We start from the raw sequence: 72,089 nt of genomic DNA on the forward strand, positions 1-72,089 counted from the left end.
GAGGAGAGAACCAGATGTTCCTTTGTTCTCCTGCTATGCTTTTCCTTCTTGTTCTCTAATACAAATCGGATCTGCGGCTGCTCAGAGCAATCCTCCTGTCTTAGTCATCGGCCCAGTGTCAAAATAGATTATCAAGTGTTGCCACTATACAGGATGAATCTGTGTTGTTTTGTGTGTGTGTATGTGTGTGTGTGTGAGTATGAGTGTATGCAAAGGTTGGGAGGGGGTTACCCATAGTCAAAGAGACATAATGAAGATCGACCTTTAAATCTTTGTCTGACTTTACATGTTAGGTGAAGTGAGTTTGAGGCACAGTCCCACAGGTTGGGCATGCCGTATTCACAGTGGTCACAGCGGCTAGGAATCCTACTGTGTTGAGCTGAGGGCGGCGTATCTAATGAGCACAGATCCAAATGACGCTGGGAGTAACTGGATCGGCTTGTGGACCACATCACAGACACTGACATCATGGTGGTGTGCAGACACTGAACCCTATGGGGAGATGCTGTGACATCCTTCTACAACAAATGCCTTCATAACTTTAGTTCAGTTTCCCATTACTTCATCTGTGTACATAGTTCCTGATAAAAATTGATTGTAATGCAGCATGAATTCTAACTCCCTTAAAAGCATCCTGCAATTGGAGGGCAAATGAAAGCTTCTCCACTATGTCATCTCCTGAGCCTTATTCCCACAGTTCATTGACTGACAAGTACATATTATGGCTAGTGCACTGTGTAGCCTGGCAGCCAGTGATTAATAGATCAAAAAGGGAGAAAGAGTTTTGTGGTACAAATATATTATTTTATAATCAAAAACACTTCTGATAGATAAAGTACAAATGTATACAGTATACTGAAATTAATTGTGAAGGGCTCAGGTTGAAATTTGAAATGATATTTGGGGGCAGCCGTGGCCTAGCGCTTCGGACTTGTAACCGGAGGGTTGCCGGTTCGAACCCTGACCAGTAGGCACGGCTGAAGTGCCCTTGAGCAAGGCACCTAACCCCTCACTGCTCCCCGAGCGCCGCTGTTGTTGCAGGCAGCTCACTGCACCGGGATTAGTGTGTGCTTCACCTCACTGTGTGTTCACTAATTCACGGATTGGGATAAATGCAGAGACCAAGTATATACTTATACTTATACGGAGTTTAAAAATGTACTGTTTGAAGTAAAACCAAGATGAACTCGCACACCAAACACAGCCAATGCAATTATGCATCCTTAATGTAATAAAGAAAACCGTAAAAATGTACTTCCAAGTGCAAAGTACAAAGTGCAAACATTTACAAAAAAAAAATACACACCCTTATATTGTGTTTCTTGATTCGATTACAGTGACTCTACAAGTTGGGGTATAAAGGGCCATGTTTTCCTGATACATTCATGTATAACAAACGTTGCTTTATGTAGCTAACACAGAGAAGGCAGACACTTTAACCAGTGGATGGATGTAGATGAGTGTTCAATGCTTCTAGCATTCCAGCTAGCTACAAATGTAGCACATACCAAAGATTATGGCAAAAAACCTATATGTACTGGCATCACAGAATGTCCTAATTCAGCTATCCAGCAAGCTAAACAACTCCACACAATAAGTCCCGGAAACCGAGGGTGAAGATGACTCTTTATTTGGAAATTTGTGAAACTGAGATACAGATACATACACCAGTAAATATATGGCAATATGGATCTTACAAATAAAAGCTTTTTGCTCAGGTGCAATCAATATAAAAGTTATCGGAAACTAGCAGGACAGAAAACTGGCTAGCTATAACTCTAGCTGGAAATCATAATGCTATTCTTAATCTAATTTGTCTTGGGCACAAACATCATAACTTAATCTCATCTTCACTAACATTTACTTACAGAGAATGCTTTCAAACAGCTACACAAGAGGAGCACAACATCAAACTTCCATGCTGCTTTTGCTGTCTATCTTTCTTCTTCTTCTTTCTCAGACGTCCTGCAGCTACAGTGCAGAGTGTAAACAATAGACAAAATAAAAGTTCCTACATACTTTAACATGTGAACTGCTGGCAGAGGCCAGAACACTAGTTATCTGAAAATGTATTGTTAAATCTAAGGCTATGTATCATCATGCAGTTATCTCAAGGTTAGAGACACGTTTTATGTTCTTAACTTTCTTAGAATTCTATTCCCCTTTTATTCAGTAACCAAGTCAAAAGGATTTAATCCTTCTCTTTTCTTTCATGCATGCACATCACAGATTTTAAACTGTATATCCATACATTTGTTTTAGCTCTATTGAAAGGCAAACACAGTGACAAGTTAACAGCCGTACTGATGCAATGCAAAGAGCAATGGCATTCCGTATTCCATGATGGAGCTCTTAATGTGTTGTTCGAAGGGCTGCCTCCAATATAAGGCCTCAAATAATGCACCATGGAAATCTCAGTGAAATTATTCCGTCTCTACCTATTGTCATAAGATCTCGACTCAAAGGCTCCACAAGCCCTAATAGTGACAGGTCTTCAAATACCTGGTTTCATATGCATGGCAATTTCACCAAAATGACACCCTTATTTTAAGCCTGACAGAGATGTGGTAAAGAAATGGAAACAGGGCCCTGTAGAGAAATTTGGCATGACACATACGGGAGCACAATAGACACAATTACATTTTCCAGTCTTTCAGTCCACACAGAGAGAAAGAAGGGTGAACAGACATATGTCAAAAGTGTGGAGCCGGAGGGTTGGTGGGGTGTGTGTGTGTGGGGCGGAGGCATGGACGTCCCTGGCCCCCATTCTCTAAGAGGGCCCTCTGCTCACTGTAAAGATGATTTTAGAGGTCCTGAAAAAAACTGTATGAGAAGTGAAAGATTAATTCTGTGAGTGATTATGGATAGATTAATATATTTTATACAGCTATATGAAACTGCCTCAGTAGAAAGCAAAAACACTCAACGCATTTTATTTCTATGAGATGTCTGCCTGTATTCATCAGCATGCTGTAAACAACTTGTTGTTTAATTCATATGAGTGTCTCTCCAATGACTCATCCTCTGCACAGGTGTAACCTGACACCTCTGACTTAGTCCATGTAACATACTCATTGCTTAAATGCCCACTGTGCATGTTATTTTGAAGATATGGAAAATTTCTCACTTTCAATGTATAATATGTTGTTAATATCCTATTTTCAATCAAATGTTCTTACATTATCTAGAAATCATTGCATTCTTATTTTTTTGGTTGGAAGTTTTTACCGAAAGATGATTCTACTCATCGATGTCTTTGCGATAGTTCTGTCCAGTAGGCTATGTCACTTCTGATGACTTTCCACTGAATGTTCCAGAAGCCCTCAATTATTACCTCTAAAGTGCCACAAATCATAGCAGTTGGGCAGAAGTTACAGATTAGGAAGTAAACCATATTAGGGAGTAGTGTAAATGATATGCAGTGCTTATGCCCAAGGTCATGAGCTAGAATGCTCAGAGAACATTGATAGTTCTCTTCATCAAATCAGGTAACACTAGTTGACTAGTTTTAGAGGAAAGGGCCTACAGATGCTTTAGTCAAGGTGGATCTTGCTTTCTTGCTTCTTGCTTTCTGATGTCTAGATATTGAATATACTTAGTCCATTTGCATTCTCTTGGAACTAAGTGGGGTTTTCACTCACTGAGACTGAAAGGAGAATGTTTTGCCTGACAGCTGGGATGGTCTTGCTTCTTTAAAATCACATTAGGGTACTCTGACAAGATGTTTGCCTGAAAGAGGCTGATGCCAATTTCAAACATCAACACACATCTATGCAAAATACGATAGCCTATAGAAGCTTACTCTTTGCTTTGGGGTTGTTGGCTATTTGACAGGCTTATTTTTCATGCCACTTAAAGACATGTTAATCTCTCAAAGTACGAAAGTCATTCAAAGCAGGAAATCAGTAGAAAATATGTGCTTGCTTTTATTGAAAGGCTGTTTAGATCCTCAGCACGGATCCTATCCTTATCTCATAATAATTATGAAATAGTTATCTCGTAATTATGAGATAATTATGAGATAACCTGATTTTTTTTTTTTTTTTGTGATGTGAATGCAATGCGCCACTGTAGAATATTGCCTTCTTGTAATTTAATATTATATCACATATATATATATATATATATACACACACACACACACAAAGAGAGAGAGAGATCTGTAACAGCATTCAGTATTTTCAGCAGCAAACAGCAATTTCACCGCTCTTGAATTCATTACTCATCAAGGTGGCAGGCACTCTTTTGTTGCACTTGACGCCTGCTGATGCCACGTGCTCCTCTCCCCATCAGTGCCACCCACGTGCCACCGCCGCCCTAAGACATGACCCACTTGTCATTAGCGGAGGCAGCCGAGAAGTGTGAGTGCCCCTGAAGCCAAGCACCTAGCCCACCACCGAAGGTTTCTTTTTTTATATAAAGAAAAAAAAACATGTGCAGCCTGTGTTCTCTCCTCAACAGTGATTAATGTTTGAACGGACTTGGACGGCTGCAGCTGTGATGCCATTTTTGTTTTGTGGCCATGTTCTCACCTTGAGATTCTTGAGATTACTGCTGAACGGAAGTTTTAGTGGGGTTTAGCAAACAAGGCATAACCGTTAGTGTGCAGCATGTAGCAGGCAAGACTGACAGGCGTCTAACTGATTGGGAAAGGGACATTCATCTTGGGCACTTACTAAGCTGTATACATAAAGAGGCAGCTATCATAGAGAGTGGATTCTGCAGACACACACACCCCATTAGATGCACTCTGTGGTTCACAGATGATGGAGGTAACTCTTTTATTTTTTCTCTCTTTCTCTCTTTCCCCAGTAGGATGGAACAATCAACAATGATTATAAGATACATAGTGCAAGACACGATTTCATTGAGACAGTGAGGTCATTTCTGTGAGGAATTATTAATGTACAGGAATCAATAATGTACAACAAACAGACACTTCAGCTGAGGTCATGGTGTATGTTTAGCAAGAGTAAATAGTTGTTTTTGCCAAGTCAAAGATCCAGTCGATGGCCTCTGCTGGTTGAAAGTGAAACTACCATTCAGTCAATGCAATGGCTGCCAAAATGTGACATCATCCAGTGATTCTTTGATGTGACAGGCCACCACAGGTAAAAAGATTCCTGGATAACACTCTGAATGGCAATTATTATCCCAGGTAATCTTTCCGTTATCTCATTTCTGTGCAAAAAGTCAACAATGTAGACAGGGTCTGAATGGGATATCACATTATATTTCCTTCAGATACTTCAGACCTTCCAGAAAAAAAAAAAAAACATCCCTTAGGACAACCCTTTACAGAGCTCCGCTCTAGAATCTGTGCATGACCACTACAGATTAGGTTACCATGGTGCCTGCAGTGACCTCAACAAACATGTCATTTTCACTGTTTTCACTGGAATCAAAGCTTTATCATCTCCATGGGCAACCATGCACAGTCTAATTATGACCTTTTGTGTCCCTACTACACACGTAGGTGATGAATAAGAGTGCTGAAGGAAGGATGTGGGGGTCCCTTTTACTGTTGAGTGAGTACGAGTCATATTAGAGCAATGCTATCATTCAAGAAACCAGGCTTTCTTTTTTAATGCAGTATAGTAGGGCTCAACACCAATGGCTGCAAACAGTAGCCATTATGAGAGATCTGCGCTCCTAACTATATCCTTTCATAAAGCCATAATGAAATAAAATTTCCTCTGCCATTCACCTAAACTCACTCCCTCACTGGCTGAGAGAGATGACACTGACTCTCAGGTGAAGTGAGCTCTGGAGGTGCAAGGCCATCCTGATGGAAGAGTTATTTGTGTAAGGGAGACCAGGAGGAGGAGGAGGAGGAGGAGAGAGTCATGTCTACCTAATAGTGTTTTAGGGGGCGCATCGGTTGCCATGCCACAGGAGCAGCGGTAGCAGCCATTAGCGCTTTGCATGGCCTTGACTAATTGTGATACCACAGCTTATGTACTGTTCAGCTGGTGTGCTGTACAGGAGATCAGAGAAAATGTGCATGAGGGAGAAAGCAGGAGAGAGAGAGAGAGAGAGAGAGAGAGAGAGGGAGGAGATGGCACAAACCGAAGAAGAGAGAGGTAGCAGAGAGTGCTGTCTGAATGTACAGAGAGCCTCGGTTGAATAATATTCTTTATTCTTTTTCCATGCTGAATCTCTCCCAACCATAAATCTTTTTGTGGATATGTGAGGCTTTGTGTGTTTGTGAGTGTGATTGTAAATGTGTGTGTGTTTGTTTGTTTGTTTGTTTGAGAGAGTGTGTGTAAGGGCTCATGATTGTGAATGTTTGTGTGTGTGTGTGTGCATGACGGTGTGTGTGTACAGTATGTATGTATGTCTGTGCGTGAGTGTGCATGATTGTGAATGTCTGTGTGTGTGTGGATGTGGGTTTGTGTGTGTGTGTGTATGTGTGTGTGGAGTGTGAAATACATCACACTGAATTCTTGTCAAGCCTTTTTCGCTCTGATTACATGATTCCTGAGAGACACAATACACAGCAAACAAAAGCATGAGGCTTTTCATACAGAAAATGGGCATCTGCCCATACAACACATACACACATCAAACACGTGCACACATCACAGGAAATGTTATGCTCTCACTAGCATTTATTTTCACTCCCTCTCTCCTTCTTTCTCCCTCTCTCCATCTATCCTTTGCTGATCTTTTGTTTGTTTGTCCCCCCGTTTCACTCTGATTACATGCCTGTCAACACCTGCCACATTTGTATGACAGGGATTCATTAAGTATAGAGACAAATTTGCCTTTAATTTATTAACAGGCCACTCCAGAGTCTGTTTGGGTAGCATGGAGGTTTTCATTCAAATGAGCAAAAAGACCTTAACATGCACAGAGATGACAGCACAGCAGGAACGAAATGTATTTACACCAGAAATAAAACAATATTTTGATTCAACAGTAAATTGATGTTATGTTGTTCTCAAGCAATAAGACATTTACAGATTAAAAAAAAAAGATTGGATTACAGGTTTTCTGCTTACATACTGTATAATGTCATTGCAAGCTCTAGGAATGCAATGTGCTAATAATTAGAAGGGAAAAAAATAGCAGAGGCTTTGCAGGTGGGAAAAATACCTAAAACTGCCCTTCCTCTTTTATACCAATGTGAAATGAGTTAGTAATGTGCAAAATTCAAAAAAAGACTCAGACTTGATTGTGATCTCCTACCCTTCAGGTCTAACCGGAGTCGACAAGAGGCAGCGGGATCAAGATCAATTACGATCCCCGGCTCAACCATGAGAAGTACAGTAGATTACGGATGACCGGCCTCCTTCTGCTCCAGCAGGGCAGAGCTGATGTAAGACAAGCGGCCTCCCCTTCGCGCCTGGCACACCGGTGCCTCTCACACATCCACGAGCCCTCTCACCTGGGTCATGAACTATTCATGGTAATAGGGGCAGCGGTACATGACAACCTACTCAGGAGTCAGGCAAGAGGAGTCCAAGTCTGTCAGCGGAAATGTATGAAGCAAGACTTTATTACACACTTTCACTGGCGCGCACAGCATGTCTTTGAGCCTCACACACTCCATATGGAAGTGTAGGGTAAATGTTCTTTCGGAGATAATGGATAATTTAAGTGTTATACATTTTATTTTTGCTCTAAAAAAGTAATGTTTTGTCAATGGCTGCTCACTTGAGCGGACACATTACGTGCCTATACTTTTGATTTCTGCCTCCACACTGCCCATCCCACCCTCTCCTTCTCCGGCGAGACAGCGCAGAAGACTTTAGCGAGCTGTGATAGGCCTTTAATCCTGAACTTGGACTGCCATTAGAGAAGCATGAATGAGTCCATGGTGGAAGGCTTAGTCCTTGTGAGATATGGTGATACCCTATGCTTAATTTGCTCCATTAATAATTTGAAGGGTTTGGTCTATGCCTGTAAGAGTTTATGTAAATTGTGACTTGTAGGAGTCAGACGGCATGAATCTTGTATATCGCACCATTTGCCTTATTAAGAGGTGCAGGTGCTTAATGAGCTTGTTGTAGCTGAACCTGTCAATATTTTATGCTGTTCATTGCTCACAGCAGATCCTCATTACTCTGGTGTAACCTGAACACTTAAATGTACCGGTATGGGTTTTTTATCTTCCAATGCACAGAACAGAGTTAATAAGGAAACCAGGCACTCTCACTTCTTTCAAGTGAATTCTATAAAGTATAGAATTTCTACATAATAAATTCACAGATAAGCACAATGTGTGCATTTGATTATGTACAATATGAATGTATGTATGTATGTATGTATGTATGTATGTATGTATCTGTGGCATGGTATACAGTAGTGTCTCTCTGTAGCCATTTCCAGTCAGTCAGCACCAGCAGTGCAGGTGCAACGGTGTGTGTATACGGTGGCTGTTCAGCTTAGCGTTGGCAGCCCCTGTTTACCAGGCGAGACTCACACCTACACAACGCTAATGGAGCATGGAAGAGGAAGCTATGAATATTCATGTGCCTGGGCTGGCGGACAGCTTCAAAAAGCTGCACTGCAGAACAATAAAGACACAACAAATACTATCACACTGCAGTAAGTGGGTGCGGAGCCAGGCGCCGGATGCAAATGGCTGTGGGAGGGGAGAGGAGAGAGAGAGAGAGAGAGAGAGAGAGAGAGAGAGAGAGAGCTTTGTAGTGTTTGCCCATGGAGTTCTCAAAGCAGGTTTGGAATAGGGGCTGAGGGGCTGTTCACAGGCTTGGAGATGTGCAGTATGGGCAGGCATGAGAGGAGGGTTTCTTTTTCATTTCAAGTGCAAAAAAATAAAAAGACAGATATACTGTGTCAGCAAATACAGATGCATAAGTGTATATACAGGTACCTATATAGCATACATACATGTATGCATCCGTGCTTGCACATACAAAGTCATATGTGCACACATTTGCTTGTCATCTCTAAGTCACCCTCAGGACTTGTTATTACGATGTCTCTGTGACACCAAACTAAAAGTCATGTCCAAAGAAGCCCTCAGGGGGGCAGCCAAAGTGGGTGGACTTTTGCTTTCCCCACCACACCACAGCTCACTTTATTTTCCCACCCGCAGGTCATGTTATCCAGTAGCAGCTAACTCTGTGTGGCCATATTGGGACCAGATCTGCGGCTAACCCACTTTAAATCTGGTAAATGTCTCCACCCCACCATCACCAATCTCTCTGCACACAGGTGCCACAAATGTTCACAGTCACCTTTCAAAGATCATAAATGACATCATATGCCTCTTCTATTGCTGTAGAACAGACCAAATGAATGACTTCAATACTATAGTTGCAGTTGAATGTGCAAATAAAGGCACTTAAAGAGCATGCACATAAACACATATGCATACTGCATAAACACATTATACAATTATTTAATGGGTTAAGTTAATCAATTAATATATTAATAACCTAATGAACCAAGGCATTGTGATAGTTGGAACTTGTACTCGCTGCCATGTTGACATTATCCTGAATATATGGCGTTTCGCTGTGACACACACAAACATGTGTGAGCAGTACATACATTTACACTACATGCATGTTTCCTGAAGCGGAACACACTTAATGAAGCCGTCTCCCCTGCTTAGATAACTGCTTGTTGATGATGTGGGCTCGAGTTTGTTGAGTGTCTTCAGTCTCTATCTCGACAGGTGGCAATGGCTCCTGAAGCTGTAGCCTGCCAGTTCCGAGAGCCACCACCCTGGGTGCTGCCTGGGACTGTTTGTATGGGCAGCGTGCCTCAGCTCTACACAGTGTGGCTGCCTCTCTCTGCCCTCCATTACAGAAGAGGGTTTCAAGAGCCTTAGTACAGATTGCTATCATTTTTATATCTAATGCATTTAAAGAAGGCCTGCATCAGAACCTCTTGAGTCATAACAGCCCACCACCCTGATCAAATCCATCTGTTGCACACAAATGTTCAGACAAACACACAAACACACATACACACACACGCACGCGCACGCGCGCACACACACTAATGTAGCTAATGTTGGTACTTGGAAATGGTTGATTCTGAATGAAATATGCATATAAGCATAACAGACATAAATATGCATAAAAGCATAACAGACATAAAAAGCTGATTTTATACCACAATCACTCCTGTGTGTAAATGGTGCATGATATTGGCCAGTCCTAAATGATCATGTTTAGACATATAATTCATCATTAGAAAACCTTTCTGCAATTACATGTAAGCATGCTAAGCAGTGTTGGGCTATGTAATCAAATCTGTTTTTTGGGGGGGTCATTTGATATGTAGCTGTTGCACTTGTCAATATCATCATGGTCTAGAAGGGTAAAAAAAAAAAAAGAGTTTTCTTCAGAGAAACTTCAGTCTGTTTTTATAGGATAATAAGGGCTATTCCATTCAAGAAATTGGCAAGAAACTGAAAATATCTCCAAATGCACTACATTCAGCTTTAACCAGGAGACAGAGAGAAGCAGGAGGCACAAGGCATAACTATTTAGGCGGATAAGAATATATGAATCTATAGTTTGGGAACCAGATGCAGTTCTATTCAATGGGTCCAACCATAATCACACACTGTACATGCAAAAGAAGGACATTTGTGCAGCATATAGCCACTGTGAAATAGAAATTAAAAAGACTTTAACAAAGACAGACCTCTTACAACAACTTGCATATTGGCACATTCTTTGAAAATGTGTATGCCAAAAGCTCAGAGCACAGAGCAGATGTGTCTGTCAGCTGATTATGAAAGCAAATAATAAAAAAGTGTCCCAAGTGTCCCAAAAGTGTTCAAAAGCATAACGTGACAACTGTCAAAGACAGCTTACACCTTCTGTGCAAGCCTATGGCTGTTTCTGGATCTTTTTTAATCTGCCGATCGAGACATTAAATAAAGCCTGCTTTGATGGGTCCGGGGCCTGCGGGACAAAATCAATACTGCTCTAAAAACACAATATCCTGTCTCTGACAATTCCCATTAAAGCTGATGTTGTTTTGTGTATGCCTTGTGGACCTGTATTTACTCTGACTCAAACTCAGCACACGTTTTGATCATAGCAGATACAGGCAAAAAACCCACAAAGATATTCTAACTCATACAATTTAAGCCTATTATTGTAGTGGAGTGATTAGTGAGCATGCCAACTGTCATACTCTTTTATGGCAGAAGTCTTATCAGCTTAGATAGAGTTTGTGATGTATTTGAAAGTGGATGGTTAGCATGCTGGTGTATTCTGTGTATTCCTTATGACAGATCTCAAACACACACCACACGCTACGATGTGGAGAGACAAGGAGGGAAGATCGGAGAGACAGTTCATAGTGTAGTAATTGTTTCAAGTGTTAATTATTTCACATTGGCTTCACATTCTTCTGACTTTGAAAGCTGGCAATGTTTCCTTTAAGCCAGGCTACGGACAATAAGCATTTGAATGGTACCTAGTGGCAGCCATTTGGCAGGGTTACAGAAAACTGGGAAAATAAGAGATAAGAATGTTATGAATTAGGATCATTAAAATCGTTCAACACACACACACACACACACACACATAGAAAAAACACAAAGACACACAACCACACACACACACACACACACACACACACAAAACACAGAGACACACAAATACACCCGCACCCATACACACACACACACACACACACACACACACACCTACCAGCAACCCAACTAGGTGCAGCGTTTATAATCTCTCTCTGTATGTGGTTGAGTGCATGTGACTCATAACAGACAGGCACTGAGGGTGAACTGAGTTATTGTTGTGACTTAGATCCTAAAAGCTGTCAAAGGCCCCATTTATTCATGCCATCAAAAAACAAATCTGCAAGCAGAGATTTACTGAGTCAGATGCTCGCTGTGCTCAATACATTTGCATCAGCCTGCTGAAATACATGTAGTTATGCTTTACAACTCTGGCCATGTTTGGATGTTGCAGTAGCTTGATCAGCCCAGCAATGTAAATATTTCATGTGTATTGATCATGGGACCATACAGTACATGCAAGGAAATGAGTAGTGTGTGTGTGTGTGTGTGTGTGCATGCATGTGGTCTGTTTGTGTGTGTGAGAGAGAGTCAGAGAGAGAGAGACAGAGAGAGATGGGTGTGTAAAGTCCCATCTGAGTGTGCGTCTCCAGGCAGGGTAGAGGAGGGGAATCAGGGTTGTTTGGGAGAGCAGGGTGAATCCTCACAGCGCATTCAAGCACGTTACACGGTAGCCATGGCAACTCCATCCACCAGACATGGGTATATGTTTACCTCCCAAAAATTCCACAGAAGCCTCAGTGAATGAGGGGAGTTTTGTAATGCTGAAGTACAGTGTTTGCATATTAATGGCTAGCATTCAAAAAGTAGAAAAACTGTAAAACTTATAAACAAACAAAGACACACACACACACACACACACACACACACACACACACACACACACACATTTGAGCATTTTGATGAGTGCAGAAGAGCACACTGTCAGATACTGTGAAGACCTAGCATGATGATGGACACTGTCTGTCCTGCAGCTTCCTAAAAGAGTGTGACAGTATGCCAATATCTACTCTTCCATTTCTTAGTCAGCAGGCTCAGAAAAAAATAAGAATGAATAACATCTGGGTGAAACACACACTTAAAGCCTGGAGCAGTGTCCAGAAGCAATTAAAGGGGTCTATGGCTCTATCAAGGGCAATGTTCATTCTTGGAAACATTGATTTTCTCCCATCTTTGACGGGCTTATTCAGAAGATGGGCGGAAAAGAGGTTGGTTATTATAAATCAGTTGTTTGAAAACAACACATTGCGATCATTTTCACAACTTCAAGATAAGTTTGACTTGCCCTCATGTGACTTGTATAGATACCTACAAATACGACACTATATCACAAAGCACACAGACTGGGATAGTCTAAAAAGTAGGGATGGGCGAATGAAGCCCCACGAGGCTTTGGAAGGTTCTTCCTGATTGTATCGTGTTTTGAAGTGTCAAAGCATCGAATACAAAACAGTGACATCTGGTGGTAAGCAAACATAACGGCGGCTCTCATTAGCGATTAAACAATCACAGACGAAGCCAAATGCCGACCAAATGGCCCTTCTCTGACACTGGTAAAACAGAGCGGAGAGACAACGTGTTCTGTTCCCTTGTGAGTAAAATCTATTAGGCCTACAGTCATTGGAATTAACATTATAGTTTTGATATGCTTCTAATGATTCAAATTAAAAATGTAATGTGCTTTGTTTTAAATAATGCTATGTTTGAGATATGTGAAAATCTCAAAATGGCCTTGGGAGGGTGGTAGCATGTTTGTATACCGCGCGCACGACCGGGGTTCAAATCCCGGCATGTTCATAATTGCCATGTGTTAGCATTATTTGATATTGCATGCTTCTCTGTAGTGGTTGTGTTTAAGACTTCATTTGATGTTTTGCAAAATAACGTAGGCTAATTGCTGCAGATGACCACAGCAGTGTCAGATAACAGAAAACATATAAAGGGCATTGTGAACAGTGGGGGTTGTGAAAACATGGGGCATTGTGTACAGTGGGGATTGTGAAGTGCTTGTGTAGAGCTACAATTTTAGAAGGGTGCTTGTGCAACAAAACAAATGTGTTGGGGACTGTAAAGGTTTATCGAACCTGTAACGCTTTAGGGGTTTGATACAAGCACCGGTGCCCCTGTGTCAAATGTCCCATTTAAACTTTTCAGTGACGTCCGAAGCTTCATACGTCATCAGTCACGTGACCTTACAACTTTGATATGCGCTCCGACACATTGTGCCGAAGCAGATTGCTTCGCGGAAGTTATACGAGCTTCGGTGCCTCGGTGTCAGACTTCCCATCCCTACTAAAAAGAGATCCAACTGATGTTGAATGGTACTTTATACATATTTCTCAACAAATGGTATCAACAAAGCATCAAGTATCATATATCTATAAGAGTCTTATGAAAGACAATTCAGACAATACTTTCCATATTAAAAGTGAATGGGAAATGGAGTTCAATACAATTATAGATGATGATACATGGGAAGATATATGTCTGGCAAGTCATAAAGGGATTGGAAGTCAAATGTGGAAAGAATTTGACTGGAAGGTGAAAATTAGATTCTGCAGTACCCCTCTTAAGGTATCAGTGTTCAACAACAATGCCCCCAACACTTGCTGGAGAAACTGTGGCATGGTGGGGGACCATACCCACATATTCTGGGACTGCTCCGTCATACAGACATACTGGAAAGACATTAAAGAGGAGTTGGACAAAATATTTAGGATGGATTTTCCTCTGGACCCTTTACTTTTCATACTGGAGAAAACACCTAAAAACCTGCTTTCTAAGGACCAAAGCTACATGTTACACATCTTGTTAATGATTGCAAGAAAAATGATCACTATTAATTGGATGAAGCCTAGCCCCCCCTACAATAGCTCAGTGGATACAAAAAATCAAACAGGTCCATACAATGGAAAATATGACTGATGTTTTACAGTTGAAAATACCTTTGTTTGTAAGAAGATGGACCCCTGTTATTCTGGCCTTGATTTAGGATAATAATCTAAACATACTGTGTGAATGCAATGGTTTATCTATCCTGCTTCTATGTAATCAGTATATGTGTTGAATGAAGTTCAACCACAAGGTGACCCCTTTTTCCCCCCCTCCTTTTCTTCTTGTTGCTTTAACCTCTCTTTGAGTGTGTTTAATGTGTGTGTGTGTGTGTGTGTGTGGGGGGTCTTTAACCTCTCTTTGAGTGTGTTTAATGTGTGTGTGTGTGGGTCTTTAACCTCTCTTTGAGTGTGTTTAATGTGTGTGTGTGGGTCTATGTATGTCTCTTTGAGTGTGTTTAATGTGTGTGTGTGGGTCTTTAACCTCTCTTTGAGTGTGTTTAATGTGTGTGTGTGGGTCTTTAACCTCTCTTTGAGTGTGTTTAATGTGTGTGTGTGGGTATTTAACCTCCCTTTGAGTGTGTTTAATGTGTGTGTGTGTGGGTCTATGTATGTCTCTTTGAGTGTGTTTAATGTGTGTGTGTGTGGGTCTTTAACCTCTCTTTGAGTGTGTTTAATGTGTGTGTGTGTGTGTGGGTCTTTAACCTCTCTTTGAGTGTGTTTAATGTGTGTGTTTGTGGGTCTTTAACCTCTCTTTGAGTGTGTTTAATGTGTGTGTGTGGGTCTATGTATGTCTCTTTGAGTGTGTTTAATGTGTGTGTGTGTGTGTGTGGGTCTTTAACCTCTCTTTGAGTGTGTTTAATGTGTGTGTGTGTGTGTGGGTCTTTAACCTCTCTTTGAGTGTGTTTAATGTGTGTGTGTGGGTCTTTAACCTCTCTGAGTGTGTTTAATGTGTGTGTGTGTGTGTGTCTATGTATGTCTCTTTGAGTGTGTTTAATGTGTGTGTGTGTGGGTCTTTAACCTCTCTTTGAGTGTGTATAATGTGTGTGGGTCTATGTATGTCTCTTTGAGTGTGTTTAATGTGTGTGTGTTTAATGTGTGTGTGTGTGTGTGTGTGGGTCTTTAACCTCTCTTTGAGTGTGTATAATGTGTGTGGGTCTATGTATGTCTCTTTGAGTGTGTTTAATGTGTGTGTGTGTGGGTCTTTAACCTCTCTTTGAGTGTGTTTAATGTGTGTGTGTGTGGGTCTTTAACCTCTATTTGAGTGTGTTTAATGTGTGTGTGTGGGTCTTTAACCTCTATTTGAGTATGTTTAATGTGTGTGTGTGGGTCTTTAACCTCTCTTTGTGTGTGTTTAATGTGTGTGTGTGGGTCTTTAACCTCTCTTTGAGTGTGTTTAATGTGTGTGTGTGTGGGTCTATGTTTGTATTGTATTGCTAAAATTGCCTGCAATGTTCAATATGGGCAATAAAAAAAAAAAAAAAAAAAAAAAAAAAGTGCACATTGCAAACATCCTGACCTCAAAAGAAAATTCAGCAAATTAGTCCTGGACTCCAAGTATCCTGTGAATTTGACACATAATGATTTGACACTACAGAGTGACATTTAGAGAATGGCTGCCCTACAGCATGTTTCCTATTTGTTACGGCTCTTTAAAGCTGTCCACGTCGTATTTTGTGAGCTTGTAGACTGAGAGCTATTAACCTGACGTTCCAGTGTCTCACAAGCCATTTATCTTGACCTTTTATATCCAAAACAAAATCAATGTGCTCATTTTAAAGAATTGGGTTTTATTTGCCTCAGGGCCTAAACTCTTCATGTAGTGAAAGTAGAGTGCATTAATTATTCCAAATTGGGTATAAAGCCAAATGAAATTCACATTGACAAAGAATATTATCAAATTCTCTGCCCATGCTCAAGCTGTTACCTCTATATTACTGCCATTTTGTCAGTGTTTTCCATTGCAAGTTATATAAAAAATGCTTAATAATAACCACAATTAGTATTATTATTGTTACTGGAAGAACATGACAGAAAAAAAAAATCACCAAGTATGCTTTTAAATCATAGCTGTTGAGTTGCTTTTGTCCGCGCACACACACACACACACACACACACACACAAACATGCACGCACACACACACACACACACACACACCACACACACACACACACATACAAACCACCATCATCATGCTTCTCTGTTTCCCAATTTATATGCAAATGCTGGTGTTCTTGACAATGGTGTGCCCAAAATGCCTAATTCATACACAACAGCAATCCGTAAAGCAAACCAAACAGAAGAGTCCCCTTCACTCTCAGTGTCACAGAATTAGTTATATCGATACAGTAACTGCTTATAGCTACCTTTTGAAAAACAAAAATACAAAGTACATTTTGACTGTGTTTTTATGCTTATGAACTACTTAGCTGAAAGGTTTTTGGTTTCAGATATCCAAAACGTGTTATTCCACTGAAATACCTCCACATTATCACAAGATGCCCATGATCAATGGACAGAAAGATGTGTGCGTGCGTGCCTGCGTGTGTGTGTATTACTAGATACTTCTCACTCACACAAGCATGACCCTCTAAACTTAAAGTGTGTGCATTTGAATACATACTGTACGACTTCACAAGGATCCAGACATCATCGCTCTTCCCTCCTTGATTTCCTAAGTCTCGCTGTGACACCCCTGATATTTGTTTCAGTTGTGAAACTGCCAAATGAATTTGTCTGGAGGAGCTTGGGGGAAAGAAAGTCTTTGATCAGATCTATCATGTGCAAGAACACCCCCTGCCGTGTGAGCGAAAAGGCTATGTACACACTCTGATAAATATCAACCTTGTGTGCTTTTGTGGTCAGATGGAACAGATGATCTGTTTTCAGGACTGACAGTCTTGCATAAGAAAAAGTGGGTCTTCCATCACTCGGCAGAATTGACAATAAAGTTGTGTAAATGTTACGCATGTTTAAGCGTGACACTATATGCATTGCAATATTTCAAATTCTAGTGTGTGCCCTGATTTTATGTTCAACATGTGCAAATGTTAAGCATATTCAAACGCCATGTTTAAATGTATCCCCAAAAAAAACCTGTCTTATAAGCATTTGAATATAATTTTACCATATTGTATATTAGTCTGCAATAATATTAGCATTTTAATTCTAAATGTCCAATAAGCTCCCTCTGCTCCCTATTAGGAGTCCAAATGGCTCTTGCTTCTCAGCACTTCTGCTCACTGCCAGTGGATCTCCTGAGGAATCGGTCTGGCTAAATAATAGAGAGGCAACTTGGTGAGATAATAAAGCAATGTTGTGAAAGATCTGAGATATGAAAGTGAAATCTGGCATGTGCATTACACCTTCTCTTGAAGAGACACTGAATCTCATATTCTGGAATTCTGGACAAAGCTGTTTATGAGGCAGGGATAGGTCCAATCAAGGCCAAGCTGATCCCCATCTGGAGTCTTTGTGTTGGTATGTAACACTTATGTCAATTTTGAGGGGTTATTATGGCAATATTTAGTAGTGGACAGAACGTCAGGAGTTCAGACACTGAGACAACGGTGCCACACAAAAACTCTCATGGGAAAGTAGGAGAAATTTAAAGGTGCCATGTGTAAGAATTGAGGTAAAAATATCCAAAAAATGAGCTACACGCATCAAAAGAATGAGAAGAAATAAGGGCGATGATGTCATTAAAAAAATTACATCATCGTTGACGATGACGACATCAAAATGACAAGGTATAGTGCTGCAGAGATATCAACCTGAATTAGCATGCTAAATTACTAGCCACAGCCCGACAGGTGTCATAATTCCAGTTTCGGCCATGGGAGGCGGTATGCGGGCAACATAACCGCCAGCCAAAATGCAATACACGTGTCTTGGTTATTACTCTAGGGTAGACCAACTAGCTTTCTGGAGGTTTACTGCCCTAATCTTTTATGGAATGTGGAGTATGAATTGATTTTTTGGCGGACATTACACATGGCACCTTTAATCAATACCAACAATGGTACCAGAAATAGACATATTTTCAGTTCTTATACTGATGTAAACACTCAAATGAGCAAATTCATTGCCCATTGATTAAGAATAGGATATTGTTCAATAAAGACCTACAAAATGTGCAATGATGTTTAACACAGACCTTTGTAAGCACTAATACATCCACACAGTAGTTATGTATCAATTTAAATTAAATTTAATATCACTTATAGAGCGCCAAAACATTGCACATGTCTCATGGCACTTTAGAGAGTGTTAAACAATCCCTAAACTATTAGCCTGACAAGCCAGACCCACATTAAAATGTAGGGTCTGGGCACTCACCGTTCGCAGTGCTCAGTCCGAGGGGCGGGATAATCGGTTGTCTTTCAAATTCCCTCTGCAAGCAATGGGACAGCGCTATGAGTCCCATGCGTTTTCCCACCAGCGGAGCTAGTTGGCTAGTTCAAACTTTTGCCAACTTAAAACAAGCTTAACTCGTGTCACACTGTTAGCCAAAAGCAACATCCATCTTCTTTGTTTTCAAGTAGCAGGAATTCAATCCAAACCGTTGCAACTCTGCCATCAATTATTAAGTTAAGCCCGCCTAACGACTCTATACACGATTTGATTGGCCTGATAGAAGTTTAATTTTTCGAGCTCACAAACCAACGGAGAGTTGCTAGACTAGCCCTGGAAGAAAATGTAATTTGCTGCCGCTAGGGTGCGTCTAGATTTCTAGGCTACTAAACTATAATATTAACTACCACATCGTACCATAGATCCCAACTCATCAGTCAGCTTTTGTGTTTGTGTTGCTCTATTTGCATCAGTTATGTATGCATGTATGTACAGTGGAGATTAGTCATGAGGCTTCCCAGAGAAGATAGTAAGGACAGGTTGAATGGGCAGAGAGAGAGAGGACAGAAATAAGAGACAGATATGGAGAGAAAGTTAGATTCATATCTATAGATGTGGACAGAGAGATCTCAAAGGGATTTTAGATGGGAATTAAACGTATTATGGTCATGCAAAGAAATTAAGCACTTTTTGAATTTTGAATTTGAATGGAACACAAGAAAAAGAGAAGAAGAATGGCATTTTTAAAAAGGATAGCGAGAGAAGAGAGAGAGATATATGCTGTTGCTCCAAAAGAGTGAATAAGAGAGATGTCAAGGAGGAAACAGCAAAAAGAGTGAGTAACTTGACAGTAAGATGACAGCATGTCTGAGAAGAATAGGTGGGTAAAGGGAGATGGAGAGCAATACTGAAGAGATGTTGCACAAGCGCAAGAGAGGGAGGAGGTAAGTGAAGAGCATGTTTTTGGCTAGAAAAGGAGAGGAAAGGGTGATAGAGAGTGAGATGTAAGAGGAATGTTAGAATAAGAGAAGGTGAATATAATAGCTGGAAAGATGGGAAATGAAAGAAAGAGACAGATTTAGAAGAGCAGTTAGCATCTGTAAGACAGAGGGCGAGAGAAGGAGTGGTGTAAGGAGAGAGCATGCTTTAGATGAAAAGATTGGAAAACAGGTAGCATAAGAAAAAAGGCAAGAGAGAAAGAGGGATAGAGGGAGAGGTGCATGAGGTAGCTGGCAAACATGTTTTAGCTGAAGAGATTGGGGCCCGCGTGGTCGCGGCCCACAGAGGCGTTGGTGGGGGGACCCAGCGGTGAGGGTCAAACTCATTTCCCCTTTCCCCCTGCAGGGGGCCGTGTCAGGGCTACTCACCACCGCTGTCTCGTCACCCCCACGGCTCATGCCAAATCACACAGCCCCACACGGGCCATGAGGAAGGCAGCTCTCTCTTAGTGTGGGAAGAGATGTAGAGAGATAAATCAGAGAGAGAGAGAGAGAGAGAAGTGTCTGTGTGTATGTGTATGTGTGTTTGAGAGAGAGAGAAAGAAAGAGAGATAAAGAGAGAGTGTTTGTGTTTATGCCTGTGTGCGTGTGTGTGTGAGAGATTACGATATTTGGCATTCTGAAATAGACAATCTGTGAACAATGATAGCCATAGTTTTCATTCTGCGGGGAGTAGGCAGGAACACACAATGGGAGAAGCTGAGCGCATGGAGTCATCTCCCTGGGGACAGCTCAGTGGCACAAACTGGCCCACATTCACTGCAACCGAGCCAAACCATGCGTTTCAAATATGCCTGTAGTTTCACTGAGGAATGCATGACATTGTACTTCAGCTAATAGATTTCTAATCTTGTGTGCCATTTCACAGCCACTTCTATGTACGTAGATGACATTCAATATAGTGTACAAGAAGAAATCACATCAGGTTTAGTGGGGTGAGTGGCCTTTAATCAATTGAACTTGATTGGCGGGGGTGAAAGAATAATCAGACCAAGTTTAAATAAATTGCAACAAAAAAAGGGGGGGGGGGGGTTCATCTAGAGAGCCACTCTTGAGCGTGTCACTTAACTGAGTGATCCTCAGACGCATATTCTCCATGCTACATCCAGTGTGTTCTGCAAGTGATGGTGGTGTAAAGAATATTAATAAGAAGACTCTTTGCTTATGCATCAATGTGTGTTCATGTAATTCAGCAAGCACTAATTAAATCAAAGTAAATTCAGAGAAAACCCTTGATCAAAACAATTACTTTTCTGAAAGCCACAAATGAGTCATGTTCATGAGCAGGGTCGGACTGGGAGCAAAATTTGGCCCTGGCAATTTTCTCCTGGACCGGCCCACCTCTGGACCGACGAGTTCCTTTTGAGTAGGATCAGCTCCAAAAATGAATGGGTTTTCTTTAACCTGTGCTACACTTTTCCACCAAGTTGTGCGAAAATTGTAGGCTACCCGTAGTTTTTTTTTATGTTGACAGAACCGCACTACAGTAGCCTACAGTACATGGTGCAGTAAATGAGCTCTTGGTAGCGCGTGCAACTAACGTCTATAAAAACAATATATTTATGGAATAAAACTAGGACCTCTGATTGCTGTTTACGGTTAAACTGCAATAATGTGAACACCAGCCAGCGGAGGGCACTTATACAGCCTAGGCTACCATGCACTCGAACTAGCGGCTGCTTGGACAAATTCACTTGAGGGGTGGGGCAGGGGGGCGCGATCGTAACACACACTGAACCCATAGACATAATATACATAGACGATTGGCTGCTGGAAACAAGAAATGCGGCCGCTATCTTGGACCGGTCATACTCCTCGTTGCGTTGCAGCAGAAAACACAAGATGACAACACTGTGCAGCATGTTCCTGCTCAAATCGGCGGACCATACTCGGGGGATTTACTTTTCACAAGTAAGATTTAACATTACCGTACTATTGGTTGTATTTTGTATTTTCGAACAATGTGGCCTGTATCATAGCTATGTATGACCTTAGCAGCAAAAAAAAAAGCGTGAAAATCTGTTCGGTATTCAGTGAGGTATGATTAATTTAATGCGCTGACAGCTCATTGCACCAGCCAAAGAAATTACACTGAGTGGAATGGATGGCCGATGCAAGATGGCGCCCCCACGTCTCGTCAGCGCTAGTAGGGAGTAGCGGTCGATGCGGCGTCTATGTATATTATGTCTATGACTGAACCTTTCATGAAGAGGCCAAAATTGACCTGTCACCCCCCAAGCCAAATGCATTTATAGGCTAGGCCTCAGCCTACATGACAGGCAGCAAACAGGCTAAATAACTTTAAAAAAAAAAAAATCCCGGAGGTCACCGGCCCACATATGGACCGGCCCACCGGGCATTTGCCCGGTTGTACACATTACCAGTCCGAGCCTGTTCATGAGGTATAAGGAGCGCCCTTACATTTGTGGAGAAATCCACCCAAAATCACGTCTAGTTTTTTAAATCTAATACCAGATACTTTGTAAGTAGCCTATGCGTCACTGTTTTGTCAGCGTCGAAGAGAATGAAAAGAAAGGACAAGAGAAAAGAAGGAGAGAAGACAAATACTTGGTGCCATTTTAAATGTTTACCAATACATTTTAGCTTTAAATTGAGCTTGTGGGTCCTGTGTCCTGTTGTCTGCTAAAACTCCACGAAGGAGTCTCTTGGTCTACATCATTCCCTTCTGTCTCTTCTCTATTGCTTTTTTTTGGCCTTTTTATGCCTTTAATGATAGTGACAGTAAGGGAATGGGAGAGGGAGCAGGGGTGGGATCCGGAAAGGACCAGGGGGCGGGAATCGAACCCAGGTCGCCGGCGTACGGTGCCCCAGCCAGTTGCACCACAGATGGGGCCTTCTCTATTGCTTTTATACACTCACTCTGATGTTGCTCTCCTCCAGACCGCCAACACTGGGCCCGTCTTGATGTCTGTGGTAAGCCTACGGCTGGCTCTGAGACCTAAATCAGTGCTATTGGCAGAGTATATGCCAAATGGCCACTGCCAAGGACTTGTATCATTATAATTGCATCACCCTATTCTGGATTAAATGTCTGTAGAGATGTCTGTCTTCCTGCTAGAAATGTGTTTCTTGCGATGGAGAAGGTTTTCGTCAGGTTGCTTGGTAAAGCCCTCAGGCAAGCAGCAAAAGCATGTGATCCAGAATAAAACTGCCCCCCCACCCACCCCAAATCAAACTTTCATTTAAAAAATGCTCGTATCTACCTGAAGGGAAGTGTCAGTTGTTGACGGCATGGGGAATTTTGTTTTTGTTCATTTCATAGGTTCACTTTTATTTGTGCATTGTACTCTGTGTCGAACCTAGAGGTATTTGGAAAGAAAACATGACATAAATATGAAAGACATGTTGTAGTACTGTAACATTTAATGCATTTTAGAACACTTCGTAGATAAAGCATGAGTCTATATCTAAAGCAAGCTGGCCACGAGTTTAAGAAATCAAGCTAAAATACGATGTTTGTGTAACCCACTTCAGCTCACACTATTTAAAAGTATCCACTGAAGATTACAGATTCCTACACACTATATGATGTCAATATTTGGCATTGAGTAGAAGAGGAAAAACGTACACAACCCACAGGTAAGTTGTATGTATTGTATTAATGTATAGACACAAAAATATAAATTAAATGAATTGTCCTTCAATGCATGATATGTCAATATAAATTCAGAAATAAACATAAATCCACCGGGTGGATAACAAAATCCCAGTTCTTATCTCCAATTAGGTTGGCTCGCCACAACTGCTGGAAGCTACCTCCACAATGCAGAAGCGATCACAGCAGAAGAATCCATGTGCAGATCTCAGGTTTCACAGAAGGAAAAAAAAAAAAACAAGAAAAGAAAAAGACCCGGCCTATGTAGGCCAAACCAAGGTTACAATAATGTTCTTAATTACAACTATATATACATGCATATGAATTACATTCACATCAAATAAAATATAACTAAACATCAACTTTGTTTCATGTCTTTCTTTACCTCCACTCACTCAGAAACCATACGAAGTGAGCCATGTAACAATATAAACAAGCTATATATTTTCTTAGCATGAACATCCTTTAATACAACATGAAATTAACTTAACAACTTATTCATCCATACTAGCTTAACTGGCATGTACACTCAAAACGTAATTTATGAGCTAATATCAATGGTCACTCACCAGAGATCAAAATCTTGTATACACATACACTGGCACTACGATCACAGCTCACGCCAGTTCAGCTTCCAACCGCTTTCAAAAGACACAGTTTCAGCAACGTGCAAATTTGTAAACGGAACTTTCCATCGTTTGTATGCTAACAGCTTAAACTAGCAACATAGTCAGGAATCTACTTACATTTCTTCTAGTGTCCGTCGCAAAACACAAAGTCCTCGTTCAGCCAGCGGCAAAACAATTACTAATCTGTTGACTCTTACAATAACTGCAAGAGGAAAGTAAACGTCGAAGTTTCAAATGCTAGTTAGTAGAATCTGCAGCGAATTTCAGCAAGCAGCCGTCTTGTTCTCGGTCCCGAAGGAAAAAAAAAAAAACAGTAACGTAAAGTCACTAGCGGCTTCTGATTGGCTCAGCATGAGCATGTGAACTTCACATGTCCACCCCGTCTTTATCACATTAAAGAAAAGCACATTCGTCACTTTTAAAATAAAATGAGTGCATGTGAATAAACCTGTGTGTGTTTATTTATTTGTATTTATTGCTATATTTAACATTTTTATCATAAATCCTATTTATTCATGTGTCATGAACTATATGAATTTATTTATTCTGCAACCAATCTATGGTTAACTAAACTAATGACTAGGACATAGTGACCAGGGTTACATTTGCCTCTAAGGGTCAAAGGTGTCAAGACTCGAGGGGCCTAATACTCCATATTAAATATGTGGAGGTTTTCAGATGCATAAACAGACATCTGTCTTTTCCCCTTGCCCTTCTGTCATTGCTAGTATGACTCCCTTAAATCACATTAAAAAAAAAACTTCATTTGTAATGCAAATACCTCTATTATGTCCTCTTTCTTCCGTACACTTCTGTAGTTGCATGTGATTTTTAAGCCACATTATAGGAAAGCAGCAAGCTTGTTTCTCACAAATATACTGTAGGGGCACTAAACACTGCCCCCTTCCTCACAAGTACTGCTTTTATCTTCAGAGAAGCCCAGGCTGTGTTAACCTGAGTTTTAGCGCTGAAGGCAAGCCGGGATTGCTTGGGCATATTGAGTGCAGAAGGCGTTTCAAAAAGCTGTCCATTGGAATTACTATAGCTGCGGCACATCGCCCAACTATGGTTGCTTTGAAGAAGGAACCAAACATTTAATTTAAATAAAGTAGTATTTTTTTCTCTTTCGATGCCCAAACACCAATTTAAAATAAATTCCTCCTTTCTCTCTGTGTGTGGATGTCATCTCTCCATATCTATTTACACATGACTAAATAAATTGACACTCAAACATGTAAAATGCGATCCTCAGAGTCCCTGGAGTAATCATATAAGTAATCATGTAATTTGTTGCCATCTTACTCTGTGATAGCATTTGTACGGCATCGTACCTCGATGATAACTTCAGACTATGTATAATTGACATTGTTGAGGCAGTGGCCAATGTAATTGGACCTGCTTTTGATTTAAAAAAAAAAATACTTTCCTTCAGTGAGATTCTCCTGATTCCCTAACTGCCCTCAACTGTGGTCTTCAGCCTCTTCATGGCAGGACAGGACAACTGGTTAACCACCAAGCTTTGGCTCCAGTGTCTCACCTTTCATCTTCTTTTGCTATTCTTTCAGATGGAACTCCCTTTTATCGCCGCGCATTAGCACACAATAGCAAGGGTGGGGTGGGGTGGAGGGGAGAGGAGAGGAGAGAGTCAAGCTATCTTTTCTGAGAAAGCAAGTCTCAAAGGGGGTGGGGTGGGGTGGGATGACGGAGGTGGGGGAATCAAAGTAGACTTTGAAGTTGGGCAGCGCTGGATGTGTGGTGGTACCGGGCCAAGCTCTCCGCTAGCCATCAACCACCACCCCCCCTCCCACACACACACACATACTGCACCTTCTTTTCGCTCAGAAAAAACCCCAACCTGACACTGTCTGAACAGAGACAGCTGTGAGCTCTGGTTTTTGTCAGCGGCAATTAGTCGCTTGTTTGTTTGCGTGTTAAGAGCTGTTCATGGGGCTGGTGTTCGAGCCCACTGTGAACACTCGCAAGGATGTTTCTCTTTTCAATTAAAATTTAATCAGATGAATGAGAGCAACCCTCACGCTGGCACTGTGATTTCACACACGAGCGACACAGAATGAGTTTCACAAACACTGCGTGCGAATTCCCGAGAATATATATGCATACAGTGGGACGTGATGGGTAGTCAGTCAGTGCCATGTCATGGCTGCATAAGTTCTCATACTCTGTTTATCCCAAATCTTCTCCTCTCTGTACCTTTGTCATAACCTGATGAGCCAGACCCACATCAAGATGTAGGGTCTGGGAACTTACCATAGGCACTGCTCAATCCGAGGGGTGGGATAAACGGTTGCCTGCGGTTGTTCAAAGACCGCTGTTCGCCAACAGCAGCATCCATCTTCTTTGTTTTCAAGTAGCAGGAAATTCACGTGGAACCGTTGCCGACTCTATACGCGATGTGATTGGCCTGATAGAAGTTTCATTTTCCCAGCTCGCAAGCCAACGGAGAGTTGCTAGACTACCTTTGCCAGTCTTCTTTACCTGAACATTCAAAGGTGCACCTAGTCCATGTTTTGTCAAGTTTCTATGTTAATAAATCCCATTGAATGTGCATGTGTGTTTCAATTTGGTAAACAATTGTGTGTTGTAGGCTGGGGCATATCAACCACCACCATCATAAGGCGGGGATCACATTAGCCAGCGGCAAGCGTAACACAACGGTCAGGCCATATTAAGTTCTATCTACTGTATCTATCCTATGGTAAAACAAACGGTTTGCCTTAACTGACGCTCGCGGTTTGAAAGCTGAACCAAGTTCAACGCTCAGCTTGTTCAATGTGAGCGCTACACCAGCGTTGCCACCGCTCCGCTGCCAACAATAGGAAACCTGCCGCTTGCCGCTGGCTAATGTGATCCCTGACTAAGACTCTAAGATTAAAAGGCATAGTCACTGACAGAATATGTAAAGAATTGATCTTTGAAAACATTGCATAAAGGCAGAACTTGGACATAATAAAAGTCTGATCAGAATAAAGTTCTGTACTTTAACGTCATCAGCTGTGGAGTGGTCTGGCTCTGTCATGCTAATACAATGCTAATACCGCATGCTAAAATTGAACACTAATCTTCCAATACTCCATGTAATTAACTGTCAATTAACTGCAGTTTGTTTACCTCTAATTAGCCACATAGCATATTTGCATTCTGAAACTTGGACAAACTCTGTTTTGTAAACACCCTTCCACTTCACATTTAACCTTGCTCTCTTTTATCTGGGAGAAAGAGATGCTGGCCAGATGGATGTTGGCAGAATTAAATTTCAGTAATGTATGTAAAAAGCTGGGGGTGGGGTGTGTGTGTGTTTGGGGGGGTTCTCTTGGAAGATGACAAACACTTACAAAAGACTGGAGGGGAGTGAGCTGGGACATGGTGAGTTCATATTAATTAGCTATTTTTTTGTGGAAATTTGCCATTTAATATCTGGAAGCCCTGTTTCCATTTAACTTCTTCCAGGAAGGACAGGATGACAAATGGTGCGGTTTGTACTCTGACAGCTTTCGAAAAGCCCCGGAAGGCATATCAATGAGGCCTTTTGTGAGGTGCAGGCCACTGCACTTTACAATGTCCTCATGTTTACATAAGGAATTCATGTACAGGAATTACATCACCTGAAGTGAACTAATACATTCAATGCCATGTACCACCTGCCAATTTAAATTATTTTTTGCAATATTTTGAGAGGAATTGAATATTCATTCAGGAATTGTTCTGTACTCACTACTCAACGCTTGCTTTCTATGCTTTTGATGTTGACAGCTGTGTTCAAAGAGCCACAGATGGCCACATGGTTGCAGGACTTGAGACTACTGGTTCCCTGCTCCATTGGTTGCCTGGAGATCAGCATGTTTTCATTGTCAAAAACCTTTGAAAACAGATACCTGTCACTCACTCATGCCTTTTAAATAATGGAGCAATTTTGATTTTGAAAGGATGCACAATAAGTGGTTCCATAGTGGTGATTTACACTAAAACTGGTGTGTGTGTGTGTGTGTCTGTGTGCGCGTGTGAGTGTTTACTGTATGTTTGTCCTGGTCAGACTGAGGTGAGGGGAGGAGAGATATCTTCGAGATATATATCTTCAACCATTTTGTTTGTTTATATAAATGCCTGTACCTTCACTTGATCACGTGTGTGTCGACAAAAAAAATCACTCAGCTGGAATCAAAAACCTTTTCTTGGTGCATTACATCATCAAGTGTGTGTGTGTGTATGTGCACATTGTTTTGGGGGGAGGAAAAGCCTTTCACGCGTTGAGTGTCACCCCCTCAGCATTTTGATTTGATTTCAGCCTTATTTTCTCAGCCCTCCGTGTCTGAATAATGCAGGTAGTTTATGTTTGTGGCAGCAGTGTGGTGTGAAAAGGCATGCACATCTTGGGCGCTGTGGAGACAGGGATGCGAGTGGCGGCAGGCAAGTGTGCCGCATGTTTGATTTATGTGCCGCTGGTGCACTGAGTTGCAGTCTCATCAGACTTTGCAGTGGGATTAACTGTCTTTAAGAAGCAAATATGGGAAGTGGGAGGAAGGAAGCAAGCGGAGGCCCAAAGCTTTCTACGTCTCTCTCTCTCTCTCTCTCTCTCTCTCTCTGTCTGTCTGTCTCTCTCTCTCTCTCTCTCTCTCATACTCTCTCTCATACACAAACACACACACATTCACAAACACCTACACACTATTTTCACTCAAACTGTAAGTGTGTGTATAAACATTTTAACAAACACATCCACTTTCACACAGTCACACCCAAACAAACACAAACAGCAATGTCTTCACCACTTTGTGGTCAAAACAACATAATGCCGAATTCACCACAGGGAAGGAGGAAGGTGTGTGTGTGTGTGTGTGTGTGTGTGTGTGTGTGTGTGTGTGTGTGTGTGCTTGGGGTGTGAGTGCTGTCTGGTGATGTTAGATGTCAGGGTCACTGTCCATTATCATTGAGTTTTCTGAAACAAACCCGCCACCTTTTGTTGCGGCGGCGGTGATAAGGCCGGCGCAGCTTGCCGGGCCACCGCGACTTCTCCGCAGCGTTCTCGGCGTGCGCGGGCAGAGTCCTGCCGAGGCAGTGCCACAACCGCTCATCATCATTCCGGTGTTAATGCGCCGCTCCCTGGAACTCATGTGGCTCTGCAGGAGATTTCACACCTGGTTTGATGGGCCTTCAAGTGGCCGGCTACGAGCCTGTTTGACAGGTGCACTCAATACTCACCACTGCTTCTGCCCTTCAGAGGGAGTCGTAGCCGTGAATGAACTCTCATCAAGCAGACAGCAGCGCAGTGAGCCTACACTTAGTAGGCAAAAATGCAGAGCAAAGGGAAGGGTGGCATAAATGTTGGATGGAACATGTCTCAATTACTCAATGAAAAAATGTCAAAATGTATAAATGCAAACTAATGAAGGAAGAGCAACTCACTAACACCTATGGACTAGATACTGTAAGTAGACTGATCATTCACACAATTAAGAAGTTCAAAAATACATAAAAGCATACTGTACACGCACAAAAAATAGTGTACACAAGCATTGGTACATACAATGGAGAAAACACAAACACACACACACACACACACACACACACAGACACACGCACACACACAAACACACACACACACACAAACACACACACACACAAATACACACACACACACACACACTTGGGCCACGGGGCCACCTCGCCTGCTGTCAGCTCCCATTATGGTTTCATTAGGCCTCTGAAAAGCTCCGTCCGCTGCCCCAGAATGGATGACAGTCATCTCTCCTTTCCAGTCGGCTGCCCAGGGCCCGGGCCGAGGCTCTCCATCGGTCGTCGCGGCAGCCATCCATCCGCTGCTTTATTGCTCCGCTTCATCTGGACCAACGGATGGGAGGAAGAATTGAAAAAAAGAAAGAAAAAAAAAGATGGAAGAGAAAGAAGAAGAAAACAACAACAGCGGTGCGGTCGTATCGCTCACATGAGCGATTGAACTGGACCTCTGCACATTGGCTCCTGTCTCCCATTTCAGTCCCGTAAATTAAATAAAGCCACTCTTCCCGGACTGAGGCCCAGGTAGAGTCATGCTTCACATTTGTAGCTTAATTCATTAAGATTTGTGGTGTGTGTGTGTGTGTGTGTGTTTGTTTGTGTATCCATGGCTGCATCTATCTTTGTGTGTGTGTGCGTGTGTTAGTGTGTGTGTGTGTGTGTTTGTGTGTGTGTACTTTTGTGTGCATTCACACATGCCCACTCACATGCAATTTGTCCTCTGAATGTTCAGACAGAAATTATTCTATATTAAACCTCTAGATGTCATCTAATTGATTGAACTGAGATAAATAATACAATGCAATGACCATACATCCAGGAACTAAGCTAGTGATCAGGTCATTTTCAACTTAATTACATTTCCTGAATGACAGCAGATGCATGTATACATAGCACAACCTTGACAAGCCCTTGGTGGAAATATCTTACACACTGATGAGGTCACTCAGGTTGGAACTGCATAGTGTTTTCCTACTGGCTTAACTGGTATTAATGGCTGTCTCCCGGCTTACTGGCTAGTGGCTATGTATTAATTTACGTGTGTGTGTGTGTGAGAGAGAGAGAGAGAGAGTGTGTGAGAGAAAGAGAGAGTGTGTGTGTGTGTTATGTTGTATGTGTGCTCAGATGTTTCTGTACAGTATGTGCTTCGGTAGACATTATTATTTTGTATTATGTATTTGCATATCTGTGAGGGGATGTGTACTAGTTTGTCTGAGTGTGTATGTGTATTTATGTGTACGTCTGCATCCCTATGTGTTCTGTTTATTCTTGAGCGTGAACACATGGGCTACTCTGAGCATTTAGAGAACAAGCTCGTGAGAGAGGCGTAGGTGTAGATATACTGTACACTCAAAAAAATATCTTGTTGGATTTAATTAAAAATGTTTTGTCAAGTGGTTCCACGAAACTGTATTAAATAACTCTAAAGATACTATATTCTTTACAATTGACTCAAATAAATAACATTAACTGAACAAGAGTGAATAAAGTAGATGGTAAGTAATTGAATTCCTTTATTTTTATTTAGTATTCTTACATTGAACCAACTTAATATGGCTGTGTTCAACCAACTTAATGCTGTTATGTTCAATTAATTCAGCATTCTTACATTGACTCAACTTAATACTGTCCTGTTCAATCAAAGTCACATTGTTATGTTCAATTAATTTAAGTTAAAAAGATATCTAGCACACATCCACATTAAGTTACGTTTAAGTGATACAGTTACGTGGAACCACACTTGACAAAACTTTGTTAAGTAAACTCATCCTAAACACAAAGTTCTTAAGTAAATCCAAAGTAAACAAGTTGAATTTGTTCTGCATAACATTTCTAAATAAAATAAAATGTCTAAAATTGAACAAATGTGTTGAAATAGCAAACAGACACACGGTCTTCAAAACAAATCTGCATTTATTTAGCAGCAACCTTTGTCTCCATTCTCATCAATCCATCAGGGACATTTATTAGTAAAATAGAAATGCAATGAACAGAAAAATATCTCTGCTAAACACAGCATGTTTAGTTTCGTTACATTGTTAGTGATTCAACTATAATGTCTACATCTTCTAGTGGAGGCATTGGCACCCTCATGTTTGATTACAAAGATCCCGATGGTGGTTTTCTCCATCTGGCTCTGGGCATCAGTCCGCGTCCTTTACCACAGACCAAAACAAAAATACATTTAATTGATGACTTTTCAAACAAAAGTATATGTTTTTAGATATGTTTGAATTCAGTGGATTAACCTCGCATCTCCTTTAAATTAAAGCAATGGTTCTGAGTGAATTTCACCCTTGGGTCATTGCATGATCATCGCGAGCGCCTCTCCAAAATCCCTCAACGTCTATGATTTCTTTACACTAAAAAGGTAGTTAACCAAAGATTAAAACTTTGGGTGACATTTTACCAACACAGACTAGGAAGCTTTGTCTGTAAAGGGTTTATGCGTGGTCAAACAGACCGATGGTGACTTGTTCTGCTTTAACATGCATATAGACAGCCTTAACAAAACATTACAAGCACCGAAACATGAACAAAGAAATGTCCATGGGTACTAAAATAATATAAGAAGCCATATTCATTCATACCCATTTTCCACTAGACGTACCACTGCTACTCTCACTGTTGTAATGCTTTACTGTTTTTTTTATATTCATTTACACTTACCAGGTATTCCTTTATGAGTTTCTCAGAGCCTTCATTTAAGTACACAAGTGCTTTCAGGTTGCAAGCTCTCAACAAGCCAATGGTATAATTCTGCAAAATAGGGAAATGAACACTACTTTACTTACATTTACAAATTAAGCACCTTAATGTTTACCATGCCTTACCATGCAACCCCCTTTGTTAAATGTTAAAAGAGATTTTTAGAACGCACTGATCTTCAATTTAAATCTATTCATGGGGTTGAAACAGGCAGTGCACCCCAAATATGTCAATGTTAACTTTCAAATTCATGTCATGTCAGCAAGGTAAGACCTTTCAAAAAAAGTTAGCAGGTGCATGGCAAGGTCCGGTAGCTCATGGCCTAATATTGGATCACAGGTTTTCAGTGGGAGGCACAAAACAACTTCTCACTAACCTAGTCAATGGCAGCCATGATCTCCTCCCTTCCTACGCACACACAGCAGACAGCCTTGTGCAGATGATGTCGAGTTCTGACATTCTGACAACATTATGAGGGGAGAGGAGATAGAACAACTAACAATACAACCCAGCATTTGGAAATACAGAAAGAATTACAATTAGCATATGGTATGGGTGTCTGCGACCAAAGTAACCATGAGCTAACCTGTAATACTTCAATAAATGAGAACTTGATGACACTCCGGTCTTCCGCTCCACATTTGCACTGCCACATAAAGGCCTGTGGGGAGATGAGAAAGTATATCAAACTCAACAAATTTACACTAAAATGTGTAAAACTATAATAATATTGGATCACAGAATCAATTCAGAATTTTCATAGAATTGAACTAGGAAGAAAACCTTTAATTAGATTGGCTTGTTTGTGATTTAATTAATTACTTGTTTGTGATTAACAAATCATTCAAACATTGAAGAGTAGGCAGCCTCTAGCATGTAAAATTTAAAATTATTTACTGCCATTTGCTTTGCTCTTTTAACTGATATATAAGCCGGATGAGAGCCAAGTAGCCTATGATAGCAATACAAAAATGACAAGTCTGATGTTCCTGCAACCGCTGTCCTTCAAAGATTGCAGTTACACGTGGCTAATGTTACAGAGAGACTAGGCAAGATGGCAGTTGCTACACGAACATTAAAATGATTCAAATGTTTCTTGACGGACTTTAGAGTCTGCATCAACCCTAGCTAATTGTTCATGACACAGAAGGATAATTTGGTCAAACAGAGTGGGGTGCACCTACGTTTCATTACATTTTTCAGATACTGATCCAACTATTAGTATTCACATAAACCCAGGCAGGGTTTGTATGTGGCTAACGTTAGCTGCTAGCTTATCTTAGCAGTTAAATACATGAAGTCATCCTGACCTTGGCACTTCTATGAACATTCAATTGTGATTTATACAGTATGAAATAACCCCATCAAGGCACCACCTCTGTCTATCTTCAGTAGGGAGCAAAACTAACCCGGGAAACATGATAGAATTCTAGCCTGAGATGACTTAACGTTCTAGCTCGCCAGCCACCATGGCAGATTTAGTAGCTAACATTAGCTGTTCGAGTTTAGTAACACATTTACACTTACACATAAGATCTACTAAAATGATTATTCAAGTTGTTGTTACGACAAACTCGCTAAACTCAAAACAAAAACACTATGAACAGCAACAAATACATACCTTGCAATTACAGGATCCAAAAATGTTCCGTGAGCAAGCGAGGAAAAAATGGCGGACCTTCACTTTCTCAACCGTCTCTGGCGGAGTCCTCACCATGGTCCTCCTAAGTTGTGAAATAATGCTACGGCAACCATAGAGGGACACATTTCCTAATCTAATGCGTTTTGTTCAAGAAAGTTGTGTAGATCCAATGCAAACATGTTAAGTTAATCAGCAAAAACGCATTATTGATTTGAAATAACACAACCAACTCAATTTCACCTTAGAAACCTAATTTTGTTTTGTAAATCCTACGAAAGAGGATTTATTAAGATGAACAATAGTGAGATTTCATTTTTTTGAGTGTAGGGCTCTAAGTTGGAACAGCGGGAGAGACAGCGGCGCCGCCAGCCGTAATCCAGTACGCACTGTGCGTACAATTTTTCAACGCTTTATTCATGAAATCATTCAATATTACAACAATAAAAATAGCTTGTGTACTGTCTTAATTGAAACATGCTAATATAATATATTAATAATATGTAATTCGGCCCTTGAGGGTATTTTCAATTGCAACAAACAACAACACTGGTTAAAATAGACGATAGATCCAAGACGGTGACAAATCTCATTTGTAGGCTACTCTCCTCCACTAGTTGCTAGACATCCAGAGCTTCGATTCAAGCCCAAATTCGCTGCACAAAGTTTTCAGAAAATGATGTATTACACACGAGAAACACGAAGACGTGCATTTGTTTGCAAAGACGCGGAAGCGATGCAGGCCATAATTTTGCACAAATTGAAGCAGAAATAGGCCGACACCAAATGTTGAAAAAACTTTCATGTGTGATGAAGTCTTGGGTAGGCTATGTTATTTACCTGTTCTGATTCTGAAGGAGAATATCTGCCTTTTGGAGATTATGATCGACTATTGACAGTGATAGTCACGGTGCGTCTGTGAATGGAGGTGTGTCTTTACGTGTACATGTATACGACGGTGTCCACTAATAAGCATACCATACTTATTTCGACCCTCTGCTAAACATAGCTGGAGGTGGCAGTGGTGGCACGAACTGATTTGACCAGGCTACATTATTGTAGGCCTATAATAACGGTTTGTGGTTATAGGCTAGTAATAGTTTACTATTGTTGGTTTACATCTTAGGCCTACTGTTTTCCTGTTAGTTTGTTATATGGGTAATAAGACCAAAAAGAAGGTAAACCTGCTCAAATATGTTCAACATCCAGTATTTACTGAAAGGTGAATAATGTGAGGTGCTTGCTATCCGGTGGCAAATTAGATGGGTAAATTTACCCCCTTCATAAACTTTTGTTTATACTCAAAGATTTTTATATTTACAGTAGGACTTTATCTCTGACCACTTTCAATTCAAACCTTTTGAAATTTTGATGTCAAAATCCAATGATGTTGTTTTTCTTAACCCTGGTGCCTAAAGTTTGCCATGCAGGTTTAAATTAGATGTACCGCATAGCGGTACAAAATATGACCACCGCTCAGTCCTGTACATTGTTCCGTGAACATAAATCACACTAATCAATTTGTATCCATCTTCTACTCCACCCCCACTCTTGAAACTTTTGTGTATGCTTGTTTGGCATGCCTGTGTGTGTGTGTGTGTGCGGGCCGCACAGCAAGTAGCCTGCTGGCGCTGTAAAAGTGAATAGATTTGTAGCACTAGCCAAAAAATTTGAAACATTGTTATAAAACCTTTAAAATCTCTAAACAATCACAAGTACTGTAGTTCATCACAGTTCATCCATTGCAACTGGACTGATGAAAGGTCATGTACACCTGTAGGCTACATTGTATTTGGGGAAAGCAGAAGGTATCAGTTTTACATTTTTAAAAAAAAATTTTTATTAACAAACAAAACAATCCCTGTCATTTCCATGCAGTTTTCAACAGCTATCAAGAAGAGAGGTCATGCCATGGATTTTTGTGAATGTTTCTTCTTCTACATATGCACGATTTTAGTCATCTTTAGCTTATATGATATTCAACTTTATTGTCAATGCACAAATTAAATACCAATAGTCTAAAACGAAATGCAGTTTTACATCTAACCAGTGGTACAAATAACTGACATGTCCAAAAGGGCCTTCATGAAATGCGTCGCTAGACTGTTCACATTTTAATGGACCAAGTTGAGAGCTGCGTCAGTTATTGTTTGTGGGAAAAATACTGATGGCCGCGGACCACTGGTTGAAAACACCTGGCTTACAGTTGGCTATCAAGCGGACTTAAGCTGCCACCTCTTGGCGAAAAGTTGTAATACATTTCACCCAGCTGCATGAATCACAGAAAGCGCGAATGAGGTGGCCACTTCTAAATGGGACCCACTGTACAGTAGCTGAAGGTCTGTGGCTAAAGCAGCCATGTGTTATCATTGTTTGGATACTTCCCACACACACGTGCTTTTTAATCACATAGACTATAACTACCAAGCTGGAATCAAAGCACATCGATTCACCTCTCAGTCACACCCTAAACAAGCACTTCAAACAAACAAACAAGCGTCTCAGTCTCACGCATGTATAGCCATAGGCAAAACTGTATCAGACGTAAGTCATCCATCGCACAGAATGATTTTTGTAGCATGTGCAATAGGTACAGCCCTGCCCTGCCTGGATAAATCTCTCAAAGTGCGCTCTAAAACATTTGGTTTAAATGGAAATGTAGCCTAGATCATCACTGGTGCGTTAATAAATCTACATTGTGACGAGTTGACACAAATTATTCACTTTGACAAATTTATGTAGTCTAATCAATTACGTCGTCTCAGCCCTATTAGGCTACTTTAAGCCATGCTCTTCCTTAACGTTACTTGAAACACCTTTGAAAATAGAGGATTGTTTGGGAATGAACGTTAGCTAAAATGCTTTTTGAGACTTTTTGTGGTCTTACTGTAATGCAACATTTTACAAAGCACTGACAGGGCCACCAAGGACTGTGAGCGAATCAACAGCAGAAAAACCTATTTAGCAAGCAGAAATGTCCCAGCCTGTTTAGGATGCTTCATAGACAGGTTATCTTTCAGGTAGGCTAGGCCTATATTTTCCATTAGAAAACCATCACGTTACCGAACGCGTTGTGACTAACTCACTTAGCTCCTGTAGGCTATATGGTCAGACAAGAAGATCATAGTCGAAAGATCCAATTACAGCACTGATATCAATTGCTTGGTAACCGCATTTATGGTTTTCTACAAATACACTGGTCAATAATCAAATTAAAACATGTCAGGAAGTTGAAATAAATAAAAAAAAGAAATTGTATTTCCAAATTACTAATTACTTGTATTTTAATTAAATACATTTTTCACATCAGTATTTTGTATTTTGTTTTGTTTATTTCATGAGCCAGTATTTGTAATTTGTAACAAAATAGTTTTTGATGTATTTGTGCCCACCTCTGCACATAACTTCCTTTTTTTTAGACCCCCCCATGGATGAAATTCTACTAAACTTGGCATACCCCCAGAGAATGTCAGGTTAATCATACACATAAAATTTGGTGCAGTTCTGAACATCTTAACTGAAGAGAGGGGCGATTAAAGCAGAATGATATTGCATTTTCATTTTTTACCAGGGGGGTGCAAATCACAAATGAGTGATTATGGGATAAGTTAATGTGGGCCCTTGAGACCAACATACCATAAACATTTCTTCATTCTCGGTGCCACGGTTCAGGTAGTTATTTAGGAAAAACTGAATTTTTTGGGTTTCGCATCCTACAGTCACACTGTTTAGAAGTGTAAGCAAATCATTATTGTTAGGTTACCATAGCTGTCTTTTCTCTATAGGCCTATCGCAAATTGCGACATAAGCTTGTTTGCGTGTTGGGTAATGAAGCGATAATGCATTTAAAGCAATGTTCACGTCATGTGAGCCAGAGCCGATATGGTCAGAGCTGCTTGCTCTGTAAAGGTATTAGGTATTTCTGTCCCACCCAAATTGCATTAAAATGGTGTGTTTAGCAGCCAGAATCTAAAAAAAAATCCCGGGGGTGAAATCTCCCTCATCCCATAACTTTTAAAAAGCTTGAAACACCTTTATTTTATTTTTTTTTTTTTTGGGGGGGGGGGTTAATTAGCGCCCTGGGCCATGGTGCGTACTATGGAATACAACCCTAGCGGCGCCCCTGGGGAGAGATACACACTTCACTGAGGCTGGACACTGAGGAGGACGTTCTCACGGCAGACCTCCGCTGCCCGCCCAAAGTGAGACGCAAGTAGAGGACTTCAGAGGGCCGGGAGCACGCGGCATGGCGCAGGGCAGCGGCCCACATGAAAGTTGGATCCTGCCTTGAAGATCAAATGCTCCCAGCGCTAATCAGCCCACAGACTCACGCTGTGCAGCAAGATGGACTTTTTCAAAGCAAATTTTAATTATTGACGAGCTCATCATTAGGTATCGATTTCATCATCAGAGCTGGGACAGTCACAGTTTTGCTTTTTGTTTGTTTATTTTTTTGCCTTCAGTGCCTAAGTGAAGATGATTGGAAGTTGTTGGAAGTTGGCAAGCATATTGGGAAACATGGTGATGAAAAAGAGCACTCTCATTATCTGAGTGACCACACAGTAATTAGTATATCTGCTAGGCCTGTCCATGTATGTAATGAACTAGGGCATAAACAGCAGACTATGTTGGCTGGATGGACACATTTATTTCTGAAATATTGTGTATGTTTGTGGGGAGCATAATGGGAGTTGAGGTGGCCCTACGGCACCACATGTGTATTTGTGTGTGTGCATGTCTGTGTGTGCGTGTCTGTGTGTGTGCGTGTGCGTATGCGTGTGAGTGTGTGTGTGTATGTGTTAATGTGTGTGTGTGTGTATATGTTTGTGTGTGCGTGTGTGTGTGTGTGTGTGTGTGTGTGTGTGTGCGCATGTGCCTAAATGCATGGCAATCTTTTCCTGCCCTTAACAGGCTCATGCTCATTTTCCATTAAAGTCACCGCTCTGAGCAGAGCGCAGAGGCTCCATGGGGAGTCCATCACCCGTCTGCGGCTGGACACGCACCGCCATGACGCCTCAATCTCTCACTCAGCACCTTCATACACATGTCACATTCTGCCCACTGTTCCAGCCAATCGCTCCTCAGAAAACAAAAGGCAGCCACATGAAAGCTGCTTTCAGACAGAGCCTGTAGCCCACTGTGCAGGCGCGGTATGGGGCCAGATCAGGCCTCATGTCTGGCAGACCACATCTTGTTCAATCATGAATATCAGAGGGGTTTTTTCCCTCTTTACTAAAACGTTAGAATCACACAACTGGAAGACGGATGAAGATCCCTCCCTCTAAGCACAGTCAATTGAATGGTGACTTCAGTGCCAATATTTCACCAATAAATAGTTCATATGTTGTGCTCCAAACCGTGGGGTTAATGTAAAAATTTAATGTAATGACATTTTTCACATAGATCTCTGTTTCTCAAGGTCACTTAATACTGTCTGTATGAAATAAAATGAAAAGGGGGAAAAAATCAGTGCTACCTAGCCTATATACTTATTTTTAAAAAGAAAATTGTCAGAGTTCTCCTTTAAGTCTTAAATACATTATCTATGTTGCCAATGTACCACTGCCATGAACTTTGTGTGGTTTGTTTCATTGGACACCTTAGCTGTTGCCTGTTTGGGTCCATCAGACTGTCAGGGTACAGCAGGGTACAGGGTACTGTAAAAGGGTACAGCAGGACAACCAAGTGAAGGTTGTAGGTTTGGATGGTGTAGCCGTGATGATTTGGGAATGTTTGGATCCATCCTGAGGGATATGACACACACACACACACACACACAGTTTGTCCAGACCACTTCACCACCCAAATAGTCTTTCTGATGACACTTAGTAAATGTCCAAGAGGGCGGTGCTGCAGGTGCAGTGTTGTTACACCAAGGCAAATATAATAAAAGGACTGCCGGGTCATTAAACTTCATTAAAGTCAGCAGCTGCATGAGCACACATTAAAGAAGATGCTCTTCCCCATAGAGACACAGGCACAGTCATTTGTCTTCCACTTTTTTGTGTCTGGCGAAGCTCTCCAGGCTCACGGCACATTCTTGACCAAAGTCCCCCCAAGAATCTCTTTATTGTGATAATTTTATGCGCCCGAGCAAAAGACTTTGTGACACATAAAACGCTTCAATGCCCCACACTGACAGGGCTTTTGGGGAGACGGGAGGAGTGTGCAGAATGACAAATAGTGTAGAGATTACTTTACTGACCTGTCAACTGTTCATCGCAGTAGCGCCTTGTAAAAATTGCACTTCGTATATGCCATGCAAATTTTACACGTAAATGTTAATGGACTCCAGTCAAGAGTGCAAAAATGCCCCTCAAACAGCTGGTATGGAAATAACTATGCCAGCAATTAATTGAGTTCCAGTGAGAAAGTGCTCGTAGTGGCCATCGCTGCATGCATCCCTTAAGTTTCAAACAGCTCTTTTGCAGACTGAGTAAGATGCAGGCCTCAGGAAGAGGCAACTCTTTGTCCTCCTATCCGTGTTTAACCTTGCCTGGGAGGACCTTGTTCCATACGTTCTGCCTGGGGGTACAGATGGACACTGCTTCTGAGCCCATTCAGGCATAACTAAACGCTGTCACAGTTTGGCCACTGGACACCAGCTAGTCTCCACAGGGGCTCCACGGGACAGGGCGAGAGGACTGTATGCGTGTGTGTGTGTATCTGTGTGTGTGTGTGTGTGTGTGTGTGTGTGTGTGTGTGTGTGTGTGTGTGTGTGTGTGTGTCTGTGTGTGTGTGTGAGTACTGCAACAGTCCCTCAAGTGTATCTGCATTATAAAGGCAACAGGATGGTAATGGCAATGGGCACTGAAGTATGGTAACAGATGTTTTGTTTTTGTTTTTTTCCCACTTCATTGGTATTTTGGGGTTCTATTTTTTTAGTTATTTGGGTGAATTGTGAATCTAGCAGACAGCCTCTGGTGTAGTTTTTGCAGTCCAAAGCACAAGGGGATCCGGGGTTCATACCTTCTCTCTGGTCTCCACAGAGAGAGATTTTCTTGCCGACTGATATGGCCTGCTTGTTTATCGCAGTTATTGTGTTCAAAGCAGAGTGAGGATGCATTTTTCACCACTGTGTTTTCCATTATCATGTAAACACTGCTTTTCCATCCCTTCCTCCCTTCTCTCTCTTTTTATCTTTTTCTCTCTCTCTCACTCTCTCTCACTTTCAGTCCTTTTGTTTGCCTTTTGCATTTAGTTTGCTTTCAGGAGCTTTGGAAAAAAAAGAGCACAAAGCAATCATATTTCACAGGTGCAACAAGTGTTGCTGTGATTTGATTATGCAACCACAGACCTCCTATTCACATTCATGTGAGAAAAAGTATCACTCTGGGAACATACTGCATACAAAGTACATCACATGATGATTATGAAAAACATGCATTAACACAAGCAAAAGAAGGCCATCCATAACCAAAATAATCCACATGGCATGTCTGTTAACAGTTGGGCGTCATAGACATGATTAAGCCTGTATTATAATAAGAACCATTGGCTTCCACACACTGCAACTGCCAGGCAGCCCAACCTCTGACAGGTGCCATTTTAGTATGTGCTGCACCATGCGACGGGCTCTTTCATCCCCAGGGACTGGGTTTACTGTCTCGCCGGGAGGGTGGAGGGTGGGCGTCAGGGGAATAGGGGGAGAGGACTGCAGCCTGGACTGAGAGACAGCTCTCTAAAAGTGCATCGCAGTCTCTCAGGTGTTGCTGTGAATACTTGAACGGCTTCACTGGGAGTAAAGCGCATTCATTTTCAGTGTGTGTGTGTATGTGCAGGTGTGTGCAGGCAATTATGTGTGTGTTTGTACCTGTCACAAAAAGCGTGTTATGCCCAACATGCATTTGCGTGCCATTTGAACAGATGTCAGGCACCGTATAAACTTCTGCTTTAATGCATACCTCCCTATCGGCCCTGACATTTCTATTCACCGTGGATGTTTGTGTGGCAGCCAGGCTTGGCTCAGAACCCGTGCATCTGAATTCAGCTCATTCCGGATTTCACACGAGAAAGGCACGCACAGACACAAGCATACTAGCAGAAGGTGCGGGAGAAAGCCCTATATGTCTTCATCATTTCCCACCAAAACGTGTGTGTGTGTTTGGGGGCAGCTCATTGGAAATCTATAAAGGTGTACTCTCCAGGAGCCTGATTAAGTTTGAGCCTGCTTGAAAAATCTAAATTAATTTCCCGAATTGTGTAGACCTGCCTTCTATTACCTGGGGGAGGCTTCATTAGGTTAAGAAATAGAGATTCCTGGTCATCGAACATACTGTAAATCTTGCCTAAATGAAGCAGAGTGCTGGCCCTGGCAAGCAGTTACTTGATGTCCTTATTGATTTATCACAACCACCCACCCACACACACGCACACACACACACACACACACACACACACACACACACACACACACACACACTAAACACGACAAGCTTCCTGCAAATGCCTAAGTATTTGTTGTGTACCATACGGGAGTAGTTACATTTCAAGGACCAGCGCCAAGAGAGTTTCTGGCGGCAAAAAGGGGGTTGACACAGCATTTTAAAAATGTTGCCTCCTGAGAAATGTATTCCAATCCAATTATTCTGGTGTCAAGGTGGTTCTCACTGCTATATGATATTGTGGTGGTTCAGAGATTAAAAAGGTAATGACAAACCTTTACAGCAGAACAGCCGGTCATCCAAGAGAAACAGATTATCTTTACAGAGGATCTTAACACATTCACACTGAGGCTGTTCCTCGTCAGTCTGAAACCAAGGTTATGCTCAGCTGTTATTGTTTGGCACAATCATAAAATTGACAGTGTGTAGCTACAGTTTACCTGGCCGACCATTTTAGTGATGGACAGGTGTACCTGTTACGCAGAGTTGTATAAAGTATCCAAAACCTGCAGTTGAGTAGAACACATTTGGATCAGAAAGTATCTTAAAGGAAAATTCCGGTATTTAGCACTTTGAGTCCCTTTTCTGGTTTGTTTTGGATGAACTAGAGTGGTGGACACCAAAATTTTGACGATTGGTCCTGTCTTGACTTTTCTGACTCGTTTTGAATCGCCTTTGACTAGTCAGAGTGGCTGCCTACAGGCATGCTCAAACATGTCCTAAAACAACCCTTAACGTTCGTTTTCAAACTGTGCAACTCACCGAGTGGTTAGTGGTGTTCGTTGATTATTAAAATCAAATATATCGATGCAATGTATGATTTCCAGTCGTCTTATTTACTATTGTGGAACTATTTTTTCAGACACCTCACAACCGCGTATAAACTTCCGCTCAGTATTTGAGCCTGAAGCATAGGCGGTGGCGCAGTAATATCAACGTGCAATGAGTCTTCCAACAGAAATCAATGGGATTTTACAAAATGCCAAATAAAACATGACAGAAACTGTATTTCGCTACGCTACTTGTTTTGGAACACCAACGAACACCACTAACCACTCGGTCAGAACTTTGGATAGGCTATGCAGCACCTTAAAACTTGGTGCCTACACTTTATACACAATGCATTTCAAGCCTGAACAAAGGTATGGTTGTCATTAACTTTACACTGCTGCTTCCTTTTATATAGGCCTATAATGAAGTTTATCCAACATGTTTAGAAAGGCAGCTACATCACACTCTAGACAATAGTGCTATTAATAAAAAGCATGCAGTTATTTTTTTTTAATTTAATTCAGCCCTTTACGAAAGCCTACGTAGGTCTTGGTGTGCTATGTCTTACCTATATTTGCTAGGCCTTAACTCTTGTCACTATGTCTTTATTCATTGCTGTGTCCAGTAGTGACATCAGGTCAGAAAATCAAACCTTGTAAAATAAAGTACAGATACTCCCCATTCATACTTAAATACTGTACTTAAGTATTTCTACTTAGTTACTTTACATCTCTGCTTTACATTTTCAGTTGGGATCACATTAGCCAGCAGCAAGCAGCAGATTTCCTATTGTTCTATGGTTAGGCAGCGGAACGGTGGCAACGCTGGCGTAACGCTAGCATTGGTTGGTAACGCTTTAGAATAACATGTGCTTATTAGGTATTAACAGTGCATAATAAGCAGTTAACAATTCATTACTAACAGTTAGTTAACTGTTGTTATCCTTTAATAACATTAACTAACTGTTAACATGCAGCTTCTAAGTGTTAATAAGCAGCCTTTTAAGTTACTTACAAGCATATTTGTTAACAGTTGTAAGTGTTAACAAGCAGCTTGTTAATGCTTGTTAATGGTGTATAAGACAAAGAGGTGGATAACTAATACGCTTATAAGACCTTTCTTACCTACTTGTAGTAAATTTTGCAGCCCCCCAATCTAAAGCGAGGACTATGTAGCCTATAGTTCCTCAAGCCCAACCTTCTATCTCTCTATATACTGTATCTCTCTATCTAGCTTGGTTTAGCTGTGACAAATACACCTTCAAAATTGCTTCAGTGACCAGGAATTGAACCCCAGTCTCCTGCATCATAGTGTGCATTGCTACCTGTTGAGCTACACTACTGTTCCTGTTATGCTGATGAAAATGTTCATTTTGATTCTATATTCCGATGTTCTATATCATTCTAACTATGCTTTTTACAAATAAAAATGGAAAAGTGGTGTTTAATTTCCATAATCTTTGTTCAGTAAACACATAAAACAGTCAGTTTGTCAGCAGATATGCCAGCGTTGTATATAGTTTGGTTACCTAGCAACCGAGGCCCTAAACGATAAGTGGGTGCGTTCAAAGCTCTGGTTCAAAGTTGCAAACATAGGAGAATGTTCGTGATCGATTTAAAACATGTTTCAGTTTGCCTTGAACAGAGGCGAACATGCGTGGTCTGTTGCTGCATTAATTAAACACCACTTTTCCATCAGAAACATATTTGTAAAAAGCAGAGTTAGTGTGATATACTGTAGGCTAGCACATCACACACTTATTGAGCTACACTAATGTTCCTATACCGCTGATGAAATTGTTCATGTTGATTCTATATTCCGATGTGCTATATCACTAACACAATGTTCGTCTCTGTTCAAGGCAAACTGAATAGCAAAAACGAAAAACTATATAGGGGAGAACCGGGACAAATGAAACACTTTTTAATTAAACGTAATTTACAAAGACATCGTAAAACACTGAAAGTTAATATTTTATCACTAGCAACCTACATCTGTCCTCTGTCAAATACAGTTGCATTTACAGCTCTGAACAAAACCGTTCAAGAGTTATTTAAGGAGAAGTCGAACATGCGTTTTGTTTCATTCGTCCCTCCTGGCTGGGACAATGAAACAGCATGAGGGACGAATGAAACATACATCTTAAATAACGTAGGCCTAAACTTCCCACAACTTCAATATTTGACAACATACCATGAATGGTACTTCAAGTATGTGTTATTTTAGATAGATTGCTGCTGGGCTATATGTCTTGGTTCATGTCTGTTAACAACTCATTGCCGTCATGGTGATGCGCGTATTTCGCGGTTATGGAAATAGCATGCACTATGCCATTAATATAGCTAGTGTGGGGATGTGGGGGTTTCTGGTTTATGTGCCCACCTGCACTGGCAACCAGTGTGGCTTGTGTGACTGCAAGCGTGGTCACATGGGGCAGGTCACATGACTAACTAGGAAGTTATAAAGTTTGGTTTGTTGAGAGCTCACATTCTCTTGCTGCTGCCACCACTTGCTCTTTGTGACTGTTAAGGTCCCCTGTCATGCAGGTAATGAATATGATGTTCCATGCTGTGTGTGTGTGTGTGTGTGTGTGTGTTTGTAGAACTCACTTCTCATGACTTGTTTTAACTTATCAGGGTGAATGGTAGAACCATGTGTTTCACTCTTCATGGAGGACACTGAGGTGACTGCCTGATTTTAAGATTTATGAGTGCTGGGCTACAGACACTGATGCTCTGGTAATTTGTTTTATATTTATGATCTTAGTTGTTTGTTTACATTGGTAGTTATAAATCAATTAACTATGTTTCTTTAAATCTGTAGCACTGGAATGTTCCTTTCTTCCTGTGTCACTGTGCTGTGGGGAGTAGTGAACGTTCTTGCAAAGTAGGCTTATATTTACTACATACAGTATGTCCATTGTGTAATTGTGCTGTGGAATGTACACGGTAACTAATATGTGCCATTTCTTTTAAAAGGGACTGAGTACTGCTCCTTTCGGGTTGGGTGCCACATGGAGGGAGCTATTTTCTCGGTGTGTACTGGTAAACAACACGGTGTGTACTGGTAAACAACACAGTGTGGTATTTTGTAGTGGTATCCTGTAGTGGTATTTGCTTCTTGTGTTTGCAGTGCTTGCCGTGTTGCATTCTTTTGTGGTGCTGGGTTTGCTGTGTCTCTCTCTCTCCCTCTCTCACCAGGGCCCCTCTCCAAGACGGGAGCAGTGTGTGCTGACCCGACCTTATTAGCCTGAGGAGTCTCAGCCAGTTATCCCATGCAGTCTTTCTTACTTACACACAACTTACATTCTGGATTGTATTTATACTATTTGTAATAAATTTGAGTATTTTGTATATGCCTTTTGTTAACTGTTCCTTTGTGGGGAAGGCCGAGAACCAGCCACGTTAGAGAGCTTATAGGTTTCTCCCACCTGGGTTTAGGGGGTGGCGTAGTTAGAGTAGGTATTCTGCATGTCAGGTACCACACTAGAATAATGCATGTTTCGAATTATATAATGTTTCTATAGTACAAAATGTTATTTCACTCTGGTTAAAACCACCACACATCCAAATAAGTGCCCTTCATGACCCAGACCGCCAGTCTCCATAGGTTAACATGGCAAAACTCAACCCCCTACCTGATGGCCCCAAATATATTTTGCATCTTTCTAAAACTGCTTTTCCATGTCTCACCTGCATAAAATATAGTATAAACACAGATATGTGTGCATTGACTTAGAATAAATGGGGTTTACTGCCTGGTCGGGACCAATGTAACAGGTGTTTCAATCGTCCCCCCATAGACATTTAGCATTAGGCCTATAGGCTGTTTTGCATCCATTACAAACAAACATGCAATGTTTGGGATTGGGGAGAGCACTAAATGCTCTACTGAATAAGCAGGAAGTCAAACCTTTAAATGAAAAACACTCTTTAATAATAAAAAAAAAATAAACCGCTAATGAAGTAAACTTGTGCAAAAATCGTTTATCGCCTGTAACTCTGTGATAACAGGACGTAACAGGATGGCATTTGGCTGAGCAACGGAGGTTAATATGATCTATGTTTTGTCCAAATGATGTCTGTCTATCATCGTTGCACTCGGAGAAAACCGGAATGTTTTATTCGTCCCCCGATTCAATCGTCCCGGTTGTACCATACAACGCTGGCATATCTGCTGACAAACTGTTTTATGTGTTCACTGAACAAAGATTATGGAAATTAAACACCACTTTTCCATCAGAAACATATTTGTAAAAAGCATAGCTAGTATGATAGAACATCAGAATATAGAATCAAAATGAACATTTTCATCAACAGCTTATAACAGTAGTGTAGCTCAACAGGAAGTGATGCACTCTTTGACGCAGGAGACTGGGGTTTGATTCCTGGTCACTGCAGCAATTTTGAAGGTGCATTTCTCATAGCTAAACCAAGCTAGATAGATAGATACAGTATATATGGAGAGATAGAAGGTTGGGCTTGTGGAACTATAGGCTACATTGAGATTGTAGTACTCTGCAGAGAGTAGTGCGCTCAGCTGAACGTACTATAAGAATTCAACTCCCTGCTTTACAAGATATTCTGAAGGACTCTTCTCATCCTAACAATGGATTATTCCTACCGCTGAAATCAAGAAGACGCCTATGTAGTCACAAAGCCAGAACTGAGAGACTCAGGAGAAGTTTTTATCCCTAGGCCATCCGAACTCTGAACTCACACTATACTGACTTTGCACTCATTCACTCCTTAGCACTCATGACCCCCCTTTTAGCACTTTTACATCCCTCTCCCTATGCTACAGACCTTTTATTTATTTTCTTATTTCATCACACGTCAAAACACACACACACACACACATATCTGACTTTCTCCAACTTTTGCACATCTCCATAGAACTTTTTATTTATTATTTTTGATTTCTCCTCCATCTATCTACCCATGTCCTTGATTGCCTAGCCTTTCTGCCCCCCACCCCCACCTCCATCCCCAACACACACACAAAAAAAAACACACACACTTACATCATCACTGTCATCACCTCACATACATACAGCACACTGCTTGCTACAGTAAGCCTCCTCTACTTGCTGCACACTGCCCCCCTACATACACAGCACATTGTCTTCAGGATCTTCTCCAACACACATCCTCTACATACTTACAGCACACTGCCCCCACTTACCCACACACACACACACACACACAGTCACTGCTCCACTCCCCTCCCGCCCACACACACATCTTCACTGTCATCACTTACATACATCATACATACAGTACTCTGCTTGCAATAGTAAGTCCCTTCACCATACTTGCAGTATACTGCCCCCCCTCTCCCCTACATGCACAGCACATTATTTCAGCAGGAAGCTTCTCCAACACACATCCCTAACATACTTACAGCACACCCCCCCCCCCATACACAGCACATTGTCTCATGACATATTGCACACTGCCCTCTCCCCACATACACAACACACTATCCCATCTCCCTTGTCATCCCCCCAACACACACACCAAGACCCCTAGCAGTTGGGTTAGCCCTTTGAGCCTTGGATCTGCCCAAGGTTTCTTCCTTAGTAAGGGAGTTTTCCCTTGCCCCTGTTGGTCTTGGGTGCTCCTTGTTGGTGCCCCCCCAATCCCAATCCTCCTCCACCTTTCTTATGCAGCCCATGCCACTTAATCTACTAAACCCCTCTTCTACTGCACTTTTTATCCCCCATAAATGCACAAATAGGCTGACACCAGACATAATTTCAATGCATTTCTTACATCCAGTAACTGTATGCATGTGACAATAAACTTCCTTGTATCCTTGTACATGGTCCTCGCTTTAGATTGGGGGGCTGCAAAATTTACTACAAGTAGGTAAGAAAGGTCTTATAAGCGTATTAGTTATCCACTTCTTTGTCTTATACACCATTAACAAGCATTAACAAGCTGCTTGTTAACACTTACAACTGTTAACAAATATGCTTGTAAGTAACATAAAAGGCTGTTTATTAACCCAGGTGAAAAAATCTATTAAAAATATACTTTTTAAAAGTGTACTAAGTACAGTGCGTACTTTTTTCGTCAAATCCAAGAGTAGTTAAGTGTATTCAATTATGTATTAAGTTCAACTTAAAATCTATTTGACTACACTTCAAGTGTACATTGTATGCTAAAATGGAACAACTTTTTTCAAACTTTAAGTGTTCTTAAGTACATTATACAAAGAGATTCATGAGCATTCGGAACACAGTCGCAGTACAATTTTGTAACATCCCAAGTGTATTGGAAATGTACTTAAAAGGCATTACAGTATAACCAATAATAGTGTAGTGGTGTATTTTGAATACTCATCATCCTCATTTCTATTCATTTGGCATGCTTCTGTAATATTTTAAATTAACTTCAAATGTACTTCCTGACTACAATAAGTGCCTTGAAAGTTTGCAGTTATGTTAATAAAAGTATAGTCTTAAGTAGTATAGTCTTGTACTATTAGTACTCTCCTACCTATTCTGTTACATGAACAATTACACTTTGATTATGAGAAAAACATTTTATTTACATGAATGAAAACATGAATGAATGTTTGCAAAGTCTTCTGGCCCAGAAAGAAAACCATGGTGGTTACGGATCATGGCTGAGGAGGAAAGGTACAGCTGGTAGAGTTGTGCAGTCAGTGAACTTCCCTCCCAACACTGAGATGTGGTGGCAAAAGCTGTGGTAGCTAGCTTCCTTACTAGCACATCATCTTCCAGTCCAAGATGCATAAAGTTTTCGGTGGCAACCCGGGGCTGGACGGCAGTCAAATACATTGATCTTGGTATTAGAGAATTTGTCTCTGTTGTCTATGAACAGAAAGAAGATGGACAACATTTTACAAGATAAACAATATTTTACACAGAAATCCACTGGCAATGATGATATTAATACAGATTATCTGTACCTATTTGACATTTACTTTTTATGGGTCAAATTGGAACTTAACACCATCTGTTTGCCAGGTATGGGTCGACCTGGCCAGGTAATCTTTCGTTAAAGCGTTGTGCACCTTGGCACCGATATGAGTGCAACCACCATGTTTTCTGCATTTGATTACCTTAGATTCCTTTGTTTCCAATACAACCGTATTATCGTTTTCAGGTCAAATGGCATTTTAAATGGGAGTCACTAGTCATAGGGGCACTAGTCTACTATTTTGACGCATGAATCAAAATCATCATGTATCAAAATAGTTCTGCCCCTACGACTCCCATTCAAAATGGCATTTGACCCAGAAACGACAATACAGTCAAGCTTAATGGTGGCGCTTCTGACTTAATTATGCTTTTAAACGAAAGTCTGACTCGGGTACATTCATAAAAAGACCCTAGGTTGCATTTTGGCTTGAGTTATGCTTTAAGAATAATGGGGCAAGGTCCTGGATGAAGAATATTTACCTTTACTGCTGATTATTTGTGGCGTTCAGTCATCTCAGTTTCAAAACTGTCCAGGAACACCTGTAAAAACATAGTTAGGCTACAGATTAAAACTAGGTAAATTACAAACACTACCATGAAATGAACTTGAATGCTCTGTCAAACACGAATAATTAAAAAAATCTAAATCTATCGCATAAACCAAGGCATAAATATCAATCATGTAGCCTAAGCTTCATAGCACTAGTACAGGGGTCTACACCCGGCCCACGGGCCAAATCCGGCCCGCGTCCGGCCCAATTCCGGCCCGTGACGTATGTCAAAATAATAATGTAATCCGGCCCCAGACTTTTTAATTGTGACAAACAATGATACTGATTAAAATAGACGATAGTTCCAAGTACGGTGACAAATCTCATTTGTACTCTGCTCCACTATGTGCTAGACATCCAGAGCTTCATTCAAACCCAAAATCGCTGTGCAAAGTTTTCAGGAAATACTTGTATTACACGAGAAACACAAAGACGCGTGCATTTGTAATGACGCTGAGTTTATGCAGGCCATAGTGTTGCATAAATTGAAGCAGAAATTAAGCAGAAATAGGCCTACACCAAATGTTGAAAAAAGTTTACGTGTGATGAAGTCTTAGGTAGGCTATGTTATTCACCTATATTCTAAATCTGAAGGAGAATATCCTTTTGGAGATTATGATCGATCGTCTATTGAATGTAGGTGCGTCTGCGTGTATACGACGGTGTCCACTAAGCATACCATGCTTATTTCGACCCTCTGCCCAACATAGCTTGGAGGTTGCAGTGGTAATCGTGATGATAGTATCCGTAATGGACGTGGTACAGACAGCAGGGCTAGTAGAAATAGGGCTCTAAACTACAAAGTCACACGCAATATGATGCAAACTTCTGGGTACTGAGATTACCCGCGATAGGAACTGATTTAACCAGAATACTTTATTGTAGGCCTTGTGGTTTAGAAACCATAATACATCTTAGGTGTTGGTATACATCTTAGGTGTTTTCCTGTTAATTTGTTATGTGGGTAATATGAAAAAAGTAAAATAAACCTGCTCAAATATGTTCATCCAGTATTTATTGAAAGGTGCATAATTTGAGGTGCTTGCCATCCAGTGGCAAATTAGATGGGTAAATTTACCCCCTTCATAAACCTTTGTTTTACTCAAAGATTTTTACATTTACAGTAGGACTTTCTCTCTGACCACTTTCAAGCCATGGCCTTTTGAAATTTTGATATAAAAATCCAATGGTGTTGCTTTCTTAACCCTGACGCCTATAGTTTGCCAGGTTTAAAAAAGTTATGAGAGGAAAATATTTTTATTTGGTGTGAAACACACACATACCTGTTTTTATGCTTTTCATTTGTTTTATAATTTGTATTAATATTTATTTTATCATTATTTTATTTATAAGCTAAGGTTGCTAGCACAGGTGTCTAAAACTAGATAAAAACACTTGCACTTTCTGTTTGCAGTTTTGTGTGGTATTTGAAAAAAAGAACATTGCATTTTCAGAAATAGCCGGCCCTCCAATCAGATGACGTTGGCAGAATTGGCCCCCAGCTCATTTGAGTTTGAGACCCCTGCACTAGTAGAACACCAGGTTTAATTCCCCCTCTAATATCAATGGTGGAAAAAAAACGTTCTACTTAATAAAATGCATGTAATTTGTCCTGTAAAATCATTTTTAAAAATGTCTACACGATTAAAGAAAAAAACAGCTACAATTAGCATGCCTAATGAATGTGAAGTGTGACACTTTGGGGGGATTTTGACTAGCCTAGCACCATCCTCCTTTCCATAGTGTGAAGTAGCCTACACCACACATAATATTAAAGAACATTGGTGAACTTTAGGCAAACGTTGCTTAATAAAGAACACTCTTTCTTCCATCATAGTTTGCCTAACGTTTGTCAATAATCCCACAAACACAAAGCAGGCTAGATTCTAATGTAGTTTTCTTCTTGATAGGGATCTGGGTCGACATTTATGACGTTAACGTTAGCTAAATTAGACATCTCATCATCAATCTGACATTGCTAGCTTGTACTAGCAAGGATAAAAACAAACTCTTGAAAGATTGCTAAGCCATCAATTTCACTTCTCCAAAGACTACCGAAGGTCATAAAGAGTAAGCTACATCAAAATCATTTAACAATATGCTTTGGGACTCACCTGATAACGAATAACTTGGCACTTTAGATCCAACTGGCTTCAGCCCTTGTTATCTCATATGAAGAGTCCTTCTGGCTCTGTATGACCAACGTCTCTGCCATGACTAGAATTTATGGTATCTTTAATTGAGCATAAACGTATGCATTTTCTGGTCTCTACAGTCCATCTGTCTTGCAAATAAAGTTACAAGCATAGACTGTATAAAATAACGTTAATGTTTGCTCACACCACATTTTGCTCGAAAGGTGCACAGATCCGCACACTCCATTTCAAATTTAAACAGCCATGTTATTGGTCAACTGGACTGCCTATACATTTAACTGTGTTGCCTATAAATTTAACAAAATGCCACATTCATCCTCTCACAACCTCTACTACATCACAAACGTATAGGCTACTACCTTACTAAGACACAAAATCAACAAAAGAAAACATATTATTTGATGACCAAAACTGATAGATCAGTGTGTCTAGGCTAGGTTATTGTAGCCTACATTGCCATCCATGCGGCTGACATATCAGGCCTAAAGGCTACACACATTAATATTTTATTAAAGGTGAGATGACTATGAAACTATACAAACAATGTATTAGGCCTACCAAAAAATATACTTTCCATAAGTACACTATATTACAACTCTAAGTATTAGCAATTTAATACACTTAAACTAAATAAACTTCGGTAACACTTTATTTTAATGTGTCACTGTTACAGTGTACTTACCTAATTAGGTACAGTGGTACAACCTGTGTAACAACATGTACTATCAGGTACTATCATTGTACTTGCATAATGTATTTGTGGGTACCTACATATAGTTGTTACATTGTAATACTGAGTGCTTTTACAAAACTTTGCCAATTTGCCTAAAAGAGGCAAAGAGCTGACCTGAGACCTGCTGGATGGGGTAAATCGGATCATGATAGATTTGATATACAAAGCATGCTTAACTCCAGTCAAGGCCTCATTGTCTTCAGTGTACATGTAACAGCTGTGCTGCTACAACCTTGTTACTCTTTGATACAGTGGAATAAACTGGAACAGGTCTTGTCTTGGAACAGGTCTACTAATTCACATGTACTGTGTGGTGTAACAGCAGACACGTTTCAACACATCAATTACAGGATGCATAACATCATTGACAGGATGTATATATGTAGATGTAAGTACTTAACTGGTACACTTTATTTTAATGGGTTTATTCCACTGTATCAAAAGAGTAATAAATGTGTACCAACACAGATACATGTACTACAGTATGTAGGGTAATGGCAGACATGTTCCAAGACACCAATGACACAACATACATGTAATATGTAATTGTAAGTACTTAACTGGTACACTTCATTTTAATGGGTTTATGCCACTGTATCAAAGAGCAATAAGTGTGTACCAACACAGTTGATATATGTACTATGTAGTGAATTAGTAGACCTGTTCCAAGACATCGAAGACATAACATACATGTCATATGTACATGTAAGTAATTAACTGGTACACTTAATAGGTTTATTCCACTGTATCAAAGAGTAACAAGGTTGTAGCAGCACAGCTGTTACATGTACTGAAGACAATGAGGCCTTGACTGGAGCTAAGAATGCTTTGTATATCAAATCTATCATGACCAGATTTACCCCATCCAGCAGGTCTCAGGTCAGCTCTTTGCCTCTGATGAAAATTTAGGCAAATTGACAAAGTTTTGTAAAAGCACTCAGTATTACAATGTAACAACTATATGTAGGTACCCACAAATACATAATGCAAGTACAATGATAGTACCTGATAGTACATGTTGTTACACAGGTTGTACCACTGTACCTAATTAGGTAGGTACACTGTAACAACGACACATTAAAATAAAGTGTTACCTAAACTTCTTTACCATTTAAAATACACTAACAACAAAGTACACTTTTAAAAAGTACATTACAAAAACACTTTGAATATTGCACAATAAGTATATTTAATTTTAGTACACTGAAGTTGAACTTAATAACATCACTTTGAAGTATACTTTCTAAAAGTACACATTAAACATACTTTACATAAAGTACAAAAAGTGTAAGCATACTTGCTTTATACTTCATATACTTTAATCATATTTCTAACACACTAAAGTATACTACTTTTTACCTGGGAACACTTACAAGCTGCATGTTAACAGTTAGTTAATGTTATTAAAGGATAACAACAATTAACTAACTGTTAGTAATGAATTGTTAACTGCTTATTATGCACTGTTAATACCTAATAAGCACAAGTTATTCTAAAGTGTTTTGTTCTTGGTTGTGTTTATCGTTTACATAAAATCCTGTGTAGCCTACAGTACATACACAGACATTAAAGGCATGCTTTTTAGTGATTGGCAGCAAAAATAGAGTTTACATTATTACCTAGCAACTGCCGCGCAACCACAGACCCAGTCCCGGATGGTGTCCCGGATTTCCACAAATCAAATGTGGCAACCCTATTTGCTGCTGCTGCTTGCCGCTGGCTGATGCAAGTCATAGTGCGTGTGCATTAAATTGTTCCCTAAACCTAATTTTAAAAATGTCTGTCCCCTGACTTTTTTGCTATGTACAGTATAATCCCTGATTTATGTTTTTTTTTAAAAAAAGCTAATAGAATGGAAACGTTTCTTCAAAATGTACATCTAAATTATTGATTGCACTTGAAAACAAGACCAGTGTTTTAACCCTGTGGCATGGAAGGATTATGAGCCACTGGGCCCCTGGGCACAGACATGAAAAGGGCCCCCCTGCCCACCTGAAAAAGGTAGTAGCTCAGTAGAGAAAATTGAAAAATAACCGCTGATGATAACTAATACGCTTACAAGACCTTTCTTACCTATTTGTAGTAAATTTTGCAGCCCCCCCAATCTAAAGCAAGGACCATGTAGCCTATAGTTCCAACAAGCCCAACCTTCTATCTCTCTATATACTGTATCTCTCCATCTAGCTTGGTTAAGCTGTGAGAATATCTATATACGGCTCTGGTGCAGTGGTCACAGACAAGGGCTCGCAAGCGGGAGACTGGGGTTTGATTCCTGTGTGATGCGTTTTGGCGGAGTGAGTGTGCATGTGTACCAACATCTCTGGAGAGAAGGCGCGCAATTTGAACAAGAAATCGGTTCTCAAACGGAAGTTTTGATTGCAAGAATTAGCTAGTTCATGCACCAGGGTGTAAATAGCATGCAGTACTATAAACACCTGGGTACGAATAGCATCCACTTCTAACTGTACATTGATGCAAACAGCATACCTTATTCAGAGTGTCTATTACACAGCTGAGCTATTCACACTCTGTTATGTAGCAACAAAAAAAAACATGTTGCTTGTTTTAAAAAAATATATATATATATATATATTATTACATTTTGTGATCAATATGCCAGATTAAATGCACAGGGGTGCAAATAGCATACACTGATATTTGTACCAGACGAGGTACTAATAGAACACATTGCTGTGTGCACCGGGGTACGAATAGTATACATTGATATTTGTACCAGACGAGGTACTAATAGAACACATTGCTGTGTGCACCGGGGTACGAATAGCATACACTGATATTTGTACCAGACGGGGTACTAATAGGACACATTGCTGTGTGCACCGGGGTACGAATAGAATTCACTTCTTATTGCACCAGGGTACGAATAGCATACACTGCTAATTGTACCAGGGGTGCAAATAGCCTTACCCATATAGAAATTTGCTACCATTTCAAAACCGGATTACTCTGGAACAGCTTATTGTACAGGGGATTGCATTACACCTTTGTGTTCAGGGGTAAGGTCTGCAGTTTATTCTGGTTTATTGGTTTGTCATGTGTGGAGCTGGAAAAGTTTGTGAGATATTCCACCTATATGAATTGAAATGAGCGCAGAGCTATAGTAGCCTAATATGATTATTTCTTGAAAGTTAATTTTCTCGCGAACCGTTTATCTCAGCAAATAGCGGCTATAGCACCTTATAAAAGATGAGAAAAAGTTATTTCAGGTGATGTCTGTGAGGCTACTTCGCAAGTAGTTCCTAGAGAAGAATGGGCGACCACACTTTGTGTCGGTCTGCCTCATGTCTAAATAGCAGCGTGTTCCGTGAAGGTGTCGCGGACCGGATTAAAATAGCCTAGTCAGCTAATCAACAATCAGAGAAAACTGCGCTGAGAACGTTGTAGGCGGATATTAGACCTACCTGCTGTTGGTCTAGACATATGTATGCCTTAAACTCGTATCCCTGTCATTTAGAAACAATGGTCTAGTCTAGTCATCAACAAAAAATGAACGGATTGCAAAAAAAAGAATGGATTTGGCGTGACATTTCTTGCGTGTGCGTGAGAGCGTGAGATTGATGCTGAAAGCGTGAGTGTCACGCCAGATGTGTGAGAGTTGGCAACCCTGCTGATGTGATCCTCGCCTTAGTGTCTGCAACTAATGTAGGAACTATAAACAGGCTCTTCGACAATAGCCTCAGTCTGAGAAAGATATTTTCATGGGCCTGTTTTTGTGGGCACAGAATGAAAATAGGGACAACATGTTGGCTTTTATTTCCAAGAAAAAGACTCATTAAGAGGGAGGAAGAGAGAGGGAACAGTAGGCACCAGCTGAAAGGACATCTTTTACTCTGAGTACCTATGATTTTCTAAGTACCATTTCTTAGTGTAATTGCAGCAAGTCACTGCTGTGTGTGTGTGTGTGTGTGTGTGTGTGTGTGTGTTTGTGTGTGTGTGTTTGTGAGCTGTTATGGTTGGTCCTTATTTGCTCTTAAAACCCAAACTGCTTTTTATTTTATTTTTTTTATTTTTTCTGCCAACTATTACTCAAACAAACAAAAGCACAGCTAACATGAAACTAATTAAACCCTAATAAAGGCACTAAAAGTTTTTAACCAAGAATTGTCTCTGAAAACCTATTCACAAAGCTGCTGAGACCAACTTCTTTTAGGTAAAATGACAACACCTAAGATAAGATAAGAGTCTGTTGCTAGGTTGATGTCAGTTATCTTGTACAAGCTTACTTGCGGTAACCACAGTGATTGGCTGATGAGAGATGATTAACAATAAAACATTAATGGTTTTGGTTGTTGGTGGTAGCATTATTGCATCTCTTACAAGATGTTAATTGCTGCATTGAATTGCAAGTGTATTTCAAAACATTGCGATGTGGAAAGATAGAACGGCTGCTTTTCAATCTTTTGTGAATTGGTCTTAATGAGTTAGGAGGCCTCTTGACTATATCCAATTTCTTCCAGACCCTACAGTCACTCTAGCTACAAAAGACAGCGACAACTCCAGCAACTTGCTACTGAGTGGGCGTTACGAGCTGTTCCCAGGTGGTTGCTTGCTATCATGCTAACACAAAGTACTGTAGGTGGCTGGCAGATAGATCGTAAATCAGCTCAGACATATTTTTTGGTTACAGAACTTGAGATTTGGGATTTAATAGTGCTTATTTTACAAAGTATGAGGGCATAAACCCTGAACTTATTTTTTTAATACAGAAATACTGCCGTCTATTAACGTACGTCATCACCGCTCAGCATTAGCATTAAATAGCCTTTTTGTCCCCACCTAACTCGTAGCATAACAGCCACTCGTCTCTTGTCTCTGTGAAATACTCACTCCCCGCTTTGTTGCTGTCTCTTGTAGCTATAGTGTGACTGTAGGTTTAGGTGCTACTTTTAACCCCAAAATGCTTTGTGAATACTCTTAACCAAAAAATGAATAGTCCTAAAGGTAAAATTAACATGTCCATTAATTTTAGTATTAATTGGCAGTTAGTAGTTACTTTTAGCATCAATATTCTTTGTGAATATGGGCCCTCTTTGATAATAAAGTTAAGTGAGACCTATATATAAGAAGTGCAGCAGATCCAAAAGACATCTAATGAGTGAAAATGTAATTGCATTTGTATAGTCTTTCACTTGTGGTTTGCTAGTCAGCAAAACCCCAAGGACCTCAGGTGTGATTCCCTGGTAGTGTCTTCTACATTTCATGGATCTCAGTCCAGTCTTTAAGATGAAACTGTCTTTCATTATCGTACTCTGACTCTGACAATAATGCATTGCCCACTCGCTCACACCTGACGACTCTCCCTCTCACAAAGACTAATGCAATGATGTGATCGGTCCTTGGCACAAACAAGCGATAACTCCTTCAAACAAGTTCAATTAATCATGTCATGACCGTGCATGTGCAAGTACATTGAGACCATTAGGCAATATTTTCACAGGCTAATAGAACAGGATAAGTAAGGAGACAAATAGGTTGAGCTGTTTCTGTCAGACTCATGCATAATCTGACCAGACTGATGTGACATATCTGGTGGTAAATGGAAAGGGAAGTATTGCCTATTCCTTTACAGCACACACTCTAAAAAATGCTGGGTTATTTTCTCAACCCAAACGCTGAGTTAAAACTGTTGGGTCATTGTGTGGGGTTGTTTTTACTCATGTTGGGTTATTTTCTGTAACCCAGCTTGTTGGGTTGATAGTTTAGGACAGCCCTCCTCTCCCCACCTGGCGTGAGCACACTACTCAGCACCAGGGTAACTTTAACACAGCTGCATAGTTCTTTGAGAGTTCGGGGGAAATCGTTATTCTTTCAACCGTCCATGCAGTCCAGCAGCTTTCAACATGCAGTGGAAATCAGGCGATTTTGGAAGGTATGTATCTGCTTTTAACTTTTTTATTATTATTATTCAGACGGATTTTAAAAGTAGCCTACACCCAGAGATACCTTCGTGATATGAATGGATATTCTGCCTGCCAATTTCGTTCAGCCTAAGCAGGTTAAGAATTGTGACATTCAAGCCAGCTAACGTTAGCTAACATTAATTTACAGTCTTACAATTACTGCCCATGTTAATGTTAAATCTACACAAAGACAGGCTCTTAAAAACATAGTTCTATGTTGACTGGGTATGAACTGCTGAACAGAAACAAAACAAACTTTTACAAAGAACTAAAATTAGCATACCAACAGCTGGCTAGGTTAACGTTAGCAGACGGTTGGAATGCTAGCTTCTAGCTCTAACAAATGCTTCGTGTTAGTGCAGCATTTGTGTCAGCTAATGTATACAGTCGAAGTAGTCTCTTTACGTATGGTAATCATCATGCCAAACAACATATTAATTCATTCAGGGTAGCTTCATATTATAGCCATGTAACTTACTGGGTGGTTTTTGGTGGTAACATTAACGTTACAGACAACTTGAATTTAACTAACTGAATGTGTTAACATGAGCTAGCTAACGGTAGAACTATCACTGCCACTAACGTTAATATTACTGAATGTATGTTTGTCAGTCTGCTGTTAAACAACTCCATGAGGTGGTCATGGTTTCCGAGTGTGTTGAGCTAATATTTTGTCTCCGAATTTTTAATGTTTGTCAACATCATTCACTGATCATGGTTCGTGAAAGTCTTGATCTAAAGTTCTGTCAATAGCAGTGATTAATTTACTCTTTTTTTCTTTCTTTGATTGACAGGGCTGACCCCAAATGGACCGTGGAATCTAGCTGTCTTCATGGAAGTAACTTATCACATGCTGATGCTGCTTTTTAGAGTAGGCTATCCATTCAAAAAAATAAAGTAAACTGTCAAATAAATAATTATGTCGAACTGTTTTATTTCATTGCATGGCTATTTGTTGCCCATTTTCTCTCAATGCAACCCAAATACTGGGTTTAGAAAACCCGACAACTGGTTATTTTAACAAGCAGTTCTGTTGATATAACCCAGTGGTTTGGGTTGAATCTATACCCAATATACTGTGTGAATTTTACTCAACATTTATATAGTTATAACCCAGCACATTGGTTACCTTTACCCAGTCTATTGTGCCAATTTAACTAACGTTGTGTTGATATAACCCAGTGTTTTGGGTTAGAATCATACCCAATCTGCTGGGTTTAATAATGTACCCAGACCATTGGGTTAGGATAACTCAATGTGGTGTTGGTCCAATAGTTAACCAGCGGCTGGGTTATATTTGGGTTATTTTTAACCCAACATTTTTTAGAGTGCAGAAAGAATATTTACGTAATATATTTAAGGAAACCATGAATACTTGTTTGGTAACAGTTTCAAGGAACAATATTATATGTTTATTGATAATACAACAGAAGAGCACAGTCCATGCTTAATGCCTCACTTCCCATGTATCACATGGGAATGTGTTTAATCACCTGGGACCTCACACAGCAATATTGATGAGTGCACACCATATCTGTAATTATTTACTATACTCTACACAATTTCCTTTTCCTTAGACTTCAATGTATCTGCTTACACTGAAGTGAAGGCTGATGTGCACATCCGACTCTAACCATACAATCAGGGCTTGAAAACAAAATTATTTTTCAAACGTTCCGTTCCGAACGGTTCAGGTAGGCCTATGTTTAACGTTTTCGTTCTTGCATGCGTTCCGCCACCAACATATCGGTCCTGAACCGGTTCGGAACGCAAAATATCGTTCGTTCTTAAAGTTCCGGCAGTGTTTGGCGGGCCTATCAAGTCTAAGAAGACTAGCCTATGCCCAAAAATAATAAATCACAGGTGGCATCCAAAAACATTCAGATGGGCTATCCATCCCATAGCCTACAGACTTACTGTAGGCCTAACCTATGCCTATAAATAATTTCTTATCAAAAATATTTCTGGATACGTGCTAAACTCCTTACCTGGTTGTAGCCTAAGTTTTATCCATATGGAGATCTTCAAAAGCTTGCGCTATAATTCCAACCCTGTTTATAAACGAACCTGTCTGTTGCTGACAAAGCCTATCTCAAATTTCCCGTTTAACTCTTCTACATAGAATAGGCTATAATTGCGCAAAATTTCAAATCCCGACTTCAAAACGACAAGGCGTGGACAGGCAAAATAGGCTATTACGCATAGGCTACAAACAATTTCCAAATCAGTTTCAGTAGCCTACGCTACGAGATGGCCTAAGATCGAAGTGGCAGACGGATAGGTTACATTACAACAGCAAGACAAAATATACACATTTGGACCAAAGGTCCATTTATTCGTTTTTTTTTTTTCAAACTGCAGAAATCAAATTATTAGGCTGTTCGCCTACAGTAGTTGGCTACATAACGGCTTGTTAGCTCACATTAACAGTGTAGATGCGGGCTTGTTTTTCGCTACAACCGGAAATAGTCTCCCTGACATAGGATATGCTTTTGTGAAATTTTATAAAATATATAGAGAACGAAAAAAAAACGTTATTAGCCGGTTTTGTGGATTTCAGAATAACGTTTCTGTTCCGGAACAGTTGAAGACCATTTTGTTTTCGTTTCCGTTTCCGCTCCTCGTAAAATTCCGTTCGTTTTCGGTTTTCGTTTTCGTTCCTTGAACCGGTTCGGAGCCCTGCATACAATAGCCATAGTTTTCTAGTCAAAGCATTAAGAACAAAGTGGACATTGATTTCATGTCGAGCACGGAATAAGATACCAGTTAACCCAGTCCATGGAATGAATGAATGTTAAACAATGTGTTTAACATTCATTCATTCCATGATCTGTAGATAAATTGTAGGCATGTGTGCACACGTATATGCGCCTACTTCTATCTACGGGGCTGACATTGTGGTTTGTGGCACAGTACAGTTGAGTGTTCTTTACTAGGAATAGCAGTCCTTGCCTTCCTGATACTCTGTGATGCTACAGTTCTAAGCCATGCTCCATTACTCTGATGTCCCTTTGAGGAGGAGATGAATAGCCTCGGGTGTCTGTAAACAGACGCCGCTGCCGCCTCCCTACAGCCAGACGGTGGGAGTGCGTCCCTAAGTGGGGGACTTAAAGCCTCCATTGTGGGGCCTCATTGTGACTAATATGGAGCCAGCCTGCCCCTGCCATCAGAGGAGGGTGCCTACTTCATGGCTTCACACGCACACTCTGTCTCACACACACACACACACACACACAAAACTGCTGTCAATTGTAAGAGCACTTTAGCGGAAAAGAAAGAATATAAAAACAAGGAGAAGTAGAAGAAAGAGATTGGGAAAAATAGCGAACAAAGGGATTTACTGGAAACAAATTAGTCTTCCGAGGGGCTACGCATTGGTTATTTATTCCATGGGTTTGTTTCACTGTTTAAGAAACACAGCGGAGGAGGAAGGGCACAGTAATTAGCTTTGAGGACTTGACATCCAGAGGCATCCTGTGTGTTTGCTGCCTGTGGATGGTGGAGAGAGAGAGAGAGAAGAACACTGTCTGAAATGCAAAAGAAGCCTGTGGGCCACATGGAGAAATGGGGGAAAGGAGGGTTGGGGAGGGGAGGTGGTGGCGGGGTGACACCTCCAAACCGGTCAGCCAGCTGGACCTTCATTATGCAGGAGAGGTGCATGTTTTATCTTTGGCAGAGCCAAGGAGAGAGAGAGAGAGAGAGAGAGAGTGAGAGAGAAAGAGAGAAAGCTGAGTGGGCCCAAGGCTTAGAAGAAGACATGCATATTCAATGGCGGTCAGGTTTATTCTCCCAGTGGAGCATGCACACGCACACATGCACACACACGCACACATGCACACACACACACACACACACACACACACACACACTACCACCACCTCAAGTAGAAAGGAACTGCGAAAAAGGGCAAAATTCTCTCTTTTTTCTTTCTCTTCCTCTCTCGCTCCCTTTCTGTCTTTTCTGGGGACCCTCTGACTCCAGCCCACTCTCATTAGAAGACAAGCAAGAGATAAGTCAGAAGACTTACATTCTTTTTTTCCAATTTAGGTGATTGATAATGGACTGCAGGCTAGACTCTGCAGTGTAAGGCAACTGACCATTAATATAGTACAAGCTTGGGCAATTATAGACATATTCCTGAAGCTTGTATTTCAATAAAGGATATATTTTCCTACAAGTTTCCCAGAGTAGTTTAAGAAACATTTGGCTTTCAATGAAGCTGTGCCCAAGATTAAAATGTTGGTTTGAAACTCTGTGCAGTCTGTTACCTCAGAGCTGCACCAATCTTAGCATATTTGGATGGTCAGCTTCATATATCTATACTGTGTATCTGTATATCTATGTGTCTATGGACTGTGAGCAGGCTATTCAATCCACTTTTGGCTAGTCTAGTCTCCTGTTTTGCTGCTCTCTGCATCTGACATCTGCAGAAATGTTTACTCATATTTGTTTTGCTCACTTGTAGCTGAGTGCTCTCTCTCTCTCTCTCTCTCTCTCTCGCTCTCTTTCTGTCTTTCTTTTTTCTCTCTGTCTCTTTATCTCTCACGGATATGATGATAGATGCGAGAAGAGAAGGCAAGAGAGGAGAGGAGAGAAGAGGAGAGGAAGTGAGGGAACAGGAGATGAGAGAAGACATCAGAGGAGTGGAGAGGAGAAAAGAGGAAGGGAGAGGGGTTGTGTGATGCTGTGTGATGTGAGAGGGACAGACTTGAGGCGTAATGGAGTCTGAAGCTGTGAGATTGGCTCTGATCTGCGTCTCACCTGGGGGAGGAACTCTCATTTTCATACCACACCTGAGACTCCACACTGGCACCTGGAGCCACGCAAGCAGAACCAGCTCACCAACACACACACACACACACACACACACACACATACACACACACAGGACACATACACATGCATGCATGCACAGTAAACTTCATTAAACACACACAGTAAACCAAATCAAATACACACACACACGCACACACACACGCGCGCGCACACACACACACACACAAACACACACACATGTGTGCCATGTATTTTCAGCATAGACGTAGACAAGGTAATACAACTACAGGTGAAACATAGTCATCATCTCTCCATTGTTGCTGCCATCCAAGCTTCACTTAGTGGCAGACACAGTGAAATTGCAGTGGTGGTCATTCAAGAGTTCTGTCTAAATGAGTTCCTTTTAGTCTCGGTCTCATCTATTACTGACTGTTCCACGCTGTCTCCCCACAAAGAAACAGTAGTTCACAGCTGTTCACACTGTGACTCAGTGAAATCACTGTGGTCTGCTGCATCATCAACAGAGGCAAGTAGGAAATAAAAGTACCAGTAACCTTACCTGAGTGGGACAGAAACGAAAACCAGAGAAAGCAAAGCAAATAAAGTGCAAACACACAAACCAAACAACAAAAGGAAAAACTCCCCCGAAAGAGGTTATGGCGACCTGGTGTGCTGCTGCTGCTGATATTACAGTGGGGCCAGTGGTGGATCTCAGCTTCTTACTCCCCAGTACCTCAGATAGGGAAGAAAGTACTCTTCCCATATTAAGCTGTGGGTGCCCGAGGTTCAGGGATGCAAAATTGTAAATGGTAAATGGACTGCATTTCTATAGAGCTTTTCTCTAAAGCACTTTACACTTTACATTTTATGCCTCTCGGTCAGTTTACCCACCCGCTCACACATTCATTCACATACCGAAGGCAAAAGGCTGCAATACAACAACACAGTACATCAGTGCACTGATGACAGTAACAAAAACAAGCAAACACAGTATGGCAGTTACTTCATCTTATTTATTGATGATGATGATGATGATGGCAACAACCACCCTGTCTAAACTTTGAAACTAGGGGCCACAATTATGTTGATAGTGGCAAGGTCTGATTATACTACTTCTATCATCAAAATTATGATATATTGAAAGTGTTATGAAATACATTATAGCTGAACTTCTATTTCACTCAACTTGAGACATCAGCCAAGGAAGATAATGTTTTAGGGCTGATTGTTTTGACAAAGAGGAATATAACAAAGTGGGAATTAGAGCTGGCTAAGAAAAGCATTCCTTGGTAAGAGAAACACACCTGTCTTTCATTGAAGCTCTTGAAGCATTAAATACACCCCTACAAAGGATGATGAGTAACAAACTAACATAAGAGTTCACACAAACAAATGAAACAAGAGCTTATTTGTTTTCTTTTTGCTGAAAATTACATAGTCCCCTTATGTAACCACAATGTGCTGTGTGGCTAATTGTATTGGCAAAACAACAACACACCAAACTGGCAAGGCCCAGAGATTTGCACGGAGAAAACAAACAAGATTAAAATTATATATCTCAAAGAGGAGACAGTAAATATAGTCATTTCGAGTGAAAATCCCCTCCCTGGCCACTCTCTCAGGTTGTAAAAAACCATGCATGCAGTGCCACAGATAACATCATGCCAGAATTGCTGTTTATAACTGGAAAGGGCCTCAGAAGACCCAAACTCAATACACATTTGTATATTTTCAAAGTTAAAAGGAAGCTAAATACAGATAGATACTTTATTGATCCCTAGGGGAAATTCAAGAGAAACTACACATGAAATACTAAGAAACACCTCAACTATTATCAATAACTTATACAACATTATTAGGGGACTTTAAAAGGAAGGGCTACTGATATGTATTGCATCAAATGGTCCATGCATCACTGGGTGGCTGTGGGAAAAAAGCAGCATACTGTACATAACTGTGGTCGGTAAATGAAAACTGATGCTCTGTGTGAGATATGTGATGTTTTCTCCACATCTCCAGATGTATGATAAGACAAAGTGGGGAGCCACATGAAGGGTCAGCTATCCCATTACCTGCGGAGGCACATCAAGGGAAACCGTATGCCACTGGTCAACAGCATATACCGTACAGTGTGGATGGAACCCCAGCTTAATAAATGACACACAGCAAGGTTATGTCCCACAGGCAGGCACACTGCAGGACCATTAGTCTTCGCGGCTAGGTCATCATTTAAGGTGTTAAAGCCCATGCCGTCATCCATTTACATTTCCACTCGGCACACCTCGTAAGGATACACTAATGCTTTCTGAAGGGAATGGTATTGCAAAATGGGGTGCTTTTTTGAGTGAGAGACAGAGAGGAAGAGCATGTGTGTCTCTGTGTATGTTAGAGAGAGAGAGAGAGAGAGAGAGATAACGATATTGTGTGTGTGCGTGTGGGTGTGCGCAGATAAAAAGATCATAAATTGGCCCGACGCCCTCTATGGTAGGTGACCTCATGCCTGTGCAGTGACTGTGGTGGCCTCCTTTGACAGGCCCCAGTGCAGCTTTATCACATGCATGGCTCTATCACACACACACACACACACACACACACACACACCAATTCACCCCATCACCCCAATTTGGTTGGGGGCAGGTTTGTGTGGGGGAAGGTTTGTGTGTGTGTGTGTGTTATCATTTCCATGTCTCAGGTAAGGGTGTGTATTTGATTATCTTCTTGAAAAGCAGGGTTACTACATAGAAAGCTTGCCACTGCTCATCTCTTTCTTTCACCACCCTCCCTCTGTGTGTGTGTGTGTGTGTGATAAAGAGACTGTGTGTGTGTGTGAGAGAGAGAGAGAGAGAGAGAGAGCGAGAGACTGACTATGTATGTGTGTGTGTACGTTTGTGTGTTTGTGTGACTGTGGCTCCAGAGATATGGACTTCTGTGCAGAGCTTGCCACTGCTCATCTTTCTTTCACCACCCTCCCCTGTGTGTGTGTGTGTGATAAAGAGACTGTGTGTGTGTGTGTGAGAGAGAGAGACTGTGTGTGTGTGTGTACTGTATTTGATTACTTAGGGTATGTGTGTGTCCACTGTTTGTGTGTTTGTGTGACTGTGGCTCCAGAGATATGGACTTCTGTGCAGAGCCACTGTAGATAATGATGTTTACATTCTTTAGCGATAGCACAGAAAGAAATAGCATCAGCAATGCGTCCTTGCATCAACCTAAAGCCCCATGTTGTAGTTAATCCATTTATTATTTCATTACCATCCACCGATCAGATACGCATGTCCCCCATCCAACGTGTTTTTGGTAAACAAAGATTAGGAAACAAATGTGCTGATGCAGTCACCATCACACTGAGGCGGCAATAATAATGCAGAAAATCTATAGAAAAATGACTATTATCTATTTATATTATGGAAGGGGGAGGGAGGATGTTAAGAGCTCATGAAGCAAGAGAAGGGGGTAGTGTGCTGAAAGAAAGGCTTTTTATTTCCCCATACACTTCCATTACTTTCCTCATCCATCATAGGAGCTGGGGATTGCAGGTGATTCACCAAGTTTCAGGCACGTATTACAGTCGATATCCAGAAGGTCCGTCTTGACACTGTAGTGCCTTATTTGCCATACTAATTACATACTTACTGGCTCAATGAGACCTGATTATTGTGTGTTTTCCAGAGCTACAGTACAGTAAATACCTGCAAGAAAAAGTCTTATATTGCTTGTAAACCAGACAGATTGGACACATAACATACAGGTCAAATAACACCTTAAGACCTCCCATGATGTTCTTGCTGTACTTTTGTCCTAAATTCTGGGAGACTGACAAATAATTTAGTCACAAGTAGGGCTGGGATAAACGATTAATCTAGTGATTATTTTTTCGATGCATCGATTAATCTAACGATTCATTTTTTCAATCCGATTCGATTTCGATTATCTCCCCATTAATTGACTAATAGCAATTTATGCATGTTGATTTACATATCTGAATGGAAAAACATGAATTCCTTAACATTGCAATATATGTTTATTGCTCTTAAAATTCCAAAGTAAAAGACTATACAAGTGCAAAGTAATGCATTCTTAGTAATAGGTAGCATTCAATAAAGTTCAGTACTAATTGAGTGCCTGTCACTTTAAGACGTTCGTGAGGGAACCCTCACAATTGTAACACTAACAACACAGTTAAAAGGCTGCTGAAGTTCAAATAACGGTTCGTACTTCTCCTTGGGACAATCACTTTTAAGTCTTGGGAAACACTTCCATTTACATCGGGATTCTGCAAACATTCAGTGTCAGAGTCAATAAAATGAGCCCTGCATGAGTAACGAAATTGACAAGCAGCTGGAAGTGGCGGGTGTTTTGGGTCTGACGAATCGACGCGCATATTTTGCGTCAACGTATTTTTTGCGTCGACGTCATTGATTACGTCGGCGCGTTGTAGTCACCTAGTCACAAGATAAAACTGCACATAAATAGATATATCATGCTGTCTGTCAAAGTGGTAAGGGTGTCGAACAAGAGCTATAGAAACAAAACAGATTATTCATTCATTTATTCGTATGTTTGTTGGTTCACTACAGACACCCAGGAATCTACACTACTTGATGTTATTCTATCTGCCTCATTATTATTGACAGGGGTGGTGGCAATGGAGACAGCCAACAAACCCCCCGTCAACGCAGGCGTTCATAAAGCCAAAACAATCATAATGCTACAGAGCCAATGTGAAGTCAGAGGCATGAAAAGGAGCTATGAGAGACAGCATCACCTCTATTTGTAAGCGAGCAGTTGTGCAGGCCCTGAGGAAAAGCGCTCCTGGGTGCAGGGGTAATCTTACACACTGGCCTCTGCCCCGCATTGTGCTGCTGCATCAATTAAGGGGTTTTGTGTGGACAGTGGGTTTGGTTTGTATCTCTCTCTGGGCTCCTGAGCACACTGGACAGTGAACCACTCTGTTAAGCCCCCAACTCACAAGGAAGGGGTAGACAAGGAGGCATAGGCAGGAACTGAGAAGGTTCAAGTTCATGTGGGTCAGACACTGACAGGGGGTGGGGCAATGGAGCAGGTGAGAGCATGGTGTTTGTTGATTGAATCAGCCCCGTAGAGGAGGCTCGTCTCATGCTGAGATGGCATGGCGACGCACTGCAATGAGATGTGGCCCACTGCTGCCGTTAATTGTTTTCGCCTCACTGTTCAGTGGTAGGGTGGGCATACACACACACACACACACATACACATAAATAGAAATATGCACACACACATACAAAATGCCATGGAGGATTTGAGCATTGCCCGGCTGTCGGCTCTGTGTGTGTGTGTGTGTGTACATGTGTCTTCCAACACCTCAGTGGGAGGAAGGTTTGCATGTGGTGGGGTGCCGCATACATGAGGTCTCGTATTATCAGAAACCAAATTAAAGAATAGCTTGATCACTCCCTAAACATACACACACACACACACACACACACATACACACCTCCTCCTCTCCATGGTCCCACTTTACATGCAAATGCCGGCGGCCTCATCCTGGGAGCGAGGTGCGCCATCGAGCCGCTGAGGTGTTAAGCGAGTGTTTTATCGCCGTGGGCCTCCCGGAGCTGCTGGGAACGAATTAAAACGACTGGAAAGAATACCCTCTCCTCACACGCCTGTTATTGTTTGCCTGAGTGACGCCAGGGGGGTGTGCGGGGGTGTCGGGCGCTCCAACCGAGCGAGCGATCAGATGAATAAATGAACGAACGAACATACAAACAGCTTTGGCGCACCGACAACAGACTTCTCTCACATCCCCTCTCTTTCAGCTGTGCAGTCGGAAAAAGATACCCTTTGTCTCACTCTCATCGTAATAAGCTTTAGAAGTAATCCTTAGAGGCAATGATTAGAAAGAAAAGAATTCTTAAAAAGGAAAGGAATGGATATTGATTCAGACTAGTGATAATTATGATTCTTCCAAAATGTGAATTTTACGAACAAGGTGTGTGTGTGTGTGTGCGTGCGTGTGTGTGTGTGTGAGGTCTCGTATTATCAGAAACCAAATTAAAGAATAGCTTGATCACTCCCTAAACATACACACACACACACACATACATAAATAGAAATATGCACACACACATACAAAATGCCATGGAGGATTTGAGCATTGCCCGGCTGTCGGCTCTGTGTGTGTGTGTGTATGCAAACGTGCATGTCTGTGTGTGTGTGCGTGTATGCAAACGTGCATGTCTGTGTGTGTGTGTGTGTGTGTGTATGCAAACGTGCATGTGTGTGTGTGTGTGTGTACATGTGTCTTCCAACACCTCAGTGGGAGGAAGGTTTGCATGTGGTGGGGTGCCGCATACATGAGGTCTCGTATTATCAGAAACCAAATTAAAGAATAGCTTGATCACTCCCTAAACATACACACACACACACACATACAAAATGCCATGGAGGATTTGAGCATTGCCCGGCTGTCGGCTCTGTGTGTGTGTGTGTATGCAAACGTGCATGTCTGTGTGTGTGTGTGTATGCAAACGTGCATGTCTGTGTGTGTGTGTGTATGCAAACGTGCATGTCTGTGTGTGTGTGTGTGTATGCAAACGTGCATGTCTGTGTGTGTGTGTGTGTGTATGCAAACGTGCATGTCTGTGTGTGTGTGTGTGTGTGTGCGTGTATGCAAACGTGCATGTCTGTGTGTGTGTGTGTATGCAAACGTGCATGTCTGTGTGTGTGTGTGTATGCAAACGTGCATGTCTGTGTGTGTGTGTGTATGCAAAGGCAAGTGCAGGTGTGTGTAGCGCTGCATCTAACACCACAGGTGACGATGCCAACATTCTACAGGAGGATTGCAGAATTAGGCACAGATACATGCAGCCACTCCCCCCTCCTCTCAACCCCTCATGTTCTTTTCCCCTTCCCTGTCACTTCCCCACTTTGCTATTACACACTGGCCAACTGTGAAAATATGTAACGTTCATGTCGTCCTGCTTGCTCCGTGCATGAATATTGCAGCTGCACTAAAAAAGGCTTTTGCCTTAATAGTGTATGAAAGGTCCATCCATTTCTATTAAGCCATAAACCGACAGCCTAGTGCTTCTGTTCTCTTTTATGTATCTTTCTTCTCCTTTTGACTGACACCCACAGATAGGGGAGAGTGGCACGATAAGCAAATTGTTGCTGGACCATCTCCTTATCGTCGAAACACAGCTTATTATTTCTTATATGAATCAATTTCGCTCAAAGAGAAGTGCAAATTTAAACAGCGCCATGTTGGCTTTGATTAGAAGGCCAAACACTCCGGCTATTTACCTCAGTCCCTGCTTACCATCTTCTGTTTACCCTCTAAAAATGCATTACTGTGCTCTCCCTCCTCTTCTGAAATGCTTTATTACCAGTGCATTACAAAGCCATTTGCCACAGTGTGTGTACTTTCATTAAACTAGCCCTCTCTCTTCGTCAAAATGCATGGATGCTTCTCATTTAAGCAAAGGCGCACCGAACCGCGGCAAATCTTTAATTTCAGTTTTGATGATGCCCCTGCCACCCCACCCCCAGCTCCCCTGCCAAAATGCTGCTCTCCCCTGGGATAAAGGGACAACCGAAGCCTTCTGCTCTGTGTGTGTGTGTGTGTGTGTAAAAATGCAATGTCGTGCATGTCTGTGTGTGTGTCGTGTGCAAACGCAGCATGTCTGTGTGTGTGTGTGTGTGTCGTGTATGCAAACGTGCATGTCTGTGTGTGTGTGTGTGTGTGTATGCAAACGTGCATGTCTGTGTGTGTGTGTGTGTGTATGCAAACGTGCATGTCTGTGTGTGTGTGTGTGTGTGTATGCGCAATGCAAACGCATGTCTGTGTGTGTGTGTGTGTGTATGCAAACGGCATGTCTGTGTGTGTGTGCTGTATGCAAACGCATGTCGTGTGTGTGTGTGTGTGTGTGCGTGTATGCAAACGTGCATGTCTGTGTGTGTGTGTGTATGCAAACGTGCATGTCTGTGTGTGTGCGTGTATGCAAACGTGCATGTCTGTGTGTGAGGAAA

At 41.1% G+C, this 72,089-nt stretch overlaps 3 long non-coding RNA genes across 3 annotated transcripts; 1 reads left to right on the forward strand and 2 right to left on the reverse strand.

Annotated features, from left to right (window-relative positions):
- Positions 1–23,114: 23,114 nt before the first annotated feature.
- LOC125302071 lies at positions 23,115–24,240 on the reverse strand. The gene is made up of 3 exons (XR_007194827.1): positions 24,076–24,240; positions 23,899–23,970; positions 23,115–23,589 (listed from the first exon to the last, which is right to left on the reverse strand). It is a non-coding gene; the product is annotated as an uncharacterized LOC125302071 (long non-coding RNA).
- A 7,143-nt stretch (positions 24,241–31,383) lies between these two features.
- LOC125302061 lies at positions 31,384–34,130 on the reverse strand. The gene is made up of 5 exons (XR_007194825.1): positions 33,818–34,130; positions 32,783–32,857; positions 32,573–32,656; positions 32,158–32,247; positions 31,384–31,643 (listed from the first exon to the last, which is right to left on the reverse strand). It is a non-coding gene; the product is annotated as an uncharacterized LOC125302061 (long non-coding RNA).
- Positions 34,131–45,646: 11,516 nt separating this feature from the next.
- LOC125302081 lies at positions 45,647–46,087 on the forward strand. The gene is made up of 3 exons (XR_007194832.1): positions 45,647–45,728; positions 45,814–45,876; positions 45,969–46,087. It is a non-coding gene; the product is annotated as an uncharacterized LOC125302081 (long non-coding RNA).
- The last annotated feature ends 26,002 nt before the right edge of the window (positions 46,088–72,089 follow it).

Source organism: Alosa alosa, chromosome 1 (assembly GCF_017589495.1).
Source record: "Alosa alosa isolate M-15738 ecotype Scorff River chromosome 1, AALO_Geno_1.1, whole genome shotgun sequence".
Taxonomy (NCBI): Eukaryota; Metazoa; Chordata; class Actinopteri; order Clupeiformes; family Clupeidae; genus Alosa; species Alosa alosa.